The 72089-nt window shown below is 37.2% G+C and overlaps 4 protein-coding genes, 1 non-coding gene and 1 pseudogene across 5 annotated transcripts; 4 read left to right on the top strand and 2 right to left on the bottom strand.

Moving 5' to 3' along the window:
* The first annotated feature begins 12580 nt into the window (after nt 1-12580).
* On the top strand, nt 12581-13286 carry LOC104120663 (uncharacterized). Its single transcript, XM_009632468.1, has 2 exons — nt 12581-12883; nt 13041-13286. The coding sequence occupies exons 1-2, from the start codon at nt 12581-12583 to the stop codon at nt 13284-13286; spliced, it is 549 nt and encodes a 182-aa protein (XP_009630763.1).
* A 9699-nt stretch (nt 13287-22985) lies between these two features.
* Nucleotides 22986-23065, bottom strand: LOC117273508 (small nucleolar RNA SNORD96 family; annotated as a pseudogene).
* A 10906-nt stretch (nt 23066-33971) lies between these two features.
* On the top strand, nt 33972-35653 carry LOC138902267 (uncharacterized). Its single transcript, XM_070190112.1, has 2 exons — nt 33972-34458; nt 34875-35653. The coding sequence occupies exons 1-2, from the start codon at nt 33972-33974 to the stop codon at nt 35651-35653; spliced, it is 1266 nt and encodes a 421-aa protein (XP_070046213.1).
* Nucleotides 35654-38892: 3239 nt separating this feature from the next.
* On the top strand, nt 38893-40037 carry LOC138902266 (uncharacterized). The gene has a single exon (XM_070190111.1). The coding sequence runs from the start codon at nt 38893-38895 to the stop codon at nt 39844-39846; it is 954 nt and encodes a 317-aa protein (XP_070046212.1). The 3' UTR covers nt 39847-40037.
* A 9150-nt stretch (nt 40038-49187) lies between these two features.
* On the top strand, nt 49188-52495 carry LOC104098203 (uncharacterized). Its single transcript, XM_009604875.4, is given in 3 exon segments — nt 49188-49556; nt 50978-51000; nt 51694-52495. Coding segments are annotated over 3 exon segments (1011 nt in total). The 3' UTR covers nt 52313-52495.
* A 3999-nt stretch (nt 52496-56494) lies between these two features.
* Nucleotides 56495-56590, bottom strand: LOC117277218 (small nucleolar RNA SNORD96 family). The gene has a single exon (XR_004507498.1). It is a non-coding gene; the product is annotated as a small nucleolar RNA SNORD96 family (small nucleolar RNA).
* Nucleotides 56591-72089: the final 15499 nt, after the last annotated feature.

Genomic DNA, 72089 nt, shown 5'->3' with positions numbered 1-72089 from the left:
ATGTTGAAGAGCATCATCTATCTAGTCAATTCAGTTCCAAATTTGGAAGAACTTGCGGAAGTAATGTGTTGTAAGGTAGGCTGTTTCCCTACAACATATCCGGGTCTTCCTCTGGGAGCTACATACAAAGCATTAGGTATCTGGAATGGAGTAATTGAAAATTTTGAAAAAAGGTTGGCTTCCTGGAAAATGCAATATTTTTCTCTGGGTGGTAGAATTACACTCATCAATAGTGTGTTGGATAACATTCCTATCTACTTCTTGTCCTTGTTTCCAATCCCAGCTAAGGTCCAGAGGACACTTGATCAATTAAGGAGAGATTTTTTATGGGAAGGAAATAGTCAAACTCACAAATTCTATTTGGTTAAATGGCCAAGCCTTATTCTCCCCAAAATACATGGAGGGCTAGGAATAAAAGATCTCACTTTACACAACAAGAGTTTGTTAATGAAATGGAACTAGCGGTACAACATGGAGAACCCTGGGCTGTGGAAAGTTGTAATACAAGCAAAATATGGGGTGTCAAACAACTGGTGTACTAGACAGAGTAGATTGCCACATGTTTTGGGCCATGGAAATATATTTCAAAGTTATGGGGTGACTTTAAACTCAAGTCATCACTCAATCTTAGGAATGGAACTCATATTTCTTCTAGGAAAGATAGATGGTTAGGGTCAGAGATCCTGAAAGATGAACACCCAAGTCTATTTCTATTGGCCAACAACAAGAATTCCACTATTGGGCACTATTTGCAAGATAACTCATGAGCATTGCAGTTCATAAGAGATATCCAAGACTGGGAATTAAATGACGTGCTGAGATTGCTTTCAAAATTATCAGATTTTAAGGTCAATCCTCAGCCCTCGGGTGAAGGATAGGTTATAATGGGGAGATTCCAAAGATATAACCCATACTGTCAGAATAAGATATGACAATCTATGCTCCAATAAAGAGCTGATTGACAAATGGCCATGGAAGCTTATATGGAGAACTAAACTCCCTATAAAAGTAATTGGTTTTATCTGAACAAGCATGTATGAAGCCTGCCTTACTCAAGACAACCTCAGTGGAAGAAGCATTCTGACAGTGAACATATGTTTTATGTGCCAAGAGGAATCTGAGAGTGTGAGACATCTGTTTCTTCATTGCACAGTAGCAGCTGACATATGGAACATGTTTTTATCACTTTTTGGACTTGTCTGGGTCATACCCTACAGTATCAAGGATGCTTATGAAAGCTAGTGCTCATTGAGAGTTGGAAAATCCATCAAAAAAATTTGGCCAATGGTGCCTGCTTCTATTTTTTGGTGCATCTGGAATGAGAGAAATTGCAGATGTTTTGATGGGATTTCAACTCCTAATCACTCTCTTAAAGCAACTTGTCTAATCAATTTATTTAGTTGGTTCAACCAGGCCCCTGTAACTAGCTTTGAATCTTTTTTGGATTGTGCATGCTCCTTAGTTATTTAGTAAGTTTTTGTATATGAGCAGGCACACTTTTGTTGTATATTTTTGCTATGCGTTTTTTTGATGCCATTTAATGAAATTCTCTTAGTTCATCAAAAAACAAAAATTAGCATAAGTTGCTCTCAGGATGTTGACATGCCAATCCTACAAGGCATGAAGATGATTGCAAGCAATAGCAAGCGTTAGTAGTAAAGAGCTATGTTGTAGTTTGTGCAATGGCATAATTTAGTGGTCCAATGGGATTTTGAGGGATTGGTGAGGTTGCTGGTTGGGAAGAGAGTTGGGGCAGGGTATGGAAGAAGTAGCAAGAGAAATAGAGAAGACTGTTAAGGAATTGTGATGGACCCTATGGCGATGTTTCTTCATCCTTGGGGAAGTGCTATTAAGAAAAACGAATATGTATTTTCTATCTTTTATTTTTACCAACTACTAAATTTTCTTAAGTCTTGAAAAGTAACTGGACAATCTAAAGTAAATGTAGTATCAAGATCTGTCCATGGAGATAATCTTTAAGGATATTCATTGACGTATGAAAAAACTTCACACGATGGAGCTTCAGCTTAGTCTCATCATGTACTTATATGATTTTAAAAGGAGGGAGAGAAAGTGCTTAAGATGGATATATTGAGTTAAAACACAAACATCTGTCAGGGTTTGGCGTGGCCGAGAAATGATGGTCAATTTGTGTTGTTATCAATTGTTTAAGGGGATCTTCACAAAGTTTTACAAGTAAAGTTTACTCTTTTGCATCACAAGTCTAAGATTGTGTAACTATCGCTTCGACTTTGTAACTGTGTACGGTCAAAAACTGATTCTCGGTAAGCCGGCCTTCAAGATGAAACTAATAACTTGGCGCCCGGGGCTAGAAGGCTACCTGACGACGGCAACGAGGCTCGAATCAAAGAACCAGAAATTCGAGCCGAAGTACCATTGGATATCAATTCACAAATAGCTCTAGAAGCAAATCAGCGTTCTGAACCGGAAAGAAGCGTTTAGGGCGGTGCTCGACCCATAGCCCGAGACACCCACAACACGGGAGAAATCGAGGTCAGCTTGCGTATGATTTTCGAAATGCTATAAGCCCAACAAGCAGCGATAGCTCAGTTGCAGATCCAAACTCATATGCAAAGCAGGCCGAACTTCAATCCACTTCTTCGAGAAGTCACCCCCAGAACGGACCCGTCGTAGTGAAATCAAACGAGCAAGAATCAGGGAGCGCTCCTGAAATTTTTAAATTACTCGAGGAACTCACAAAACAAGTCGAAGCCAACGACAAAAAAGTGGAAACATATAATGCTAGGGTCGATCAAATCCCGGAGGCTCCGCCGATGATAAAAGGTTTTGATTCGAAAAATATTCATACAAAAGCCTTTTCCCTCGAGCGCGGCCCCAAAACCAATCTCCAAAAAATTTCGTATGCCTGAAATTCCCAAATATAACGGTACAACTGATCCTAACGAACATGTCACCTCCTACACATGTTCCATCAAAGGTAACGATTTGGAGGACGATGAGATCGAATCCGTATTGTTGAAAAAGTTAGGAGAGACCCTCACAAAGGGAGCAATGATCTGGTACCACAATTTACCACCAAATTCCATTGATTCTTTTGCCATGTTAGCAGATTCGTTCGTAAAAGCACATGGTGGTGCCATAAAGGTCGCAACAAGGAAATCAGACCTCTTCAAAGTAAAACAAAGGGGTAACGAAATGCTGAGGGAATTCGTATCCCGATTCCAAATGAAACGTATGGATTTGCCACCGGTCATAGACGATTGGGCCGTACAAGCTTTCACCCAAGGGTTGAACGGGTTAAATTCGACAGCATCACATCGGCTGAAACAAAATTTGATCGAGTACCCGGCAATAACCTGGGCAGATGTACACAACTGGTACCAATCAAAAATTAGGGTCGAAGATGATCAATTGGGAGCTCTGTATGGACCCGCGCATAAGAACCACACAACCACTAAAAATCATAGGGAAATCAACAGAGAACAAAGATTGAATAGAGACTGATACTAACCGTACGTCACAGATTGGACGAACAACGATTCAGCACGTGATATGGTTCGGAACAACCGAAGGACTGATCGGGGGAAAAATTCTCGGGGAACTATGAGCAAGAGAGGCTTTGATAAATATGCCAATCCTATAGAAGTTCCTCGATTATCGTAATATAACTTCAGCATTGATACATCCGCCATCGTATTGGCCATCGGACGCATCAAAGACACCAGGTGGCCTCGACCCATACAGACCGATCCTGCCCAAAGGTATCCCAATCAAATGTGCGAATATCATGGCACCCATGGCCACAAAACGGAAGATTGCAGGCAATTAAGAGAGGAAGTAGCCCGCTTATTTAGGAAAGGACACCTTCGGGAATTTCTGAGTGATAGGGCGAAGAACCATTTAAAGAACAAGGACGTCGGCAAGCAAAACGAGCTAGAAGAACCGCAACACGTCATTCACATAATCATCGGCGGTGCCGATGCCCCTCAGGGACCGATGCTTAAACGCACTAAAACATCAATTGTGAGGGAAAAGCGATCTCGAACGCAAGATTACACACCCACAGGGACTTTGTCCTTCAATGATGAAGATACAGAGGGAATCATCCAACCCCATAACGATGCACTGGTAATATCCGTACTCATGAATAAAACTAAGATTAAGCGTGTGTTAATTGATCCAGGTAGCTCGGCCAATATCATCAGATCGAGGGTCGTAGAACAACTCAGCCTGCAAGATCAGGTCGTACCCGCAACTTTGGTTCGAAACGAATTCAATATGGCATGTGAAACCATCAAAGGCGAGATTACCCTACCGATAAACGTGGCCGGAACCATCCAGGAAACAAGTTTCACGTGATCGAAGGCGATATGAGATATAACGCCCTTTTCGGAAGGCCGTGGATCCACAGCGTGAGATCCGTACCCTCAACCCTACACCAGGTCCTCAAATTCCCAACATCGAGATGTGTCAAAATAGTGTACGGAGAACAACCGGCCGCAAAGGAAATGTTATCTGTCGAAGAAGCAAAATCAATATCCTCGTCTTCGCCGATAAAAGGATCAAGTTCAGAAGGACACACAATCGAAGAGTGGAGCACCAAATAGCAATCACAGACATTGGCTTCGACCCAGTCAGGTAAGCGGAATATTGAAGAAGATGATGATCGATGGATCCCTCGATCCTTTATAACCCTCGTTGATTCCGATGTCACCAAATCAACAATTGAGGAACTGGAGCAAATCATACCGATCGAACACTGGCCCGAACGAAAGGTATACCTAGGAACGGGTTTGAGCCCCGAACTCAGGAAGAAACTCATTCGATTTCTTATCGATAACATCGACTGTTTTGCCTGGTACCATCTAGATATAACAGGGATCCCACCGGACATAATGACGCACCAGCTAAGCTTGGACCATAGGTTCAGACTGGTGAAGCAAAAAAGAAGACCCCAGTCCGAGGGAAAGCACGCATTCATAAAGGACGAGTTAGTCCCTGCGCGCAGAGGACTATTTGGCCCATTTGCAGGAAACGTTCGAGATTCTGAGGAAATACAACATGAAGCTCAACCCCGAAAAATGTGCTTTTGGGGTCGGTTCGGGCAAGTTCCTCGGCTTCATGGTGTCAAATCGGGGAATCGAGATTAACCCCGACAAAATCAACGCCATCAAGGACATTACCATCGTGGATAGCGTGAAAGATGTACAACGGTTAAAGGGAAGAATTGCAGCCTTAGGCCGGTTCATTTCAAGATCATCAGATCGAAGTCACAAATTTTTCTCCCTACTCAAAAAGAAGAACGACTTCGCTTGGACACCAGAATTCCAACAAGCGTTACAGGAATTGAAACGATATCTATCGAGCCCACCACTGCTTCACACTCCAAAAACCGGCAAAAACTGTACTTATACTTGGCGGTATCAGAAGTCGCCGTAAGCAGTGTCCTACTTCGAGAGGAGCAAGGTACGTAATTTCCCGTTTATTACGTAAGTCGGACCTTAAGAGAAGCGGAAACTAGGTATCTGCACTTAGAAAAATTGGCACTTGTGCTAGTAAGCGCCTCCAGAAAGTTAAGGTCGTACTTTCAATGTCACCCCATAAGCGTATTAACCACCTGCCCACTCCGTAATATTTTACATAGGCCCGAACTATCAGGCCGATTGGTCAAATGGGACATCGAACTCAGTGGGTACGATATCGAATATCAACCCCGTATGGCCATCAAGTCTCAAATTTTAGCAGACTTCGTGGCCAACTTCATGCCAACCCTCGTACCCGAAATCGAAAAAGAACTCCTTTTGAAATCAGGTATATCGTCAGGGGTATGGACCCTTTTTACGGACGGGGCTTCGAATGTAAAGGGGTCCGGGATAGGCATAGTTTTGAAACCCCCCACGGGTAACATTATTAGGCAAGCTATTAAAACTATCAGGTTAACTAACAATGAGGCCGAGTATGAAGCCATGATTGCAGGTCTCGAACTAGCTAGAAACTTGGGAGCAGAAGTCATTGAGGCGCATTGTGACTCTTTGCTGGTGGTGAGTCAAGTAAACAAAACCTTCGAAGTCCGAGAAGGTAGGATGCAAAGGTATTTGGACAGACTTCTTATCACTTTGCACCATTTCAAACAATGGACTCTACGGCATGTTCCACGAGAACGGAATAATGAGGCTGATGCTCTTGTGAATTTGGGATCGTCGGTCGAGGTAGATGATTTGAGCTCGAGGACTATCGTTCAACTTTCAAGATCGGTAATCGAAGATGGGCACGCCGAGATAAATTCTACTAGCTTAACCTGGGATTGGAGAAACAAGTATATTGAATACTTAAAAAACGAAAAGCTCCCATCAGACCATAAAGATTCCAGGAACCTACGGACTAAAGCTGCTCGATTTACGTTGGCCACTGACGGAACACTATATCGAAGGACCTACGATGGACCGATGGCAGTATGCTTAGGTCTGGGAGATACCAATTACATCCTCCGGGAAGTGAACGAGGGCACTTGTGGGAATCACTCTGGTGCCGACACATTAGTTCGAAAAGTGATCAGAGCGGGGTACTATTGGATGGATATGAGCAAAGATGCGAAAGAATTTATTCGTAAATGTGATAAATGTCAAAGGTTTGCTCCAATGATCCATCAACCCGGAGAGCAACTTCACTCGGTCCTATCCCCATGGCCGTTCATAAAATGAGGAATGGACATCGTCGACCCTCTACCATCAACCTCAGGTAAAGCCAACTTCATTTTATTTATGACTGACTATTTTTCTAAATGGGTTGAAGCGCAGGCGTTCGAGAAAATAAGAGAGAAGGAAGTTATAGACTTTATTTGGGATCATATCATATACCAATTCGGGATACCCGCCGAAATAGTATGTGGCAATGGGAAGCAATTCGTTGGCACCAAAGTCACAAAATTCTTCGAAGATCACAAAATAAGAAGGATACTATCAACGCCATACCACCCCAGTGGGAATAGACAGACTGAATCAACAAACAAGACTATTCTTCAAAACCTGAAGAAGAGGTTGAATGACGCCAAGGGAAAAATGGAGAGAAATCCTGCCCGAAGTCCTTTGGGCATACTGGACAACGTCAAAATCCAGCACGGGGGTGACCCCATTCTCCTTAGTATATGGTTCTGAAGCATTGATACCGGTCGAAGTCGGTGAACCTAGCCCCAAATTTTGATTCATGACGGAAAAATCAAATAACGAGGCTATGAACACCAGCCTTGAATTATCGGATGAAGGACGAGAAGCTGCCCTCATCCGATTGGCCACCCAAAAGCAACGAATTGAAAGGTATTATAATCGAAGAACTAAGCTTCGCCATTTCAAACCCGGGGACTTAGTGTTAAGAAAAGTCACCGTCAATACACGGAATCCAAACGAAGGAAAATTAGGACCAAATTGGGAGGGACCATATCAGGTGCTCGAGGACGTCGGAAAAGGATCATATAGGCTCGGCATCATAAAATGGCAAATAGCTATCAATCAGTTGGAATGTATCACATCTAAAACGGTACTACTACTAAGGTACGACCTTTCCATATTCATTTAACTGACCCCTGCAGAAAGTTCGAACAAGAGCTGAGGTGGATCTTTCGCTTAAAAACATGTGTTGCACTCGTTTTCCCTTAGACCGGTTTTATCCCAAATAGGTTTTTCGGCAAGGTTTTTAATGAGGCAACCATCGATTGTGCTGCACTTTAATAGTATCCGAGGCCTCTTTCCAATCGACCTCGAATACCGGGGGGCATCAGGTCCTCAAATACATCAAGTTCAGATACAGGAAAGTCATTTCACAACAATAGGGTTCCAAGAGGAAATATTGTAAGAGCCAAATGGTCAAAACGAACCATGCTCATGTAGATTGGCCCGAACATAGGCGCAAAACATGAACACATGTACAATGACTTGAGATTTATTGTGCAGCCAGAATTAAGATTCACTCAACTACTAAGCCTACGGGCTACGTTTATTTCGAGTTCGAGCAAGCACTCACTCGACCATTACGCCTACGGGCTACAATATCTCATGTTTGAAATATCCACTCAACTATTAAGCCTACGGGCTACCTTTATCTCGTGTTCGAAACACTCACTCGACCATTGCGCCTATGGGCTACCTTTATCTCGAGATCGAAACATTCACTCGACTATTAAGCCTACGGGCCACATTATCTCGAGTTCGATACATTCACTCGACTATTAAGCCTACGGGCTACCTTTATCTCGAGTTCAAAATAATCACTCGACTATTAAGCCTACCGGCTACCTTTATCTCGAGTTCGAAACATTCACTCGACTATTAAGCCTACGGGCCACATTATCTCGAGTTCGATACATTCACTCAACTATTAAGCCTGCGGGCTACCTTTATCTCAAGTTCGAAATAATCACTCGACTATTAAACCTACGGGCTACCTTTATCTCGAGTTCGAAACGCTCACTCAACTATTAAGCCGACGGGCCACATTATCTCGAGTTCTAAACATTCACTCGACTATTAAGCCTACGGGCTACCTTTATCTTGAGTTCGAAATAATCACTCGAATATTAAGCCTACGGGCTACTGTTATTCTGAACTCGAGCAAGCACTCACTCGACCATTATGCCTACGGGCTACAATATTTCAAGTTTGAAATATTCACTCGACTATAAAGCCTGTGGGCTACGTTTATTCCGAGTTCGAGAAAATACTCACTCGACCACTACGCCTACGGGCTATATTATCTCGAGTTCAAAACACTCACTCGACGGCTAATAAGCTACTTTTATTCTGAGTTTACATTAACTCAAACATTACATTACACCTACGGATTATGTTCCTTCAGAGTTTGAATCATCGACTCAACAAGCAAACCTAGGGGCTACAAATCTGATCGATCAGAGAGACTACGAGGTCAAAATTTCCTTGTTATATATATATATATATATATATATATATATATATATATATATATATATATATATACACACAAAATTGCCTACGCGATTAATTTACAAACATGAAGAATTAGAAACTAAGCTTCCTAGTCGAGCTCTTCCCCGCCCTCGGATCCGCTTTTGCTACCATCATCATCATCATCATCATCAAAAGTCAAGGCTTCAGCTTCCGCTTCGAGCTCTTTTGCCTTTTTTACCTCATCAGTAAGGTCGAAACCTCGAGCGTGTATCTCCTCGAGGGTCTCCCTCCGAGACCTACACTTAGCAAGTTTGGCAACCCAATGAGCTCGAGCATCGGCGGTCTTCGCCGCTTCCTGGGCCTCCATCTGAGCAGCCTCAGCATCATCTCGATATACAGCAATGGACTTATCCGCCAAGACTTTCGACGACTCAACCTCCACCTTAGCCTCAGCAAGTCGTGTTTCAAGCTCATCGATCTTCTTAGCTTGAACCGACACCTTTTGCTTGACACTTCGAAGCTGAACGTCGGCCGATAATAATTTTGTTGAGATGGTTTCTTTTTTCGCTGCCAGGCGGTCGATGGTCTCCTTCCACCGATTGCATTCAGCGCGAATTTGATCGACTTCTTCTCGAAGTAACCCGATCTTTTCGATCTGTTGTTGTAACTGAGACAACGAAGGGTTAGCTTCCACAGTTGAGTCAGACCCATACTTTAACAGAACGAGGCTCACCTACTTATCGAGCTCAACCCCTTCTTCACGGACCTTAGCCAAATCTGCTTGGAGATCCTTTATAGCCTCGTCCTTTTGGCTGCAAAGAAGCCGCAGGGCATCTCTATCACCTGAGACCTTCCGGAGCTCGGCCTCACACTAGCTAAGATCGACTCGAAACCTACTAATGGCCTGCACACTAAGAAACAGGAGTCAAGTATGGAAAAGAACAAAGAAACCAAGTGTGGAAGAATCATTACCCGAGTAATAAAACGATGAGCCTCCTCTAATAAAAGAGAAGCGTCACCGATATCAGAACGGTCGTCGACTCCAATAAAACAATCCCTAAAAGGATCCCATGCACCAGAGCCTACGCTGATATCGGGAGTCTTCAACTCTCGAGCTTCCTTCAACGCCTCCTCAGAAAAAGATGGAAGAGAAGGCGAATGACCCATTGTCATAGCCCCGAGCAAATCACTCGGAGTACTCCAGTCGAGACTCAGGTCTTCGGAACCAACCCCGACAGGCACAGCCTCCATCGGCTCGGGAGCTCTAGCAACTCGATGGCCTCCGTAGATCGGATTACCAAAGCCGAAGAGCTATCTTCTTCTTCTTCTTCTCTCAGTCATTGGACCGAGTCAATCGAAAGGGCAATTTATTTTCTCCTCACCCTTCGAGTTTTGGGCTTGGGGTCCTCTGACCGAGAGGAAGCTCTTCACTTTTTATGTTTCCCCTGTTTGGGGACCAGGGACTTGTTTCCTTCTTCACCAATCGAAGGCCTCAAAGCGGCATCCCTGATTACGCCTGCACAAAAGGAAATCGGTAACAAATAAAACGCAAAGAATACTTCGAAGGAAACAAGAAGCAAACCTCACTATGGTTCTTGGCCTCCCATCTGCCTTTTTCTAAATCACGCCAAGCGCGCTCGGCATAAGAGGAGGTCGAGGCTAACTCTCGAACCCAGTCCTCGAGGTCAAGCACTGCTTGTGGCATCCAAGGGGCAGCTGAACATCAGGGAAGGACATCGGAGGATGGAATTTGCAACACAACCTCGGAACCCCAGTTGTAGTCTTTTATGACGACCTCAAGGTGATCCTCTGTTATAGAGCACGTATACATCGATACGTGCTCACATCGACCCGGAACGGATGAAGGATTCTCCACTTTAAAATCGGTCTTCAAAGTGCACGGGCCAGGAACATAGTCATGAACGGATGGTTCCACCGGCGCCTTATCATCAAACGGCCGTGAGGAAGAAGCTTTCTCCTTCTAAGGTACGATTTTGGAAGTTTTCGCCATTGATATGAGAGGAAAGAGTGCAAAGAAAGGTAAAAGAATGGACAGCACCAAAACTCTAGTATGGGTGGCCCTGAAGCAGCAAAATAGAGAGGATAAATAAGAGAATTTGGAAGAAGAGAAGGCGCAAAAGTGGTAAAGGTTATATGGAAAGACTATTTATAGGCTAAGGCATGACGATTCGGTATTAGCGGTGGCCGACCACTGTCTGACACATTAAAAGCCTCGGTAAAACCGAGACAATGACGTCTCGATCGAAGGGTATCCACATGACTAGCTCGGACGAATTCCAGAGTAGGGGCGTCGAGTTTCGAGGTATAAGACCGATCGACGGCAAAACTCGGTATCATTATCGAGCCCGTATCCGAATCGAACTACGAGGCAACACCGACCGACACAGGCCCCGAATATCGATGCCCCAAGGCAGAATCGAGCTCGAACCAAGACCGGGGGTTCGATTTAACATCGAGCTCGAGCCAGTGCCAAACTCGCAGACAAAAGCCGTTACAACCGCACCGAGGGAGAGAATCTTGGCAGGAATCGAGGAAGAGACAAACCATCATGGGTCCTCCACTATATGCATTATTTTATTATGTTGTTATAGATAAAGTAGTGACCCTCTATTATAAAAAGGGACATAGACTGCAATAGACCCATCTCCCCCAACATACATTGAGATTTCATGGTGCTCATTCAGTCTTCCTGTTCATTATTCCCACTTTATAGCAAAAATACTTGTATCGTCATTTTTGTATCATAGGAATTTGTGTATCCTTAGAACCATACCTAAATTTAATGTTATTCGATTTTAAGGGTAAACAGTAACACTTGCTTTATGAGTGGCTTTATCCCTTTTACATGTAAAGCAATGTTCTAAATATAATTTATTAAAAAATCAATGTTCTAAATATATTGTATGTGTTATAAGAAAAATTAAATTATGATGGATGTCTATTCTTCCTCCATGATCTTCTCAAATGCTTAATGATATATTCAATGACATATTTTTCTATGCTTAATGACATATTTTCTTCACTTTTCATGCCTATATAAAGGCCTTGTAATAGATAGAAAAATATATACAATTGAAGAAGAAATAATAATATCTCTTCTTCTCTTTCTCTCTGTATCTCTTAGCTTGTTTTTTTTCTTGTTCTTTATTGTTACTTTGAGTGATATTATAATAATATTTATAATACGTTATCAGCACGAATTAGCTTCTACTCAAGTCCGATCTGGCACACACTAGCTACCAACACTCTGCTTTCTGGTATGTTTATTTTAAAGTTGTCATATCATTGTTATTACGTCCAAAGAATTTTCTTTTTCCAAAGGTTGATTGCTAATCTGCACATATACTAGTTAATTTAGATTGTAAGATCATTATAAAATTATTATTAAGATATTATAGAATACGTATATTAAATCACTTTGTAAGAAGATTTTGCCATAATTACGGCTGAGCGTTTACCTCTATTTTTGTTTATATTTCTTTTAATTCAACTAAGAATTTGACACAAGAAATTTTGGTTAATTTTATTGATTAAAAAAATGGTAAATTCTGTTTATATAAATATGAATGCCATATTACATGACTTATTATTATTTTTTTCTTATTTCATAATTACCCAAATTGCTTCTAATTTATCTATTTTTTATGATAGTTTTCATTATGTCGAATTTATCAAAGCTTGAATTTGTGGCACTTGACATCTCCGGAAAGAATTATTTATCATGGGTCCTTGATGCTGAAATTCACCTTGTTGCAAAAGCTCTTGGCAATACTATTATACAAGAAAATGAAACATCAGGTCAGGATAAAGCAAAGGCTATGATTTTCCTTCGTCATCATCTCGATGAAGGGTTAAAGACCGAATACTTAACCCTAAAGGATCCATTTGAATTATGGAGTAGTTTGAAGGAACGATATGACCATCTTAATGCAATGATATTGCCAAGAGCTCGATATGAATGGGTTCACTTACGGTTATAAGATTTTAAAACTGTAAGTGAATATAATTCTGTTGTATTCAGGATAACTTCCCAACTTAAATTATGTGGGAAAATTGTGAATGATGAGGATTTACTGGAAAAGACTTTCTACTTTTCATGCATCAAAAATGGTATTGCAGCAACAATACCGTGAAAAGGGTTTAAAGAAATATTCTGAATTAATCTCATGCCTCCTGGTGGTTGAGAAACATAATACCCTTTTAATGAAAAATCATGAAGCTCGTCCCAATGGATCTGCACCATTTTCCGAAGTGAATATGGTAGTAGCTACTCAAAAGTCTGAAAGAAGACAAAATCATTATCGTGGTCGTGGTCGTGGTCGTGGCCATAGTCGTGGACGTGGACAAGGACATGGAAGGGGATGAAATAACTATCGTCATCATGGCATAAATAAACAAGAAAACAATAAGGATCCTCAAAATAATCCTTTGAAAGGTAGAGTTAATATTTGCCACAGGTGTGGTATGAAAGGTCATTGGGCTCGTGTTTGTCGTACACATGACTATTTTGTCAAACTTTATCAAGCATCCAATAAAAGAAAAGATAACAATGTGGAGGCACACTTGACTTTTCAAAATGATGATGATAAAGCAGGCCCCTCAAACAAATATGATGATGCTAAGGCAAATCTTGCATATAAAGATGATGATTTTGGAGGCCTTGCAAATATTACTCATTTAGAAGCTGAAGACTTCTTTGAGAATATTGACTGAGGAATTTAAGAAAAGTTATTATTTTCATATTATGTCTTTATGTAGTTTGTTCTTCTTAAGTGTACTTTCCTAAAGCATCATATATGCTAGTTTCTATATTCCTCGTGTAATTTCTAATGTTTCTTTTATTTATAGTCTTTCGTATTTCTTATGATGTACTTTTTGTTTATTTATGAAAAATATGGAAATTCCTCAGTCTTCACTTAGATCTAAGATCAATAAAGATGATATATGTCTTTTGGATAGTGCTACAATACATAATATTTTAAAAGATACAAGATATTTCTCTTATTGGTGATGAAAGAAGCCAATGTTAATACAATATCTGGCAGTACAAGATTAATTGAAGGCTCGGGAAGAGCATATTTATTACTACCCGGAGGAACAAATTTGGTTATTAATGAAGCATTATATTATAGTAAGTCTCAAAGAAACTTACTAAGTTTCAAAGATATTCGCCAAAATGGATATCACATTGAGACTACAAATAATGAAATGATTGAATATCTTTATAGTACTACAATAAAGTGGGGTAAGAAATATGTGCTTGAAATGTTACAAGCCCTTTCCTCCGGCTTATATTACACAAGTATTAGCAGGATTAAAACGCATGCCATAGTAAATGAAAAGTTTACTAATCAAGATAATTTTATTATTTGGCATGATCGGCTGGGTCATCCTGGTTCTACTATGATGCGTAAAATAATTGAGAATTCACATGGACATTCAATGAAGAACCAAAAGATTTTTCAATTTAACGAATTCTCTTGTGCTGCATGTTCTCAAGGAAAATTATTTATTATACCATCAACTATTAAAGTTAGGATGGAATCCCCTACATTTCTGGAATGTATATAGGGTGATATATGTGGGCCCATTCACCCTCCATGTGGACCATTTAGAAATTATATAGTTTTGGTTGATGCATCTACAAGATTGTCACATGTGTGCTTATTATCAACTCGCAATATGACATTTGCGAGATTGTTGGCTCAAATAATAAAGCTAAGAGCACAATTTCCAGATCATACAATTAAGACAATTCGTCTTGATAATGCTGGCGAGTTTACATCTCAAGCCTTTACTGATTATTGTATATCAACTGGGATAACAATTGAGCATCTGGTTGCTCATGTTCATACACAAAATGGTCTAGCAGAATCATTGATCAAACGCCTCCAAATAATTTTTAGACCAATGCTTATGAGAACAAAACTTCCCATTTCAGTATGGGGTCATGCTATTTTGCATGTAGCATCACTTGTGCGGATAAGGCCCACAAGTTGTCATAAAGTCTCCCCATTGCAATTGGCTTTTGGTCAGGAGCCAAATATTTCCCATCTTAGAATCTTTGGATGTGCGGTATATGTTCCAATTGCTCCACCACAATGCACAAAGATAGCCCCCCAAAGAAGGTTGGGGATATATGTTGGGTATGAATATCCTTCTATTATAAAATATCTGGAGCCTATGACTGGAGATTTATTTACTGCAAGATTTTCTGATTGTCATTTTGATGAATCAATATACCCAACATTAGGGGGAGAAAATAAGCAGTTGAGAAAGGAGATAGATTGGAATGTATTATCACTATCTCATTTAGATCCTCGAACAAATCAGTTTGAACAACAAGTTCAAAAGATAATTCATTTGCAAAATATTGCAAATCAACTGCCAGATGCATTCACTGACCTACCAAGGATGACTAAGTCACATATTCCAGCTGCTAATGCTCCAATTCGAGTTGATATACCGGTAGGACAATCAATAAAAGCAAATGAGTTTAAACCACGCTTGAAACGTGGTAGACCAATCAGTTCTACGTATAAAATCCCTGAAAAAGAAAAGGAGCAAATGATCAAAGTGATCATAATACGGAGGTAGTGGCTCAAGAAGAGCACAGAGACATAACAAATGATAAAACCTCAAGGGAGGTTCAGGTACCTGAAAATGATGAGAATAGAGAAATCTCAATAAGTTATGTCTCAATGGGAAAAAGATAGAACCAAAATAATATTGTTATCGATAACATTTTTGCTTATAATGTCGCTGTTGAAATAATACAACAAGATGAGGATCTTGAACCAAAATCCGTTGATGAATGTACACAGAGAAATGATTGGCCAAAATGGAAAGATGCTATCCAGGCAGAATTAACTTCACTTGCGAAACGTGAAGTTTTTGGGACTGTAGTCCAAACACCAAATGGTGTTAATCCTATTGGCTATAAATGGGGTTTTGTACGTAAAAAGAATGATAAAAATGAGGTACAAAGATATAAGGCACGCCTTGTTGCACAAGGATTTTCATAAAGGCCTCATATCGATTATGAAGAGACGTATTCTCCTGTTATGGATGCTATAACATTTCGTTATCTCATTAGTTTTGATGTCCATGAAAAGCTTGACATGTATTTAATGGATGTGGTTACAGCCTACCTTTACGGCTCGCTTGATAATGAGATATACATAAAAATTTCTTAGGGATTTAAAATGCCTGACGTACATAATTTGAAGTCCCGGGAAATGTATTCAATCAAATTACAAAGATCTTTGTATGATCTAAAACAATCAGGAAGAATGTGGTATAACCACCTTAATGAGTATTTATTAAAGGAAGGTTATATAAATGATACGATTTGTCCACTTGTTTTTATAAAGAAAACAACATCAGAGTTTGTTGTACTCGGAGTTTGTTGTACTTGATGTATATGTTGATGACATAAACCTTATTGGAACTCCTACAGAACTCCAAAAGGCAATTGATTATTTAAAGAAGGAATTCGAGATGAAAGATCTCGGAAAGACAAAATTATGTCTTGGTTTGCAAATTGAATATTTGGAAAACAGAACTTTTGTTCATCAATCTGCCTACATAGAAAAGGTATTGAATCGATTTTACATGGATGAAGCACATCCATTAAGTACTCCGATGATTGTTCGATCACTTGATGTAAATAAGGACATGTTCCGACCTCAAGAAAAGAATGAAGAGATTCTTGGTCCCGAAGTACCATATCTTAGTGCAATTGGTGCACTGATATATCTTGCTAACACTACAAGGCCTAACATAACTTTTTCAGTTAATGCCTTAGCAAGATATAGCTCTTCTCCTACAATGAGACATTGGAATGGAATCAAACACATATTACGGTATCTAAAAGGGACTACCGATATGGGATTATTTTATGGCAATGATTGCAGTCCCGATCTTGTTGGTTATGCCGATGCTGGGTATTTATCTGACCCACACAATGCTCGATCTCAAACAGGCTATGTGTTTATAAATTGAGGCACTGCCATATCTTGGCGATCGACTAAGCAATCAATCGTGGCTACTTCATCTAATCATGCTGAGATAATTGCTATTCATGAAACAAGTCGAGAATATGTATGATTGAGGTCTATAATACATCATATTCGAGACAAATGCGATTTGAAGTGTGACAAACTACCCACAATTTTGTATGAAGATAATGCAACATGCATAGCCCAATTGAAGGGAGGATTCATAAAAGGGGATATGACAAAGCACATTTCACCAAAGTTATTTTTCACACATGATCTTCAAAAGAATAGTGATATCAATGTGCAACATATCCGTTCAAGTGATAATATGGCTAATTTGTTCACCAAATCTCTACCGATGTCAACCTTCAAGAAACTAGTGTACAAGATTGGGATGCGAAGGCTCAAGGATGTGAATTGATGCTCTCATCAGGGGGAGTTAATACGCGTTGTACTCTTTTTCCTTACAAGGTCTTGTCCTACTTGATTTTCCTTGCAAGGTTTTTAACGAGGCAACCAAAAGGTGTATTTCGAAATATATGTACTCTTTTTCCTTCACTAGGATTTTTTCCCCATAGGGTTTTTTCCTAATAAGGTTTTAACGAGGCACATTATCTATCGACATCCAAGGGGGAGTGTTATAAGAAAAATTAAATTATGGTGAATGTCTATTCTTCCTCCATGATCTTCTCAAATGCTTAATGATATATTCAATAACATATTTTTCTATGCTTAATGACATATTCAATGACATATTTTTCTTCATTTTTCATTCTTATATAAAGGTTTTGTAATAGATAGGAAAACACACACTATTGAAGAAAAAATAAAATATCTCTTTATCTTTTTCTCTCTATATCTCTCAGTTTTTTTTTTCTTGTTCTATATTGTTACTTTGAGTAATATTATAATAATATTTATAATAGTATGGCTAATGTTATATATTTTCTAGCTGATAACATTCTCTCTCCACATTATCATACTGTTGTCAGAAAGATCCAGGTTTGAGTTATCAAGAATATTCATCACAGTAAATTTTTACTCCCTCCGTTTCAATTTATGTGAACCTATTTGATCGGGCACGAAGTTTAAGAAAAGAAAGAGAAGACTTTTGAACTTGTGGTGTAAAATGAGGCACATATATTTTGTGTGGCTATAAATCATTGTATAAAGGTAAATTATTTTTAAATAGGAAAAGTGAACATTCTTTTTGGCACGGACTAAAAAGAAAATAGACTCACATAAAACAGAGTGAGTATTTCTTATTGCAGGCTGTGAACAGATTGTCTCCCTAGGCATAACAGATTGATAGCCTTACAAAAACGTCTGAATTAAAAAAAAATAATTAAAAAGAAAAAGTATATATTGGGAAGTCAAACAAATGACTTGTTAGTGAAGCCTGAATAGTACATGTACTGGTGGGAAGATGTAGGTAGTCGGTGGAACAATAAAGGTATTTGCAAGTTGGCATGAACTTTACCATTATCATTAAAAAGGAAAAAGAAAGTGAATATTGAATAGTATCTTGAATAAGTTTGGTAAATTCATTTGTCTCTACATGAGAAGAAAGGATGGATGATGCTTAATGATATTGCCTTATCTCCAGAAGTCTCCTTTGTAGTTGATTTTGTTCTCACCACGGTTATCAACACTTTATTACCTGACATTTGTTTACTATCTCATTTGTCTTGTCCTTTTTTCTCTAAAGATTTCATTCAACTACTTAATCAAAATTAAAAGATATTGAAATTGATAACAACAGTCTCGCCTTGTGTTTCAGTTTTCAATCCTTTTCCTTGTGAGCTTCTGCCTCTGGATGACTTAAATACTACCAACATATGGCCAGTTTTGGATGCCCCTCTGTGTTTTTTTTCCTAATATCTGGATTCTGTTTTTAAACTGTCAAGTGAGTCAAGTCGCTTTGATGTAGTAATTTATTATCTTTTTACCTTACTTTTGAATTGAAATGAACTTCAGGCTTCATCTAGCAGCATGGTCTGGGCATGCCCAGATAGTGGATTATCTCTGCAAGAACAAAGCCAATATGGGTGCTGCTGCTATGGATGACATGGGTGCAATTCACTTTGCCGCTCAAAAAGGTCATCGGGAGGTTGTTAGGCTTCTGGTTAGTTCTGGAGTGTCCGTCAAATCATGCAATCGTAAGGGTATGACTCCCCTTCACTATGATCTCACTTGGAACTCGTCAAGAATTTGTTGAAGAAAGGTGCAAATGTTAATATCAAGAACAAGTCCGGGAAAACCCATGTTGATCTGGCAAGCAATGAAGAAGTCGCCTTCATTTTACGTCAACCTGTAACTGCACCGTCCAAAGAAGCTGTAAATGGTGAAGAAAACAGGGTTGAATCCGAATCAAAGTCATCCTCACTGGAGAATATACAAAGCTCTGATGGCAAAGCTGTTGCAACTGAGGAAGGAGAAATAGAGGCTGAGAAAGATGAATCCCTCAAGAGAAAGGGTGACGAACATGAAACCAATGAGAAACCAAAGGAAACGAAGAAGGCCAAAGTCTCTTTAAATCATCTTCTATCCATAGATGACAACCAGGAAGATGAAGAAAATCTTTGAGCACCCTAAATGGAAGAATAACCTTCTCTAGCTACAAGTGTTACTGACATGTAAACTAGATATTCTACTAGCATAATAGTTTACTAAGAGCATCTTATAAATATGTAATCTTTTCCTTTAAAAGAAGCAGAACATTATACTATCATCTAACTTGAGTTATTGGATGAAACTTTCCCGGTTTTATCATCGTGTTCTGCTTTAAAGTCCGTTGTCTTTGCTGAAGTGTGAACTTTAAGTGACTCGTCTTTGCTCAATTGTGAACAGCAGTGACTCTAGTGTGTGCAGTAACTTTCAATAGCACTCCTCATTTATACCAGAAAGGTACTAATGTTAGCATAAGTATATTGGAGAAGAGGCTGAAGTTCACAAACCTTAGTAAAATTTTACGTGGCACCCTATTTGGTTGTCTGCATTTGTGCCGATATTTTTTAAAGGTGGTACTCAGTATATAGTAAACTTTAGACAAATGCTTCTTCTCTGCCTTTTCTTTTTCTTCTTCTTCTTCAGGTTCTTCTTTTTCTTAGTTGTTGTAAAATACTATTTTTAAAATTTATTGCAATTGAACTATAATGCTTTGAAGAAGTGACGCTTGAATTTGGAATATGAAAAGTGAGTTCAAATCAAGTGTTGTTGGAAAAGGTTGAAAACATTGGCAAATTACCATTAGTGTTGTTGCAAAATGGGTTTGTTTGATTTATTATTATTTTTTTAAAAAAGTGATGATTGGGGTTTGTTCTTTATGATATTTAGAACTTATGTTTTAAAGTTAGCTCATATGAAGTAGATTTGAATGATGAATCGTGTATTTGTCAACCCGAAGTACAAAAAATACTTTTTTGGTAAAAAATTGTTACCTGAACTTCAGACATATACGACTGAAGTTCAAGCAAAAATGTGGCTGAACTTATTGCCTGAACTATTGCCATAAAAATAAACAGTTGCTGAAAAGCTTTACATAGGAGATTTAGAGATGAAGAAAGGAATTGAGATCATGGGTCAAAAAATTATCATGTGTTGGTGCCAGTAATTAAGGTACATCCCAATACAAATAATTTTCATATAGTGTGTCAAATGGCTTAATTTTAGCTATATATAAGCATAGACTTCAGTCTATAATGTATGAAGTTAGGCCTTGTCAAGGTATGAAGTTAGCGTTGTCAAGCCAAGCCACAATTCACACAAAACTATTTAAGTTTAATCTTAACAAGGTCATACTTCAGGCAAAAAAATATCTGAAGTTTACAAAACTTCAATCTCGTATATCTGAAGTGTATTCTAAAGTGGATAAATTAGCAAAACAAAATTTGCGCGGGTATGACTTCGGTGGTTCCAAAATTGGTTATATCTGCACTTATCCCCAAACCTTAAGGATAGCACTTGGAAAATGGATATAGGGCAACTTTAGCCCAACTTGTTAATTAGAGGATATACCATGTAATTTAGTCTTCTAGTAGGGACTAGAACCTCAATTCCTCAACTCACGATCTCAAACATTAAAATCAAATTTAAGCAAATGCATAATATAAAATCACCTTGTTCATTTCTCACATTATTGCAAATCAAGAATTGCTAACCACATACCAATGACCAAAAGTAAAAGTCTGTTCCAACTAATAGGACAAGTTTTCACAACTAATAGGAGAATTTACATTAAGCCTTAAAAGTTTTATTTGCAATTTGAATCTCGATACCTACTAAGAATTGATGAAAGAAAAGCAATGTACCGTATAGGTGAAACCGAATGCATTTGCCAATATAGGCGTGGTTAAGGCTAGCAAGTGAGCCGGTCCAGGATCGGGACCGTTATAACTGGTTTTAGTATGCCTTGGCCGGTCTCGTGGGTCGGTTGGGTTGTCAAAAATAGTCGTTGGCTATTTATAAAATAGTCATTTAACCCCTAACTTTGTTTAACCCCAAACTTTTTATAATTCATTTTTTCCTATTTTCAACTATAAATACGCTCTCATTCTTTTATTTTTCTTACAAAATCATCAATCTATCACAATCTCTCTCTAATTTTCTTTTATAATTGCTATTATCGCTTACTTTATTATTACAATTTCTGAAATAATTATGAAGTTGATGAATTGAAATTTTCAACGATAATCAATTTCAACAAGTTTTAATATTTTAGTTTTGTTTGTTTGTTTTATTTTCTATAATTTATTAATTAAGATGACTTCTTTAAAAAAAATATTTTAGTAAAAATAAGGAAAAATCCAAAAGTGACAAATCTAGTGCTCAATATTAGAAAATCTTTTAATCATACTTATAAAGGTTTTCCTCGCACAACCGTAAAAAGCGATATTTATAAATATAAATATGAATATAAACAATATTTGCGCTATTTATTTACTCATATAAATTATCGTGTTGCTATTACAACTGATATTGATAGAAGTAGCGTCACACATGGTAGTTTATTGCTTTCAGTCAAGCAAGACTTCAACTCAATAATTATAGAACATCTATGAGAGAGAGTTTGGAAAAATCAGTACTTTTCAGAGATTAAATCCGGTCGAAAAGAAGAAATTTTGGACTTGTTGAATCACAACCAGATGAAAACGAAGCTTACGAAGAAATGTTAGCTGAACTTGTGGAAGATGATGCTTCGCCCGAAAATGGCGATGACCAGGCTACTTTTCCACCATCACCAACAAAAATTTCTTTGGACTTTGATGGATTATTTATGAAGTTTGTAAAAGATATCATGTAACTTGTATAAACAAAAATTAGTATGTATTATTTAACTTGTATTTTGGCACATCTTGATTAGTTCTTTTTTCTTCTCAAAGATGGCACATTGTTGTGCTCATTTTATAGGGGATGAAAATTAAGAATGATATTACCATATTTTTTAATGCTATAGTAAAAATTACAAAATATTGCTTTGAATATTTCTTTACAACATTTTTATCTTTAGACTTTAAATTTAAATTAAAAATTTATGTACTCAATGATGGTGTAGACCAAGGGACACCATTATGATGTAGAATATGTTTTTAACATGGGAGGCATATGTATCATATATTTATGTATTGGTGTAAACCTTTCTTATTAGGTTGATATATACCTTTCTAATTTCCTTAAATGGAAGGGAGGGAAACTTCAAAAGCACAATCCAATTATCACAATCACAATCCAATTATCACATATACAATATCCCAACAAACAAATAAATCATCGATTATACTCTTCCATCCTATAAAAACACACCTAACAAACAAATGTCCCTTAAATTAGAAATTTTTATACCAAAAGAAGACATTTGACAAACAATTTGGACCTAGAATAAGTGTGTAACAACTACATATAAATTACAGAAATCAAGATGAGCAGAGTCTTAATTTGACAATGAATTCAAACATAGTATCTTTATTGTTTTTGAAACAAATTTATATATTTGTTAACTATATAAAAAGACAAATAAGAGAATCGCGGTGAAAATTACGGGCATGATTTAAAAATAATTTACAAATGGCCTCAGAATTGCAGAATTAACAGCAAGGCCTTTAAAAAGGCCATTCAGTCCCGAAAGATGAGGTGTTTATTCAGCAAAACAAAAAAATAATAATATGAATTTAATAAGAATTAATAGGAATGTAATTCTCATGGCCAATCCCAAGTAGTAATTGCGGAGACTCTGCTCTACAAGGCGATAGGATATGAAATTGCCCTCTTCGGATAAGAAATCAACAAAAAGGGCTTGATTTCTGATGATTTTTACACACTTGAATTTTACGGGTATTGAATAAAACCCGCCCCAAATTCAAAAATGAAACCATCATTAACAGAAATACACAAAATTATAAGAGTGAAACATAGATCATATTTGGACATTCACTAGTTTTTTTTGTTTTTTTGAGAAAACACACAGCTCTAAAAAACAAAAACAAAAACAAAAATCAAAATTAGCTAACAACACATCTAAGAAGTAGAATCGTTAACTACCGATACCATAAAGGAGAAGCCATTGAAGTAAGAGGAGCAAAACTGGATATGGAGGAAAACACTAATTCTCATAATTGTATGAGATTATGCGAGCATTTATAGAGGGGAGCACTTACGTTAATAGGTTTGGAAGATGGTGTAATGTGGGCTTCACGAACATCTAGCTGAATATGGGCCAATTTGGGTCAGTTTTGTGAGCTTGGCTGTAGTTTGTTGATGAGCGGAATCTTTTGACAAATAGCCAATTTTCTTTTATGTTAATCAAGCTTTAGTCAGTATATAATTATTAGTAACATTTAACCATTGTCTCCGTACACCAACAAGCACTCTCAGCTAATAGCGGGGCTCATAAGAAGTTGTAACGACCCACTTGTCGTTTTAAGAATTAGCGCCCCGTTCAACGTCTTAAGACCTCGAGCAACTTTGTAATGTGTATTATGACTTGCGTGCGCGATCGAGTTTGGTTTTTGGATGATTCGAGATTTAATTAAAAGAATTATATATTCTTGTTTTGGAAGCTTAAATGAAAATGAGTTGACCAGAGTTTGACTTTTGTGCAAACAATTTCGGAATGGAACTTTGATGATTCCAATAGTTTCGTATGGTGATTTTGGACTTAGGCGTATGTCCGAAATTGGAGTTGGAAGTCCGTAGAATAATTTAGTACATTTTGGCGAAATTAGAAAACTGATGTGTGCTAATTATATTATTTTGTGTGCAGACGAGGACTACTAATATGATGGATATCAATGTGTACGAGTTATATTATAAGTGATGTGGGGTATAAGGAGAGGCCTAAGCCTAAATCAAGTTGGAAATGAGTACGCAAAAGACCAAACTTTAGACGATAATATCTACATATATAGGGAGTTATGAAATGGATGACATATCCAGTTAAAGCTCTTCGATTCTAGTTTCCAACGCTTCAAACCGTTCGTCATTTGGACACTCCTACAAGAAGTTATGACCAAATTACTAAAGGCTAGTTGAATGCAATTCTACGGCAAATTCTGCGACCGCAGAATCATTCCGCGGGCCGCATAAGTGGTTATGCGACCGCAAAATGGTCGCATACCTGTCCAGTGAAGCCCATTTCTAGGCATCATTTTTGCGATGCATTGTGCGACCTGCATACCAATTGTGTGGTTCATTATGCGACCACAAACTTGAGTTCGGAGGGTTAATTTTCCTATTTTTATAACCCGGCCCCATTTTGATAAATAGCCTTTGGGGCTTATTTTGGGGAAATTATTTGGTGATTTTAGAGAGAAGTGAGAGTATTCTAGAGAGAGAAAGTAGATGAAGTATTTTGTATTCAGGATCTTGCTCAAGCCTTGAAATCCAATAAGGAAATCTCACAAGATCTTCACTCAAGAGGTAAGATTCAAACCTCTAGTCTTCAATTTTGAGTTTGTGGTAAAAGATGGGTGATTGGGAGTATGATTCTTGAGTTTAAGAGTATTATGTATATGTGTTTGTACCAATAAGGTTGTGGGGAGATTGTTGAGCTCAAATAAGTAAAGATTGGGTTGTTGGATGAAATAATCCACCATAAAAGAACCTTGAAATCAAGATGCACACCTAGTGTTTGATGAAATACTTAAATGAGGTGAACCCACAAATATCTTCCTAATTATATTTCACTTTTGTTATGTTTCTAAATAGATTGAAGTTGCTAGGATTTCTCAAACATTGTAGTAATGTAAAGAAAGCTCAAGAAAGATTGGAGCCGTCCGGAGGTCAATTCATGTGAGAATGCTATTTTGGAATATCGGTGTTGATACCTAATTTTTCTCTCATATTTTTTTAAAAATGCATATATACTTTCAAAATGGAATATTTGCATCATCATTTAGTTTACAAACCTATACTAGCATTTTCTATATGGGGCCCTTTCATGATTCTCTTGCCATATTCTGCTACTAATCAAGTGTTCATGGTGTTACTTGATATTTACCTAATTTTGGTAAATGCTACCTTTCAAGACGGGCCTGATTTGGCTCTAATTTTGTGAGAATCTGGCTGGCGTTTTTAATCTATATATACCCTACTATGAACGATTCTTACATGTCCGGACAGATTCATGACCATTGGACTTAATTTGGTTTTGAAATTTTGATTTCTCCTTTACCGATTCTATTATTGATTGCATGAGATATATTTCCTTCCTTATTCGTGTTTGATTGACTGTTTTCCTTGTTTGTTTGCTCGATTTTTACTGCTATAAAACCCCCTTCCCATCCCCCTTTGAAAGAGATCGAAATCGCTAGACTTTTACTAAAAATGGAGTTATTACTCTATTGTTCTCTTATTCTCTTGTTCTATACTCTGATTCTTGGCCGGCTGAAAGTCAAGGCCACCAGATTTCAATTTTTCAACTTATCTTGGTGCGAGCACTGACCGGGGTTCATTCGAAGCCCTTGGGAACTCTGACGCACTAAGATTCTGGGTTCTTGCTCTTTGATTGATATTCAGAGTATTATGGAGTTGGTTCTTTCATGTTGTCTGTTTTTGTTAATTCATAACTGGTAAGTCTTTTGGCTTTTACAATTTTGTTCTTATGTGTTCATGATTTGCATATTCTTATCTCTGAAATTCGTGACCTAATGTGTTCTGGGCTATTTCTGTGTGCAGCCTTGTTAGTTTTGCACTTGTCTTGAACCTCTTTAGCATTTGATTTTAAATAGAGCTGCTAGTTATGAGATATGTTATTTGAATATGTTTCACCTAAATAATCTAGACCCTCTCAAGCTTAATATGTTGATACCTGAATGTCTATATTTGTTGTTTGACATGAGTTTATTTTTCCTACTCTATTTTGCATTCCTGTAATGACTAACTCGCATCTGTAATATGTTCGCCGTTAACTATGATCAGCTCCTATGCTAGTTTTGACACTTCATCATGTCTTTGTCTGCTGAATCTCATATCCTTTAGTGATTATTTGAACCTTTAGAGTAGCTATCTCGACTTGTGTTTCCTTACCATGTTTGATACTATTTAGCTTCATGATGTAAACATGTATGTCTTTTGATATTGTGATGGATACTTAACATGATTTTCCTCCCCTAGGTTCTAATACTTCAAGTTAATGCTCTATTCCAGACTCGTTTAGTATTATGCACCTTTGTATGTCAATCTTGTAATGTGAGAAACTTTGATGCCCTTCTCTTTCACAAAAAAAATATTTTCTGCCTAATATGCTAAGTGTTTGAATTTGTGATAACAACCTGCTCTATGAGTTTTTTTGATTCTCTTTGCTTGTATGTCACCCTTGCTATGTCTGCTTTCTAAAAATACAAATGCACCTCTTCAAATCATGTCTATAGGGTATTACTACTCGCTCTAAAATGTTCATACTGGACTCTTCAAACGTTGTTTATTGCTTAGACATGCCACTATTAGAAAGCATGAGTAATTCTGAGCATTTCCAATCATTTACTGTCCCTTACTTTGTAAACCACTTAGATATCATGCCTATAGGTTTTATTAACTTATAATCTTTAACCTCAATAAATAACTTAGCAGTATCAGATACTCTCAAACTCGTAATTGATAAATCATAGATCTAAAGTGGCGCCCTGCATCTGAAACTGCTTGCATATTTGGATCAGATCATATAGAAACCATGTATATAGAGCTTAATGACTTCAATCTTCCTCAATTTTGAAACTGTCTAATGTCTAACGTAGAAATCTGTTTGCGTGCATTTGTTGTCTAATTGTGGAGGCTAACTTGAGATATCAACTGTCCTTAAGTGCATTCCTATTTGTTTTGAATTGTCGCCTAGTTTCAACATTTTCTAAGCAACCTAAGTAAAGTCTAGAACTACCCAATATAGAGGCCAAATGCCTCATTGACCATAGGTATGGGGCGTGTAGTGCACGTATAAGGTACGACTTATAATTGAACTAGTGCGCTTTAGGTAATAACTTAAAGATAGTAATCGGATAGCAAGAGACGATAGTATGTTCCCGCTGAATAATACGAGTAACACCACATTGTATTTACTCAAAGTCTTTGATAATCAAACTCCCCAAACTTCTTGTTTTCTCTTTCTTTGTTTATCTAGCTAATTCATATAATTCATGTTTGGTCGGGACCCACATTTGTGGACATCGAGTAGTGCCTAACACCTTCTCTTCGAGGTAATTTCGAGTCCTTACCCGATCTCTGGTGATGCAAGTGAGCACCTAATTTTTGATTATATTTGAATTTTTATCACCTTCTACTATGTAAATATTTTCAAAATTTAATATATATTTATTTTTAGCTTTGTTACACTTATACATAAAAGATAAATTATTACTATTAGTATTATTTTTATTATTATTTTTATAGGTCAATTATTACTATTAGTATTATTTTTATTATTATTTTTTTCTTTATTTTTAAATAAAATGAATTAAAAACGGAAAATAAATAAAAATTAAATTTTTTTAAAAACAAATTTCGGATAGGAATTAAAAAAATAGGAAAAGTAGAAATATAAAATTTAAAAAGTAAAAGTAAAAGAATGTGAAAATTTTAAAAATAAGAAGTAAAATAAAGTTGAAATTAAAAAATAAAAGTAAGGGTATCTGATTTTTTTTTTTAAAGTAAAAGTAAGTGGGAAATAAAAAAAAAAACTAAAATAAGTGGGAAATAAAAAAAGAAAAGTAAAAAAGTGGGATTTTAAATATATTAAAAGTAAAAAAAAGTGATAAATTAAAAAATAAAAGTAAATGATAGTGCAGAATTATTTTTTAAAAAAAATAATAAAAATGGGAAGTGAAAATTCTTTTATTTAAAAAAATAAAAAAATAAATAAAAAATAAAAAACTGAAAAATCCGAATTTTTTTTCTATAAATAGAAGAGAAATGTGATGAAAAAAAGATAGAGAGAAAAAGGAAAAAATAGGGAGGAAGAAATTGAGAAAAAAATATTTTTCTTCTTCTAGGATAAAGAAATTTCTACTTGTGTCATTCTTTCTTCGGTTTTCTTTCGAAATATCCAGCAGCTTCACCACCCCAAAACCACCAGCCCTTAACCATTTTTGAGCTATCATTAACCCTCTCCAAAAAAAAAAAAAAAGCTCCAAAAATAGCCACTAAATCGTTAGTTTTGCAAGGTCGATTGAGGTTGCAAGTTGAGATTTGCCGCTTGAGTTTTTCGTGGTCCGAAGGGTCCAATTGAGAGCTATCCGATTATTGAGTGGTTGTAATTTAAATCCACAATCATCAATACAAAGGTTCACTTCTCTTTTTTCGTTTTTTTTTTCTCATTAATATTTTGGGTCACTTTGTTTTAATTTAACTTTGAGTATGATATGATCGAGTTCGCATCTGAGTATGCTAAAATTAATTTGTTCTCATGTTGAGTATTTGTTAAGATTAATTTATTGTCCGTTTTAGTAGTTCATATGGTTAATTTTATTGATGAATATGTATTAATTCGTTACTTTTGTTGTTTATTCAATGAAGTAATGGCTTTCCATTTTAGCATGCTTTAGTTTTATTTTGATCTCCTATCTTAGTGACTAAATTGATCCTGCCTGTATCTATCTTTTCCTGCCATAAATTTAGTCTAATTTCAAATATTGGTTAACAGTAAAATTATAAGAGATTAGGTTGGGCCATGATTGGTGTAAAACTTTAATTAAACTTCCCTAGCGTATTTATGGGCTGATTGTTGCACATGACCAAAAACAAATAAACATTCACAAGCTAGCCAACTTTTTTCTATAATTAATTTACTTCATTTCCTCCATAACAATATACTTACCTCATGACCTTACAATAATGTCAAAATTAGTAATTGAATAATATTCGAACACCGTAGCTTGATTTAGGCGCGATTAATAATAAATCATCGTGACTATGGGTATGGTTCCTGTGGCATAGTCATGATACGTAAACCCCAATTCAAGTGCGCGTTTCACGCGACTTGACTATAATTTCAAATAATAATAAAAATAAACATGTTGTAAATCGCGGGTGCGTTTCACGTGGCGCGGTTTGCAATGTGTACCAAAACGATAAGTGTGCGACATCGCAACTTGTTCAAATAAATTTCATAAATAATTAAAAGCGGTTAAAAGTTAAAAATGCACAATGGGTTTAAAGCATCTTCTAAATCTTTTGGGAAAGCGTGCGCTTCGCGTGACTTCTTTTCTATTAGAGTCATACCCTAATTTTAAAATGAGGTTCCGACAAGTTGCAAAGCCAGTGAAGCTTCTGTATTCCCGGTACGCTGCCCCCCCGGCTCGAGTTGTCTGCTCGAGTAAGCCAGGTCTAGAATAACACACCTAGGATCTAAACCTAGAATAACATAGCCTCATGTCGGATCCCTAGTATGAACGTTTATTTGTATCACGTGCATTTGACATTGGGGACTCAACATAGGGGTTGGGTCCGTCTAGGACAAGTGTACCTAATATATTGGACGATCTTGAAGCATTTTACGTGCTATTTGTGCATATGTTTGTTTCGGCTTGCATGTTGACCGACTTCTAGAATAGGGAAAGGGAACCAAGAAAAACAAAGAGTTAGGTAAAAAAAAATTTTTTTTTACCCGGTTTTGAAAATCCAGGTATTTGAATAATATTGAAACTCTAGAAAAAAAAAAGTCATTTTCAAAATAAGTCGTGTTTTTCTATTGCTCCAAAACCTACCGAACTACGCGGGTCTAATTCTCACCGGATGTGAGATACGTAGGCAACCCCTATCAGGTCCGACCACATTTTTTCAAAACTAACCAAAATAAGAACCTTTAGAAACATGATCATCACCCAGGGTCGTTCTTGTCAAAATAGTCTTAAAATATTCTCCTGGAGCGTCGAAAAGCTGTTTTCACAAGAATAGCCGCAATGTAAACCCAAGTCAGTCTTTTCTCCTATAACCAACCTTAGTTGGCAGAAACAACCCTAAAACTTTCCTCAAATGCTGAAAGGCCCGTATTTGCCAAAAAAAAAAATTGTTACGAAATTAACTGATTTGGATTTTTAAAATTAACCACTTTGTGTTTTTGGAAAATGTGTCGGTTTGGTTTTTTTTTTTATGCGGAATGAGCACCGTTGAGAATGTACCTTTTCAGGTCGTAGATAAGATTCCACTGGGACTCCACATGTGGTGGAATGACCTAGGGGAGGTCAGCAAGCTTTATGTGACAAAGGCTTTAGATAGGCTCACCGGACTTCTGAAAATTAAACCAAGGGTTGATATAATTGAAGCTTTGATACCGTTTTTGGACCCGACACACAATGTTTTCCACTTCTCTGATTTTGAGTTGACCCCTTTGCTAGAAGAGATGGCAGGTTATGTTGGTCTTGACGGGAATCTCAGGCACCGATATCCAGTAGCACCAAGACCTGTAACTCCTCATAAGTTTTTGGACCTTCTGAGCATTAGCCGGCAGGTTAAAGATGGAAATTTGGCCAAAGAATTTTGCACATTCTACTTCTTATACAGCCGGTATGGGGATCCCCGAGGATTTGAGGCTCTGGACAATGGTTTGACTCATCAGGGAAATAAAAACAAATGGGAAGCACGCAGAGGTTTAGCCTCCGTGGTTGCCTTTTTAGGCACTCTGATATGCCCAAGTAGTGACAGACATATAGAGCTAGGACTTGCAGGAATGGCCAACTTTATGGTTAAAAAGGCCAACGGCACTCTTATACCGATGATTCTCGCAGAAATCTATCGAGCTCTAACTGCTTGTCGAGCTGGGACAAAGTTCTTTGAGGGTTGCAACTTGCTTTTGCAAATGTGGCTGGTGGAATATCTTTGCCATCGCCCGAGGTACATGAACTACGGTCTGACCGGACTCGATTGCATTGAAGAATACGGAAACCGGGTAAACGGTCATGAGTTACCGGAGGGTACTGAGGCTTGGTTCGCGTATTTGGGTTTTTTGACCGCAAACTGAATTGCGTGGAATTTCAGTTGGCTCACGGTCAACGAGGTTATTTACATGTCTACCGGAGGGTGCTTTCTTTTATTGATGAGACTTCGGAGTATTCAGCCATATGCTCCGCATCTAGTCCTACGCCAATTGGGAAGATACCAAACAGTCCCTTATGATGAAGATTTGAGTCCACAAGTTATTGAACTATGTCCAAAAGTTGCATTCCCAGAAGAAAAGGTTCGCCAGATTTGGCACCAATGTAGGTTTCTGGAGCCACAGACTCAAGTACGGGATTGTTCCTCGGGTGAAGTAGAATCTAACTACACAACCTGGTATGATAAGAGAGTTCGAGTCGATCAAGAGACAGAACAGCCCGCCAAAAGATCCCATGTCCAACAATTCACCGATGGAGCGCGAGAACAGTGGGTTTGGTTAGCTAAAGAAAAGGAATACCGGACCACCGTAAGCAAGCTAGAGGATCAAATCAAAAACCTCAAATTTAACAGTAGCTTGCAGGCTGCCGAGGATGAAGGAGAAAAGAAAAGGTTGGCCCGAGAAAATGAAGCCCTCCAAGCTCAAATTCAGAAAATGAAAATAGTTGCTGAAAACCCGGTAAAAAGCAAAAAAAATGAAAGACTCATAAGCAATCTGAGGCGGAAAGTTCATGATTATGGGTTTGATTTGAAAAAGGTCGAGGATGAATTGGCAAAAGCTCGGGCAAAATTGGTGAATAATGCAGAAGAACGGGCAAGGTGTGTTCAGCATTTAAAGCAAAAGTATGATAGAGGGGTCGCGATCTTAAGGGAAAAGCTGACTAATCTCGAAAATAAAATGGTCCAACATACAAAGGATTTCAAAGCTGAAAGAGAGAATTGCTATACATTGATTTCCCGATTGGAAGAAGTCATACAACAATTGCAAGACTAAAACCATACGGCCACACAAGTGTTGGAGGCCCGGTCTCAGCAAATTGGACGCTTGCTCTAAGAAAAAGGCGTCATTAGAATGAGGATTAAAGAAATCGTTGATTACGTCGTAATGAAATACCATGAATGCGAAGATATGACCAGGTCCATGTTCTTTACATCTGTGATGACTTTTGTCCGTCATGTGATGGATGATTTAGCATACCTTCAAGAAGAGATTGCACGCAGGCCCACGTCGAGACCGACTGATGTACCACGGGGCCCCGAAGTAGTATTAGAGGCTCTTATGTATTCCTGATTTTTTATTTATTTATTATTTTTGGCTTTGAGTCTGTATTTTACCTTTTCGAGTCTGTTTTTTTTGTTTTGAGTATGTATGTCTAATCATCAGTATTTCCAAAATCTTTGTAATAGAAAACCCCCCAAAAGATTTTATTTAATGAAATATTGAAAAAAACCAAAAACCAAAATTTTCTTTTCTTTTATTCTGCATTTATTTCCTGAACTACGTAATGATCTGATTCATGCGGCGTCATGATACGTAGGCAATCCCTATCAGATTCGATCGTAGCTATAGACAATCTGAGTGAAAAATAAAGAAAAAGAGAGAAAAAGAAGGAAAATTGAGTGAACAAGAAAGAAAAAAGAGTGAAAAATAAAAGAGCAAAAACAGCAATAAGGGAAGGAAAAAGAAATAAGGATTCGAAATTTGAGAAAAAAGATAGTAAGGCCGGGATAAAACATACAGCCGTTGCAAAGACATTTAAAAATATTTAATTGTTTAAGTGCATTGCATCCCCAATATGCGATTTCTTATCTCTTAAATATCTCAAACTAACCAGATTGTTGTGTGTGCAAATATCAAAGGTCCTGTTTAGGTGGTTGGTTTTGTGGTAATCTGGCTTCTCATCCTTACTTCACGAGATCTAAAGGCAGTGTTCCTATGGCCTCTGAAAGTCACCTACCAATTATTGAGCCTGAGGATAGTCATGTATCGTCTATTCCACAGTCAGAGTCCGCAGCCACTGAGGAAAATAGGAGGATGCGCGTCCGCATGTTAGAAATGTGGGACGCTTGGTCTAATGGCAAAGTACCGCCCAGTATAATCCCCGAATTTCCTAAACTTCTTCCCAGGACGAGTGGAATCTCTAATGTCCCCATCCCCGTAACAAACCCATTCATCTCGTTTGGGTACCCCACTATATCAGCCAATTTTATCGGTATGCCTTCTGAGGTTCGCCCCCAAGCACCGTTTTCAGGGGTACCTTCTACATTATTCACCGCACCACCAGTCTCTACTACGGCACAACCAAAAGTTCCCAGGCCATGCTTCGAGCCTTCATCTTTCACTTTTCAAGTCCCGCAATTTCAGCTAGACAACGCTCATGTTACCCCAAACTCTTACCCTCAGCACCCGCAGTTTGAGTCTCCTATGGAACAGGAAAGAGCTATGAGAAACCCCGAGCAAGAAGAGATGGTTCGGAAGATGAAAAGCCTCGAAAAAGGTCTGAAGAACATGCAAGGCCTGAGTGGCCAAAGGAGTGTCTCCTACTCCGATCTGTGTATGTTTCCTCATGTTCATTTTCTCGTTGGTTTTAAAACGCCAAAATTTGAAAAGTACGACGGGCACGGAGACCCGATCGCTTATTTGAAAAGATATTGCAATCAGCTGAGAGGGGCAGGTGGAAAAGAATAACTTTTGATGGCCTATTTCAGGGAGAGCTTGACGGGAATTGCGTCAGAATGGTACATAGATAAGGACATCTCCCATTGGCATATATGGGATGACTTGGCCCGAGGTTTTGTCAGGCAATTTCAATACAATATTGATATAGCTCCAGATAGGAATTCTCTGACCAATTTCAAGAAGAAAACAACGGAAAGCTTTCGTGAAAATGCTATCAAGTGGCGTGAGCAAGCATCGAGAGTGAAACCGCCTATGGATGAGGCAGAAATGGTCAATGTTTTCTTGCAGGCCCAAGAGGCCGATTACTTTCAGAACATGATGTCTGTAATGGGCAAACCTTTTGCAGAGGCCATAAAAATTGGAGAAATGGTAGAAAATGGCTTGAAAACTGGCCGAATCGTAAGTCAATCTGCTTTGAGAGCCACCTCCCAAGCCATCCAGAACGGCTTGGGAGGTTTAGCAAATCGAAAGAAGAGGGAAGAAGGAGACATGATGACTTCAGGTTTGAGAGGCCCCCATCGATCCCGCGATCATTCTTACCTGCCTTCTAGAACCCCACAACACTAATACCCTCATCAAGATGCAGAATATGCTGTGGCGTCGCCTCCCTATGCGGTGATGAATGCCCAACCTTATACACTGCCACAACAACACTACAACCAAAACCGAGCTCCACCTCCCAGAAATAATCATCCTTACCAAGCTCCATATAATCCCCATCCCCATAAAACAATTACCAACATAATACAAGCCCTCATGAGCATCCTAGGAGAAACGACTTCACCCATATTGGTGAGTCCTACTCTAGCGTGTTTCCAAAATTAATCCAAATGGGTCTATTGCAACTTGTGCCTCCAAACCGGCAAAATACGGAATCTCCATCATACCGGCCCTGTACTAGGTGTGCCTATCATTCAGGGGCAGAGGGTCATGATACGGAGGATTGTTGGACTCTCAACAGAGCCGTTGAGAATTTGATAGAACAAAAACGAGTGGTGCTGAGGGACGAGGAAGTCCCCAATATGACTAACAATCCATTACCGACTCACAACAATGGGCCGGTCATTAGAATGATTTGTGATGATAAAGAGTATTATCCAGCTTTGAAATCTATCATCGCCATTGTCGATTCAGAGGCAAGACCTCAAGCGGCGGTGAAACAAGCCAGAAATGAGAAGAAAATCACTTTAACTCCTCAAATTGCAGAAACAAATATTGGGCCAGCACCTGCTAAGGACGCAATTTTGTATGTTCCTAGGGCCCCAAGGAAAGAACAACTCATGTTGAACACTCCCAAAATATTTGAGCAGAGGAAAGTCATGCTAAATGTGCCAAAGTTGTATGTGCCAAAAGGGATTTATGTGGTGCAGTGGCCGGTAATTTCACCAAGGCTGAATGAGCCCGTGGTTATTAGCCGCGCACCACAGAGCCCTATGAGAGACCCCACTGCAGTCCCCTGGAATTATAGCAAAATAGTGGTTACTTACAAGGGGAAAGAGATTATGGGAGAGGTGAACGAAATAAACCAACCTAGGAAGTACCACAACCCAGAAGAGCAAAAGATGTTAAAACTGAGCAAGGATAAACGGTTTCCGCCTAAGAAGCCCGTGAGTTCTGAGGAAGCAGAAGAGTTTTTCCGAAAAATGAAAACTTCGGAATATGCAATAATTGACCAGCTCAGGAAGACTCCTTCCTAGGTTTCACTTTTATCTCTTTTTATAAGCTCAAATGAACATCAGAAGGTACTCCTGAAAACATTGAACGAGGCATATGTCCCGGTTGAAACTTCAGTTGAACAACTGAAAAGAATGGCTGAACAATTCTTTGAAGTTAATAGGATTTCCTTCAGCCGTGATGATTTGCCCTAAGAGGGATCCGCCCACAACAAAGCCCTTCACTTGACTGTCAAATGCGAAGGTTATTATATGAAGAGAGTCATGCTAGATGGTGGGTCTGGGGTCGACATTTGCCCTCTCTCAACTCTCCAAAGGATGAAAATTGGAACAGAAAGAATCTGACTAAACAATGTATGTGTGCGCGCTTTTGATGGTGTCAAACGAAACACAATAGGGGAAATTGATTTGATTTTGACCATTGGCCCTGTGAATTTCGAAGTAACTTTCCAGGTTCTGGACATGGATACTTCATATAATTTTCTCCTAGGAAGACCATGGATTCATACTGCAGGAGCTGTGCCCTCCAATCTTCATCAAATGGTCAAATTTGAACATGAAAACCAAGAAATTATTGTCCACGGGGAGGATGAATAGTCCATTTATAGGGACCCTTCAGTCCCATGTCTCGAAGCTAGAGAAGGAAGTGATCACATTGTCTACCAAGCCTTCGAAATTGTGATCGCTGATCAATACGAAGAAGGGGCCCCGTTCCCACAACCTTGCTTATCTAATGCCTCGTTCTTGGTCGCCACTGAAATGATTAAACATGGGTACAAGCCTTGAAAGGGGCTCGGGGTATATCTACAAGGCATCATAGAGCCCATTACGTCAATCGCCAATAAGAAGTTCTTCGGCGTAGGTTTCCGAGCTACAGAGGTCGATAGAAAATGGGCTGATGAGCGCAAGAAAAATGGGTGGGTCCTGCCTCAGCCCGTTCCACATCTCACCAAGTCATTTATTGATCCCAAATATGTAGAAGAAGAAGAAGAAGAAGAGCCCTTCACGGCTGAAGAGATTGAGGATATTTGTGAAGCGATGAAACGAATGTTGTATGAGTCCCACACGGTCCAGCCGGGGGAAGGAACGAGCACTGCTGAGGTGTTATACATGGGGCCAAATGCCAAGCTTCAGAATTGGAAAGCTACCCCATTCCCTGTCAGGCGGGAATCCTGGTAGTCCAGTCTTGCCATCTTTTCTACATTACGAGTTATTTCAGGGTGTAACTCGAATGTTTTTATTTTATTGTCTTTTGATTTCGATGTAAACCCTCTTATCTTCAATTCAATTCAATGAAATCAATATTTCATCATCAATGGATGTTTCCTTTTTCTTTATTCTAATTTTGCTATTTTTCTTATCTTTTCCTTTTTAGTTCTAATAATGCGGACTTAAATAATATGACATGCTTGCGGACTTCATGCCCAGATCCTAAAACACTGTCTAACTGTGAAATAATGAATCAAGATCCAGAATATGATGAAGATGAGGCTTTTAGGGAAATAAATCGAGAATTGGAACAATTTAAGAATAAGCCTAAGCCAAACTTAAATGAAACCGAGCCAGTTAATTTGGGCAGTCCAGAAGAGGTCCGAGAAACCATGATAAGCATTTACGCCGATGAAAGATCTAGGGATGCATTGATCCAACTTTTGTTTGAATTCAAGGATATGTTTGCATGGTCCTATGATGATATGCCAGGTTTGAGCGTTGATTTGGTAGTACATAAATTGCCAACTTATCTCGGTTACCCACCCGTACAACAAAAGCAAAGAAAGTTTAAAACGGAAATCAGTGATAAGATCAAAGAAGAAGTCTCCAAGCAATTAAAAGCTGGTGTGATTCGGGTGGTTCGATACACCACGTGGTTGGCTAATGTGGTCCCAGTGCCGAAGAAAGATGGGAAAACCCGAGTATATGTTGATTATCGGGATTTGAACAAAGCAAGTCCCAAGGACAACTTTCCACTGCCAAACATTCATATTCTTATTGACAACTGTGCCAAACATGAAATACAGTCTTTCGTGGATTGTTATGCTGGGTATCACCAGGTTCTGATGGATGAGGATGACGCAGAAAAGACAGATTTCACCACACCGTGGGGCACTTATTATTACAGAGTCATGCCATTCGGTTTGAAAAATGTCTGGGCAACTTACATGAGAGCCATGACTGCCATCTTCCATGACATGATACACCGGAAAATTGAGGTGTATGTGGTGATGTGATCATTAAATCCAGAACACAAGAAGGACATATGAAAGATATGATAAAGTTCTTTGAGCGTCTGCGCAAGTATGATTTGAAATTGAATCCAGCCAAATGTGCATTCGGAGTTCCATCTGGGAAACTTCTGGGGTTTATAGTCAGCCGGAGAGGTATTGAGTTAGATCCGACAAAGATAAAGTCTATTCGGGATTTGCCACCTCCGAGAACCAAGAAAGAGGTCATGAGTCTGCTAGGGAGATTGAATTACATCAGCAGGTTCATTGCTCAGCTTACTACCACGTGTGAGCCCATATTTAAGTTGCTGAAGAAAGATGCATCGATCAAATAGACAGATGAATGTCAAGAGGCTTTTGATAAGATCAAAGAATATATGTCAAATCCACCAGTGTTGGTTCCACCCGAGCCAGGAAGACCTTTGTTCTTGTATCTGACAGTCTTGGAAAATTCCTTTGGCTGTGTCCTGGGGCAACATGATGTGACCGGGAAGAGAGAGAAGGCCATATACTACTTGAGCAAGAAGTTTACCATTTATGAAGCCAAGTATACTTTGTTGGAAAGAACTTGTTGCGCCCTAACTTGGGTCACCCAGAAGCTCAGACATTATCTTTTGGCCTACACCACATATCTCATAACTAGAATGGATCCTCTAAAGTAGATATTCCAGAAACCAATGCACACGGGAAGGTTAGCAAAATGGCAAATCCTTCTCACTGAGTTCGACATTATCTATGTCACCCGTACAACGATGAAAGCTCAAGCCTTGGTGGATCATCTAGCTGAGAACCCGGTTGATGATGAATACCAACCCCTAAGTACTTACTTTCCGGATGAGGAAGTAAATTCAGTTGAAGTAATTCCAGAAAACACCAATGCTTGGAAAATGTTCTTTGATGGAGCTGTAAATGTAAAAAGGTGTCGGGATTGGGGCAATTTTGGTTTCACCCACCGGTCAGCACTATCCGGCCACAACCCGACTTCGGTTGTTCTGTACCAACAACACCGATGAGTATGAACCCTACATTATGGGCATGAATATGGCAGTTGATCTGGATATGGAAGAATTGTTAATCATGGGAGATTCAGATTTGATCATTCGGCAAGCCCAAGGTAAATGGGAAACTCGAGATATCAAGCTTATCCCATATAGGCAACATGTGGAAGATCTTAGCAAACGATTCAAGTCCATCGAGTTCAGGTATATTCCTCAATTCCACAACGAGTTAGCTGATGCATTAGCTACTTTGGCCTCAATGTTGCCGTATCCGGACAATGTCCATATTGACCCACTGGAAATCCAAATTCGAGAGAGGCATGGTTATTGTAGTACAATTGAAATAGAACCAGATGTTCAGCCATGGTATCATGATATCAAAAGGTTTATGAAAATAAAGAAATATCCCGAACAGGTTAGTGGAGACCAAAAGAGAACCATTAGAAGGCTTGCCAGCGATTTCTTCTTGAGCGGAGAAATCTTGTACAAAAGAACCCCAGATCTGAATCTCTTGAGGTGTGTAGATGCCCTAGAAGCTGAAAAGATCATGAACGAAGTATATTCGGGAGTATGTGGACCTCACATGAACGGATATGTCCTTGCAAAGAATATCCTTCGGGCATGTTATTACTGGATGACCATGGAAAATGATTGCTTCAGTTTTGTCCGGAAGTGTCATCAGTGTCAGATACACGGTGACCGAATTGATGCACCGCCTTCAGAGTTACATCCTATGTCAACACCTTGGCCGTTCGTTGCCTGGGGTATGGATGTCATTGGGCCAATCGAGCCAAAAGCTTCAAATGGGCACAGATTCATCTTGGTTGCCATCGATTATTTCACAAAGTGGGTTGAAGCAGTCACTTTCAAAGCCGTCACCAAGAAAGCGGTGGTGGATTTCGTGCATTCCAACATTATTTGTCGTTTTGGTATTCCTAAAACTATCATTACAGACAATGCTGCAAATCTGAATAGCCACTTGATGAGGGAGGTATGAGAACAATTTAAGATTACGCGTCGTAATTCTACCCCTTATCGGCCCAAAGCTAATGGCGCTGTTGAAGCTGCAAACAAGAATATCAAGAAGATCCTCAAGAAAATGATTCAAAGTTCCAGACAGTGGCATGAAAAGCTGCCTTTTGCATTATTGGGATATCGCACAACCGTGCGCACATCAGTTGGGGCTATGCCTTACTTATTGGTTTATGGAACTGAAGTCGTAATACCTGCAGAAGTTGAAATCCCCTCTCTTCGAATCATTGTTGAAGCCGAGATCGAGGATGATGAATGGATCAAGGCCCGATTGGAAAAATTAACTATGATTGATGAAAAATGAATGGCCGCGGTTTGCCATAGGCAGTTGTACTAACAAAGAATGGCCCGTGCCTACAACAAGAAAGTGCGACCCAGGAAATTCGAAGCGGGGCAACTCGTTCTGAGACGTATTCTCCCGCATCATGAGGAAGCAAAAGGAAAATTTGCTCCAAATTGGAAAGGTTCGTACATTATAAGAAAACTGTTGCCGAAAGGAGCATTGTACTTGGGAGACATTGAAGGAAATGACCCCGAAACAACTGTCAATGCAGATGCGGTCACGAGGTATTATGTTGGACCCTTTTTTGTTTCTTTGATCACCCTCTTTGGAACCTGGAAGTTACTACGGAAAAGGAAAAAAAAAGATAAAAATAAATAAATAAAAAAAAGTTCCTTGAACTATGTTTGACTTGATTCCGAAAGGATACGTAGGCAGCCTCTCTCTGGGGTTCAGTCACACCAAAACAAAAACCCAAATTCCCTCAAAAGTGAAACTGGGGCAAATATTATAATGTTTTGGCGATGGTTTTGTCTGAAAGGTTCCAAAGTTGTAATTCAATCCAAATCCTTTTTACCCAAATCATTTTCAAGTCCTTCCGATCAATCGGCAAAGAGATTCAAAATGGGAGGATACAGTTACTCGGATCTGATACAACAAAATGAGAGAGTCTTATTGGTGAAAACCTCACGGGCACCATAAGGCGATAGTAAGCAGAGAAATTCGAAAATGAGAGAGTCTTGTTAGTAAAAACTCACAAAGAGCACTATAAGGCGATGGTGAGAAGAGAAATGAGAGATGCCAGCTGGTGAAAACCCGCAAAGGGCGCCACTGATCGAAAAGAGGATCCTCACAGTCACTGGCATCGACACAGTCCTTGGCAAAGTTTCTCAATCTCAAAGCAAGAGTTGTGATAAATTTCTGAGAGTTGGACGGTTTACACAGATCAGGCATCTAGTCCAAGAGGCATGTTATGTTCATTGAAGTCTGTATACACTCCAGATAAGTCCTTCTTTCTTTTCCCCGAAAGGGATACCTCTTGTCTAAATTCATTTGTCCATTCCATTGTTTGCTTTTCTTTGAATCCTTTTTGGTTTAACTCTGTTCTGAAACTAAGACAAAGAAGGAAAGGCAGGACTGATTTACAAGGTTCTCACTTGATACAAGCCAATATGCAAAAGAAAAGGCACCCAATCTCGGCAAGGGCATCAAGTTGACTCCAACTGTCCATGTTGGCCGATGTTTCAAATCAAAAACTATTGAAAGAGGAAATTCAAAGTCAAATACCCACAAGGGCAGAATAAAAGTTGAAAAGGTTAAGTCCCGCGTGACTAACCATCAGGGCAAAGTCCGGAAAAGCCAGAGGTTCTCCGAGGTTATAAATGCAATCGATATTCAGGAAACAACCAGTTACAACTGAAAGGACCGAGGCCAAGTGACTGAAACAATCAAGGCCACAAAACTAACCACCATTTCAAACTGACAAATTGTTCTTTGTTTGAAAATAAAATAGGGAAACAGGTGCAATCCAAAAGCAACCTTGCAAGAAGCAGGTGTAACCTAAACGAAATTACGCAAAGGCTAGAAACAGTTTTGCAGCAACTACTGCAAAAGGGAAGTCTTCTCCAAACTCTTTCCCGCATTTTACTCATTATCTTAAAACAATATATGAAATTAAAAAAGAAAGAAAAACAATCATGGTAGTATAGGGTCTCCAATCCCTAGCTGTATTTTCCAACATAAGGTCTTCACTCCCTAGTTGATTATTTTAGACATAGGGTCTCCACTCCCTACTTGATGATTTTTCAACATAGGGTATCCACTCCCTAGTTGATAATATTTTAGACATTGGGTCTCCACTCCCTAGTCTCTTTTCAAACATAGGGTCACCACTCCCTAGTTGATGATTTTCTAACATAGGGTCCCCACTCCCTAGTTGATGATTTTTAGACATAGGGTCTCCACTCCCTAGTTTATTTTCCAACATAGGGTCTCCACTCCCTAGTTGATATTTTTAGATATAGGGTCTCCACTCCCTAGTTGATGATTTTCCAACATAGGGTCTCCACTCCCTAGTTGATAATTTTTAGACATAGGGTCTCCACTCCCTAGTCTCTTTTCCAACATAGGGTCTCCACTCCCTAGTTGATGTTTTTAGACATAGGGTCTCCATTCCCTAGTCTGCTTTTCCAACATAGGGTCTCCACTCCCTAGTTGATATTTTTAGACATAGGGTCTCCATTCCCTAGTCTGCTTTTCCAACATAGGGTCTCTACTCCCTAGTTGATTTTTTTAGACATAGGGTCTCCACTCCCTAGTCGCTTTTCCAACATAGGGTCTCCACTTCCTAGTTGATGATTTTTAGATATAAGGTCTCCATTCCCTAGTCGTTTTTCCAACATAGGGTCTCCACTCTCTAGTTGATGATTATTTTAGACATAGGGTCTCCACTCCCTACTTGATGATTTTTTAACATAGGGTATCCACTCCCTAGTTGATGATATTTTAGACATAGGGTCTCCATTCCCTAGTCTCTTTTCAAACATAGGGTCTCCACTCCCTAGTTGATGATTTTTCAACATAGGGTCCTCACTCCCTGGTTGATGATTTTTAGACATAGGATCTCCACTTCCTAGTTTATTTTCTAACATAGGGTCTCCACTCCCTAGTTGATGTTTTTAGACATAGGGTCTCCACTCCCTAGTCGCTTTTATAACATAGGGTCTCCACTCCCTAGTTGATGTCATTGTAGACATAGGGTCTTCACTCCCTAGTCGTCTTTTCCAACATATGGTCTCCACTCTCTAGTTGATTTTATTTTTGACATAGGGTCTCCACTACCTAGTCGCTTTTTCCAACATAGGGTCTTCACTCCCTAGTTGATTTGATCTTAAATGCAGGGTACACCATTCCCCGATATCTTTGCCAATATAGGGTATCCCATTCCCTGGCTACATTTCCCCAACATAAGGTACACCAATCCTTAGTTGAGACATCCTTTTGACAATAAAAGAACACAATCCAAAAAAAAAATAAAAAAAATAAAAAAATAAAAAATGACATTTCCAGGGTATACCACTCCCGAAATTTTTCTAGTGCAAACTGGGGCAGAAAATTTTTGTTCGATTGTTTTTTTTGGTGTCTAAGTAGGTTTTACCTTGAGGCAAAGGGTTCGAGATGACCAAAAGAAGAAGTCTCAATTCAGAATAAAAGAAAAGAAAAAAAATAAGTGAATCCAAAATGCAAAAGCAATTGAAAAGATGTGGAATGCTAAGACATGACTGAAGCCACGAGCATTGGAGTCCCGTTTTGATTAGAAAAAGCTATAGAAAAATGAACTAGAACCTACAGCTAGCGAGCATCAAGGTTTAGATCAGAGTCTGCATGAAGAACCAGTCAAGACTCAAGATCAAGTTTCTGAAGACTCATAGATAGGAATCTTGTAACTCATAACTGATATGCTTGTTTAGTTTCTTTTTATATAATAGCAGGACCGCGGACCGGAGCCTCGACGGAACCTCACTCGACTCCTCAACTCATCATTCCACTATTCTCCTTAAACTACACGTGATCTGATTCCCCTATAACCCGGGATATGTAGGCTGTCCAAAATCAGGACTCGGTTGCACCCTATCTTTTATTTCTTTTCCTTTTGAATAATGGTTTGGTCAAATCATTAGTCACGTGGATCACCTACTCTTTGCCTGAAAACTCTTCATGTTTCCAAGCAAAGAGGGGCAGCTGTGAGCACCTAATTTTTGACTATATTTGAATTTTTATCACCTTCTACTATGTAAATATTTTCAGAATTTAATATATATTTTTAGCTTTGTTATATATATATATATATATATATATATATATATATATATATATATATATATATATATATATATATATATATATATATATATATATATATATATATATATATATATATAAATTATTAATAATTTAAAAGGTCAATTATTACTATTAGTATTATTTTTATTATTATTTTTGTCTTTATTTTTAAATAAAATGAATTTAAAACCGAAAATAAATAAAAATTAATTTTTTTTTAAAAAACAAATTTTGGATGGGAATTAAAAAATAGGAAAAGTAGATATATAAAATTAAAAAAGTAAAAGTAAAAGTAGGTAGAAATTGTTTAATAAAATAAGTAAAAGAAAGTGGAAAATTAAAAAAATAAAAGTAAAAGAATGTGGAAATTTAAAAAAGAAAAAGTAAAATAAATTTGGAATTAAAAAATAAAAGTAAGGGTATCTGATTTTTTTAAAAAAAAAAGTAAAAGTAAGTGGGAAATAAAAAAAGAAAAGTAAAATAAGTGGGAAATAAAAAATAAAAAGTAAAAAAGTGGGATTTTAAATATATTAAAAGTAAAAAAAAGTGAGAAATTAAAAAATAAAAGTAAATGAAAGTGGAGAATTATTTTTTGTTAAAATAAGAAAAATGGGAAGTGGAAATTCTTTTTAATTAAAAAAATAAATAAAATAAATAAAAAATAAAAATCTGAAAAATCCGAATCTTTTTTCTATAAATAGAAGAGAAATGTGATGAAAAAAAGACAGAGAGAGAAAAAGGAAAAAATAGGGAGGAAGGAATTGAGAAAAAAATATTTTTCTTCTTCTAGGATAAGGAAATTTCTACTCGTGTCATTCTTTCTTCGGCTTTCTTTCGAAAAATTCAGCAGTTTCACCACCCCAAAACCACCATCTCTTGACCACTTTTGAGCCATCATTAACCCCCTACAAAAAAAAAAGCTCCAAAAATAGCCACTAAATCGTTAGTTTTGCGAGGTCGATTGAGGTTGCAAGTTGAGATTTGCCGCTCGAGTTTTCCGTGGTCCGAAGGGTCCAGTTGAGAGCTATCCGATCATTGAGTGGTTGTAATTTAAATCCACAATCATCAATACAAAGGTTCACTTCTCTTTTTTTTTGTTTTTGTTTTCTCATTAATGTTTTGGGTCACTTTGTTTTAATTTAACTTTGAGTATGATATGATCGAGTTCGCATCTGAGTGTGCTAAGATTAATTTGTTCTCATATTGAGTATTTGTTAAGATTAATTTATTGTCCTTTTTAGTAGTTCATATGGTTAATTTTATTGATGAATATGTATTAATTCGTTACTTTTGTTGTTTATTCAATGAAGTAATGGCTTTCCATTTTAGCATGCTTTAGTTTCATTTTGATCTCCTATCTTAGTGACTAAATTGATCCTGCCTGTATCTATCTTTTCCTGCCATAAATTTAGTCTAATTTCAAATATTGGTTAACAGTAAAATTATAAGAGATTAGGTTGATCATGATTGGTGTATGACTTTAATTGAACTTCCCTAGCGTATTTATGGGCTGATTGTTGCACATGACCAAAAACAAATAAACATTCACAAGCTAGCCAATTTTTTCCCATAATTAATTTACTTCATTTCCTCCATAACAATATACATACCTCATGACCTTACAATAATATCAAAATTAGTAATTGAATAATATTCGAACACCGTAGCTTGATTTAGGCGCGATTAATAATAAATCATCGTGACTATGGGTACGGTTCCTGTGGCATAGTCATGATACGTAAACCCCAATTCAAGTGCGCGTTTCACGCGACTTGACCATAACTTCAAATAATAATAAAAAAAAACATGTTGCAAATCGTGGGTGCGTTTCACGTGGCGCGATTTGCAATGTATACCAAAACGACAAATGTGCGACATCGCGACTTGTTCAAATAAATTTCATAAATAATTAAAAGCGATTAAAATTTAAAAATGCACAATGGGTTTAAAGCATGTATTAAATCAGATAATTACGCCAAGTATTAATAGTTGAGCGACCGTGCTAAAACCACGAAACTCGGGAGTGCCTCACACCTTCTCCTGGGTTAACAGAATTCCTTACCCGGTCTTCTGTGTTCGGGGATCACAAAAATAGAGTCAAATTTCCTCGATTTGGGATTCTAAAATAAATCGGTGACTTGGGACACCATAACTTATTCCAAGTGGCGACTCTGAATTAAATAAATAATTTCATTTCGATTAATGTCACTTTAATTGAAAAAACTCCCTACCCTAGTAAAACCTGAGTCATATGCAAATAGGTGCCCTAACGCACCGTAAACCGTTAAGTGGCGACTCTTCTCTTTCAGTACCCATCTAAAAGAGTTGTCACAACATCGAAGCTCGTTTTCTCCGAGAAAATAGGGTGCGACAACATGGCGACTCTGCTGGGGATTTTTAGGCTCTTACCATAACAAACTTGGCTCATATGAATTAGTCTTCTCTGATAAACGTATTTACTTTATTATTTTTTTGCTACATAAATATCCCGCTCCTTCCTCCCGTCTTATTGCTGCATGCACACCATTTCCCTTATTCTTCCTCTATTTGAATTCGTATGCAAATCCCTTCCCTTATTTTCCCTTCGTTTGCTCAAATTGGCTCTAACATGCGAGTTCCTTTTTAGTCGTACTTATTTGCTCTAAGTCGCCTTTTAAATTGCTACACCATGTCTCTCCCCACCCTTACTCCATCACTTACTTTATTACAACTTCCACATTGCACGAACTAACTTCTTCTTGTTTTCCTTTCTATTCATGTCTTTACGTTTCGTTTTAATACTACATTTATTATTTTCATCATGCAAAATATTTGACAACGTCTTGTTTATCTTTGCATAAAGCATGCTCCATATCATATTCCACTCATGCCCAATTAATACCATAGCGGCACTTGATAAGTGTCCACGCTCTTTCGAAATCACCCTTTAAATTTGGAAAGGCTTATTTGCGGTAAAACTAGTCGATCAACGACGCAGTCGACAATTTCGTGCCTTTCCCTCTCAAGTTGTCCGCTTGAGGGTACCAGTCTAAACTTTTCTAGAAACTTCACTCTAATATTAACTATGCATGCATCATGTCCAAACCTAGTATGGGTTAGAACGTTGTCCGCGTGATAATCCGCTAAGGCAAGCCTTGTCCAAAGTCCGCCGGGATTTCCGTAATCCCAATGGACACCATCACGATATGTGTATTATTTGGAGAAAATATTTGTGTATGTCGATCATTAATGTGTAAATAGTCAAATCTGGAGGGGGAAATAGCTAACATTATTTGTTTTTTAAAATATCCCATCTCTTGTTGTTGGATTGGTTTAAAAACCTCTCACCAAGTGACAAAAACCATGTAAAAAGAGTCCTCAAGAATTTACCCTTTTTATTAGACATTCATCCAAATGATGCATTAATTGAGGCCGTCACCATGTTTTGGGATGAGAAGAGAGTCGTCTTCCGTTTTGGCAACATATAAATGACTTCTCTTTTAGAGGAAATAGGAGACTTCGCTAGACTCCCATGGGATAGCCCTGGTTTGTTGGTACCGAAAAACCGCATTTCCCGAGGTTTCTTGAAAATGATGGGTTTCAAGAAAAATGATGAGTTACTATGTCTGGAGAAGTTTTATATACCATTTGAGTTCCTTTATGAGCATTATGGACACAACAAGTCATATCTCCTTTACCATGATGAACTTGCCATTACCTCTTTGGGTTGGACACACAACCAGGTTTTCGTATTTATTATCTATTTTATGGGAATGCTGATATTTCCGATGAAGGGAGAAAGGATCCACACTCGCCTAACTATGATCGCTAGGACTTTAATGAGGGAATTGAGGGGAAAATTTACACCATTCTCCATATGATCATGGTTGAGATGTATCGGGCTTTAGACTGTTGCAAAAAAGGGTATGTGCACTTCGAGGGTTGCAATCTATTGCTACAGGTATGGTTATTAGAACACTTTCAGAGAGGTGAATGCCGTCAAGAACTTCCGTGACGACCATGGAATGACCACATATCCTATCACCATTCGAAGAGAATGACTTTTATCCTAAACAAGTTTGCGCAACCGGGAAATGCTGTGACATGGGTACGTTTCTTCAGCAATTTGACTGATGAAAAAGTGCATTGGATGTTCGAATGGTACCCTAGCAACGAGTATCACGCCGGCCATGTGTACTTCTACCTATCATGGTTGGTAGATGATATAGCGGGAGATGTCAATCCAGGGATTAATTTGAGGAATAGTGTCATAGACGATACTGCTAAGGCACAAGTCAAATACATGATGTTGCGCAAAAGGGTTTTCAAATCTGAAGTCAGACATTTGGAACAGCACAAGGTGGACATTGAAGCAATCAACAAGTGGAAAAGAATCACTACTAAATCAAAAGAGAGGTTTGAATATTTGGAGCAGGGGTTGATGGAGTTTGAGGGAAAGATGAGGAAAATGATCTCAGACTGTCAGAATGTAGAGGGCAATGAAGGAGGGCATCTAGCAAGGGCTTATGTACTGTTGGACATGTGCGACTTGGGGAACCTGATTGATGGAGCCAAGAAGGCCAAGCATGGAGAAGATCCCTCTGGGACCAAATAGATTAGGAATACTACTTTATTTGCTTTCTAGACTCGTTTTAGACTTTGATTGTAATAAGGCAAGTGCCATTAATAAATCTTTATAATTATTGTCGTTTTAGTAGAGGTTTGGTTCATTTATCACATTGATGAAATGACGCAATTATTGGCATCAATTTTCTCCCAAGTCTACGTGTCGCTTAGGCCTACCTCGGGCACAAACACTCTTTTAATATTCCTTACTAACTTGGTTACCTTTTGCCTTTTCTTTCTTTTGATTATTCCCATTCCCAAATGTTGGTTCGTGCATATTGGCATCTTCTCAAGAACTGGACCGATGCACCATATCGGGCCCGTCGAGTTCCTGGGTAGCCTAGCAAATTAGCATGAATTACTTTAAAAAATAGTTTTGAGCATATGAGACATTTTTCAGTGTTCTGTTTTGAAATAATTGCTCGAGCCATCAAGCCGCACTTGTTGATGTTATAAAGATTTTTTTAATGCATTACTGCTTTTCATATTTATTATTATTTTTATATTTTTTCTTTTCAGCATTATTATTACCTATCCCGATGAACCTACGATTATGACATGTAATGAGACAACGCAACATGAGGATATTGATTCAGTCAATCATTACTGACAACGCCGCCAATTTAAACAACGATTTGATGAAAGCCATGTGTGAAACGTTCAAGATCAAGCATAGGAACTCCACAACATACATACCACAAATGAATAGAGATGTAGAAGAGGCCAACAAGAACATCAAGAAGATACTGAGGAAAATGGTAGATAATTACAAACAATGGCATGAGAAGCTGCCATTTGCTCTGCTTGGGTATCGTACCACGATTTGCACATCAACTGGGGAAACTCCCAACTTATTGGTTTATGGTACTGAAGCGGTTATTCCTGCCCAAGCAGAGATCTATTCTCTAAGAATTATACAAGAAGCTGAGCTCAACGACGCAGAATGGGTACAGAGCCGCTATGAACAACTGGCTCTCATTGACGAAAAAAGAATGAACGCAATATGTCACGGTCAACTTTACCAAAACAGAATGTCCAGAGCTTTCAACAAAAGGGCCAGGTCTAGACAATTCACACCAGGGCAGCTAGTACTGAAGCTGATCTTCCTGCATCAAGATGAAGCCAAAGGGAAATTTTCACCCAATTGGCAAGGTCCCTACATAGTTCATCAAGTATTAACAGGATGAGTGATCATACTCGTAGAGATGGACGGAGAAGTTTGGCCAAAACCATATCAACTCAGACGCAGTCAAGAGATACTATATTTAGATTGTTTACATTTCTTCATTTGATGTAACTGAACTACGCTTGACCTGATTCCCGTTTAAGGGGGGATACGTAGGCAGCCCTGTGGGTTCGATCACATCTCAATAAAATCTTCATTTTTGCCATGGTCAGAAACTGGGGCAGAATTTTGAGGAGGACCCTCAAAATTCTAAAGCAAGTCGAGCCAACTTCGTCATATGCAGAATGATCAAAGAATCGCTTATTGAACTGGGGCGAATTTTAAGGACCCTCAAAATTCTAATGCAAATAATTCGCAATGTCTCTTAAAGTGTCATAGTCATTGGTTTATCCAACTTAGTCGATATTGCATACTACTATATAATAAATAACTACATTCATCAAATGCACACATTTATTTACCCAGGGTGGCTCAAACAGGATCTCAAGACACGAGCACAAGCAAAGCAAAAGACAAAAGCACGAACCAACCTTCCCCTGCAAAACTCACAATATTTCTTTGGATGCAGGCACTCTACTATCACTCATCGTTTTCCTTACATCTATCCTAAGCATCTCCAACTACTAAATTTTTTTAAGTCTTAAAAAGTAACTGGACAATCTGAAGTAAATGTAGTATCAAGATCTGTCCATGGAGATAATCTTTAAGGATATTCATTGACGTATGAAAAAACTTTACACGATGGAGCTTCAGCTTAGTCTCATCATGTACTTATGATTTTAAAAGGAGGGAGAGGAAGTGCTTAAGGTGGCTATATTGAGTTAAAACCCAAACATCTGTCAGGGTTTGGCGTGGCCAAGAAAGGATGGTCAATTTGTGTTGTTATCAATTGTTTAAGGGGATCTTCACAAAGTTTTACAAGTAAAGTTTAGTCTTTTGCATCACAAGTCTAAGATTGTGTAACTATCGCTTCGACTTTGTAACACTTGCTTTATGAGTGGCTTTATCTCTTCTACATGTAAAGCAATGTTCTAAATATATTGTATGGCTAATGTTATATATTTTCTAGCTGATAACATTTTCTCTCCACATTATCATACTGTTGTCAGAAAGATCCAGTTTTGAGTTATCAAAAATATTCATCACAATAAATTTCTATTTCTTATTGCTGGCTGTGAACAGATTGTCTCCCCAGGCATAGAGTTGTGCACTTAAAGTTGGTGTTGTTTGATAGCCTTACAAAGATGTCTGAATTAAAAAAATAATTAAAAAGAAAAAGAATATATTGGGAAGTCAAACAAATGACTCGTTAGTGAAGACCGAATAGTACATGTACTGGTGGGAGGATGTAGGTAGTCGGTGGAACAATAGAGGTGTTTGCAAGTTGGCATGAACTTTACCATTATCATTAAAAAGGAAAAAGAAAGTGAATATCGAATAGTATCTTGAATAAGTTTGGTAAATTCATTTGTCTTAACATGAGAAGAAAGGATGGATGATGCTTAATGATATTGCCTTATCTCCAAAAGTCTCCTTTGTAGTTGATTTTGTTCTCACCACGGTTATCAACACTTCATTACCTGACATTTGTTTACTATCTCATTTGTCTTGTCCTATTTTCTCTTAAGATTTCATTCAACTACTTAATCAATTAAAATATGTTGAAATTGATATCGACAGTCTCGCCTTGTGTTTCAGTTTTCAATCCTTTTCCTTGTGAGCTTCTGCCTCTGGATGTCTTAAATACTTCCAACATATGGCCAGTTTTGGATGTCCCTCTATTTTGTTTTTTCCTAATATCTGGTTTCTTTTTTTAAACTGTCAAGTGAGTCAAGTCGCTTTGATGCAGTAATTTCTAGTATCCTTTTGCCTTACTGTTGAATTGAAATGAACTTCAGGCTCCATCTAGCAGCATGGTATGGGCATGCCCTGATAGTGGATTATCTCTGCAAGAACAAAGCCGATGCGGGTGCTGCTGCTATGGATGACATGGGTGCAATTCACTTTGCCGCTCAAAAAGGTCATTTGGAGGTTGTTAGGCTTCTGGTTAGTTCTGGAGTGTCCGTCAAATCATGTAATCATAAGGGTATAACTCACATTCACTATGCTGCCCAAGGATCTCACCTGGAACTCGTCAAGTATTTGCTGAAGAAAGGTGCAACTGTTAATACCAAAAACAAGTCCGGGAAAACCCCCGTTGATCTGGCAAGTAATGAAGAAGTCGCCTCCATTTTACATCAACCTGTAACTGCACTGTCCAAAGAAGTTGTAAATGGTGAAGAAAATAGGGTTGAATCTGAATCAACGTCATCCTCGTAGGAGAAGATATAGAGCTCTGATGGCAAAGCTGTTGCAACTGAGGAAGGAGAAATAGAGGCTGAGAAAGATGAATCCCTCAAGAGAAAGGGTGATGAACATGAAACCAACGAGAAATCAAAAGAAACAAAGAAGGCCAAAGTCTCTTTAAATCATCTTCTAGCCGCAGATGACAACCAGGAAGATGAAGAAAATCTTTGAGCACCCTAAATGGAAGAATAACCTTCTCTAGCTACAAGTGTTACTGACATGTAAACTAGCTATTCTACTAGTATATTAGTTTACTAAGAGCATCTTATAAATATGTACTCTTTTCCTTTAAAAGAAGCAGAACATTATACTATCATCTAACTTGAGTTATTGGATAGAACTTTCCAGGCTTTATCATCGTGTTCTGTTTCAAAGTCAGTTGTCTTTGCTCAAGTGTGAACTTTAGGTGACTCATCTTTGCTCAATTGTGAACATCAGTGACTCTAGTGTGTACTTGCAGTAACTTTCAATAGCACTCCTCATTTATACCAGAAAGGTACTAATGTTAGCATATATTGGAGAAGAGACTAAAGTTCACAAACCTTAGTAAAATTTCACGTGACACCCTATTTGGTTGCCTGCATTTGTACCCATTTTTTTCAAAGGTTTAATTGGTACTCGGTATATAGAAAACTTTAGACAAATGCTTCTTCTCTACCTTTTCTTTTTCTTCTTCTTCTTCAGGTTCTTCTTTTTCTTAGTTGTTGTAAAATAGTATTTTAAAAATTTATAGCAATTGAACTATAATGCTTTGAAGAAGTGACTCTTGAATTTGGAATATGAAAAGTGAGTTCAAATCAAGTGTTGTTGTTGGAAAAGCTTGAAAACATTGGCAATTTACCATTAGTATTGTCTCAAAATGGGTTTGTTTGATTAATTATTGTTTCTTAAAAAGTGATGATAAGAGGTTTATTTTTTATGATATTTAGAACTTATGTTTTAAAGTTGAGCTTATATGAAGTAGATTTGAATGTTGAATCGTGTATTTGTCAACCCGAAGAACAAATTACCGTTTTTGGATAAAAATTTGTTACCTAAACTTCAGACATATATGACTGAAGTTCAAGCAAAAATGTGGCTGAACTTATTGCATGAATTTTACATAAGAGATTTAGAGGTGAAGAAAGGAATTGAGATCATGGGTCAAAAAATTATCAAGAGTCTGAATCAAACTACCAACTAGCCTTGGAAGCATATATGAAAAATCAAAATTCCCTATAAGGTAGCATGCTTTTCTTGGTTACTAGCAAATGAGGTTGTTCTGACATAAGACAAGGAATTCAATTGTGCTCAAGATCCACTTATATGGAGAAGATGTTGAGACACTTAGGCATCTATTTTTATATTGCAAGATAATTGACAAGTTATGGAAGATCTTTATTAATCTCAGGAGCATAACTTGGACAATGCCTAGTAAGAAAACTGAAGTTCTTTTCAGTTGGGATGAAGCTGGAACTGAAGCAAGTGAAAGAGATGGATGGAGTCCCAACATGTATTTGGTGGACAGTCTGGAAAGAAAGGAATTCCAGATGTTTTGAGGATAGAAGAAACTATGTGCAGAAGATCAAGCTTAATTGTATTTGCTTTTTTGCTTTTGGTGTAAACAGATCTACGCAGAAGATACTGTTTTAATCATAGATATCCTAGAATCTTGTTAGGCCCGAGGACCAAGTTTTTTTTCTTTTGGCTACTCACTTGTAAATATGGTTTCAGTACAATCTATGTACTAAGTTTCAGTACAACCTATCATGCGTTGCTGCCAGTAATTAAGGTACATCCAAATACAAGCAATTTTCATATTAGTGCGTCAAATGGCTTAATTTCACGGCTATGAGCATAGGCATCACGTCTTTAATGTATGAAGTTAGGCCTTGTCAAGGTCACAACTTCGGTCAAAAATGTCCAAAGTTAGCGTTGATAAGCCAAGCCACAATTCACACAAAAATATCTAAGTTTAACCTTGACGAGGTCACACTTCAAGCTAAATAATGACCGAAGTTTGCAAAACTTCAATCTCATATGTCTGAAGTGTATTCCGAAGTGAATAAATTAGCAAAAAATATTTAGTGCGAATATGACTTCAGTGGTGGCTCCAAAATTGGTTATATCTGTACTTATCTCCAAACCTTAAGGATAGCACTTGCAAAATCTTGAAAAATGGATATAGGGCAACTTTAGCAATACTTGTTAATTAGAGGACATACTATGTAATTTAGTCTTCTAGTAGAGACTAGAACCTCAATTCCTCAACTAACGATCTCAAACATTAAAATCAAACTTAAGCAAATACATTATATAAAATCACCTTGTTCATTTCTCACATTGTTGCAAATCAAGAATTGCTAACCACATTCCAATGACCAAAAGTGAAAGTTTGTTACAACTAATAGAACAAGTTTTCACAACTAATAGGAGAATTCACATTAAGCCTTACAAGTTTTATTTGCAATTTGAATCTCGCTACCTACTAAGAATTGATGAAAGAAAAGCAATCTACCGTATAGGTAAAACCGAATGCATTTGCCAATATAGGCATAGTTTGAGAAGTTTAAAAAAGCCATAGTGGTATGCTTCAAATCACACATCATATCATATATATATATATATATATATATAAAGTTGGGAATTGACCAGCTGATGTGGCATACCTATTTGCCCAGGAAACCTAATTATCTATTTTCTCAATTTTGACTTCTATCCTATTTTTTTATTACTTTCTGCTATTTCTAAAAAACCAAAAGTCACGACCACAGGCGACTATTAAGAGAGCGGCTATGGAATTCTCACAAGTTACAATTCCAAACAAAAGTAACGCCCCTAAACAAGCAAATAAGTCCTACAAAAAGCAACCACTTCTTCTCTCAACTAATGTCCCTAAGAAATCAATCAGTTTCTCAAAAATTCTTCAAAAACTGCCATTGATCGTGTTTGTACCAAAACAATAAAGAAATCCTCAAATTTGTTTATTCTAACATTGTATGATTCTGTCTCTCTTACATCTACGTTTCGAGACTTACTCTGCAAAAGGTTTTTGTAGCTTCTGTGCTTCTATCAGTTCTTGCTAAAGATCAATGATGCTATATATGGTGAGGCTCAACAATTTCTAATACGGTTCCAATTTTATTTTTGCTTTTATCCATGTCTTATTGATAACGAATTAGATTTTAAAATATAAAAATCGTAAATCCCGTTCTTGTATCATAGAAATCCAGTAAAGCAGAAAAGAATATTTCATTATAGGTTTCAAATAGATATTCTAACAATTAATACAATCTTTGGTAGAGGTGAAAAATGGAAATAAATATGATAAACCTTTTCTTTTTATTTTCTTTGCACTACTATTCCAAACAATCAACAAAATAAATTTCTTTGCTTAATTATTTTTCTGCTTTCCTTTTGTTAAACCAAAGTCAGAATTATGAATGTTAATAGCTTTGTAAATTCAACAGGTTACATTATTTTACAAAACGTTTTATATAAACTACTTTAGTTGCACACCATAAAAAATCTAAGTTTTGCTTTCACCTCAATTCTTTCTCGTGAGTAGAGAATGAAAAACCATCAGAAGATAAAGTAGGATATGACATCGCACCTTTCAGACATATAGTAGGATTCTTTCCTCCCATAAAAGAGAGAAAAGTCTCAACTACAATCCATAAATAATAGGGGCTTGCTCTGTGATGATTTTTTCACTTTGAGTCATACAAGTAATGCAAAAACTTGCCCCAATTCAAATGTAAATCATTACAAATAAAAAGAAGAATATCAATTATACCATCAAATTACATTGGATCCTCTGATGTCTTGTATTTACCCAAGACACTTGTATAAAATTTTTTATGACCATATATTATGGCCAAACAGGAGATTACTTAAAGAAAGAATGGAAGGCCTTCGTAAAATGTCACAAAAAACTTAGCATTAAATATCATATTTTTTTGAATTAAATATCAGCCACAATGGGAAGTCTTCCAAAATGAAGATAAAGGAAAGACATGGACAATGACCATAGTGGCTTTTAAATGTAGCTTATGTATTTTTGTTAAGTACTGTTGTCAAATCATCTAAACAGCACTTGACCGTCCATAAGCACAATCCAATTGTGAACAAAAATTAAACATGCTTCAATCAAATGTTTTACCAGAATTAACAGAATAAATAATCTATTATACAATTCAACTCTAACAAGAACATACAAAACTAATTATGAGCCTCTTGAAATTATAATCTTTTAATACCAAAATTAAATTTTGACATACATGTAAGACCTAAAATAAGTGTAACAACTATAATTGCAGAAAATCAACATTAGCACAATCAAAAGATAAATCATTTTTAAAAAAAAGCATCAGAAGGCCTCAGAATTGCAGAATTAACAGCAAGGCCTTTAAAAGGGCCATTCAGTCCCGAAAGATGGTGTTTTTTAATAATAGGTCTCCTCATAGGCCAATAAAACTCAGTAATATTAATTTAATAAGAATTAATAGGAATGTAATTCTCATGGCCAATCCCAAGTAGTAATTGCAGAGACTCTGCTCTACAAGGCGATAGGATATGAAATTTCCCTTTTCGGATAAGAAATCAACAAAAAGGGCTCGATTTCTGATGATTTTTAAACACTTGGATTTTACGGGTATTGAATAAAACCCGCCCCAATTTCAAAAGTGAAACCATCATTAACAGAAACAACCAAACAATACCAGGATTACACAGAGCTATAAGAGTGAAACATAGATCATATTTGGACATTCACTATTTGTTTTTGTTTTTTGAGAAAACACACAGCTCTAAAGATCAAAAAAGAAAAACAAAATTAGCTTACAACAAATCTCAAAAATAGAATCGTTAGCTACCATAAAAGGTGAAGCCATTGAAGTAGAGGTGCAAACCCGGCTATGGAGGAAAACCCTAATTCTCTGAAAATGTAAGGGACGACGCGAGGTTTTTATAGAGAGCACTTATGTTAATAGGTTTGGAAGATGGTGTAATGTGGGCTTTAGGAACTTCTAGCTGAATATGGGCCAACTTGGGCCAGTTTTGTGAGTTTGGCTGTAGTTTGTGGATTTTGCCGATATGAGCAGAAATTTTGACAAATAACCAGTTCTTTTCAAAGAAATTGCAGAAAGATGATATTTTTGGGGTGTCTTTTCTTTTCCCTTCTTGTCCTATGGGCAAAATTTTAAAATCAAAAGTTAAAAGTATTGTTCAGAGGGGAAACGAGGGGCAACAATTATTAAATATGAAGTTCTTTCCATGCAGCGAGAACAAAAATTAAAAACCATCCATTTGGGGGCTATTTGTGTACTTCACCCAGATTTTTTATTGCTAATGAAACTTTAGGCAGCGCAAAACCTATGAAAAAAATTAACTTAAATAGTCATCCATCTTATTATCATAACTGAATTAAATAGTAATGAATGTCAATCACAAAGTTATTTTTAACATGACATGAATTATTGAACTTATCAAAATATAGACTTCAAATCAAATTAGAATATAATTAGGATAAATGCAAAAAACTAGATTACAAATCAAGAATGTAAATAATTAATAGGAGTATATATATTTAATAATTGTGTGTATGTATATATATACATAATTTTTAAATAGGTAATCTATATATCTATATAATCCTGGGAATAATAATGTTGATGTGGCACCATGTATTGATGAGGATTGCCATTTATATTTTTTCCTGTATTTTTGCCCTTTTTAAATTTTTTTCCATTTATGCTCTCTATTTTTTATAAACAAAAAATCGAGAATCGTGTTCTTCCAAGAAGAGTCAAACGCTTGCAACCAATTAATACAAATAACGGTTACATAAGTGAATTGGTGCTAATTAATACGCCACTTTTCCTCATTAAAACCAATCTTAATCTTCCAAGAAGAGTGAAACGTTTGCAACCAATTAATACATATAACGGTTACATCAATAAATTGGTGCTAATTAACCACTTTTCCTCATTAAAACCAATCATATGGAGCTTTTCCAATCATATGGAGCTTTTCTTTCAATCTTCTAGCAAATTAAAATTGCATGTGATGTATTTCCTATATCTTTTTATCCCCGTAAGAAAAGATTTAAGCAGCCGGTAGATTTTAGTTCTTCAGATGAGATCTTCTTTTTGTATTTTCTGTATTCAACCTAATTAAGTTGTGTCAACATTATATTTGTATAACTTGCTATTATTTTATTTTAGATCTTCTGTATGAGATTATTGGTCTTGTATCCTTCGTTAGTGATCGTAATATATGGGTTGTAGTGCCTTACATGGATGGAGGTCCAGGATGCTCATCCTGATGGTTTAGAAGAAACAATTATTGCAGTAATTTTCTTTGAAGTACTAAGGGTTTATAATAACTTCATTATTATGGACGCATTGGTCGTGATCTTAAAGAAAGTTCGAGCATTGGTTAAATCCATTACAAGTTTCTTATTTTGTTGCATCAACCAACTTTGTTACTTATGCTGGTGAGATTACATAAGTTGTCTGCGGGGGGATTCTCTCGGTACTTGCTTGATTAGCCATTGTAAAAGCTAGAAACACGTTGGAATGTCACACTGGAAAACCACTCTTTAATTTATTGATATTCATTAACATGGTACAGCATATATTTTATAGTACAAACCAACAAGAAGTCAAGATAAGAGCAAACTCTATACTATAAACATAAGAGAGATCCTATAGAGTTTTAGTTGGACAAGGCTAGAGATAGAGACAGTCCAATACCCCCCTTGCAAACGGAAGGTGGATGTTTGCAAGGTGGATCTTTTACCTTGAGTTTGTCTCGTAAAAATTGAAACCTCGCTCAGGAGAGTGGCTTGGTTAGGATGTCAGCCAGTTGATCTTTGGATGAGAGAAACTGAACAGTGAGGTCTCGCCTAGCTACCTTGTCTCTCACAAAATGAAAATCTATCTCAACATGTTTAGTGCGGGAGTGAAAAATGGGCTTAATGGACAAGTAATTAAGCTGCACCAATATAATATTATCACACCAAAGGATGGGAGCCTGAGGAATAGGAATGCCAAGTTCAAAAAGGAGAGACTGAGTCCATGTTAGCTCCTCTGCTGCATCAGCCAAGGTCTTATATTCAGATTCCGTGGAGGACCTCGCCACTGTACGTTGCTTTCTCGAAGACCAGGAGAACATGTTAATTAGCACCAAGAATAATTGCATAACCACCGGTGGACTTACGATCATCAATACTTCCAGCACAGTCTGAATCAGTAAAGGCTTGTGGCATCAGCTGAGGAGCATTGGAGATGAAGAATGACATGAATTTAGTATGTTGAAGGTAGTGAAGGTTTCGCTTTACAACATTCCATTGATTCAATGAAGGATTGTACATGTATTGACATACTATCATCTTCGTGAGAGACAACAAAATATATGGAAGGGCAATAACATGTACAAATACTATGCAAAAAGTGTGAAACACAACATAAACCGCTAGCAGTCCTAGACAAAACACTATCATACAAGCCGGTACAAAGAGAAAAAGCGCTTGACTATCCCCTAAACTGCTCGATTATTCCCTAAACTACAATCCTATTGCTCGACCTTCTCACATTCTTATTATGAGCCACATCTTCGAAAATCTGGAGCCGCGCCATGTTCTGTATGATCACCTCGCCCTAATACTTCTTAGGCCTCCCTTTACATCTTCTTGTACCTGCCAAAGCCAACCGCTCACACTTCCTAACCGGAGCATCTAGGTTTCTCCTCCGCACGTGTCCAAACCATCTAAGTCACGCTTCCCGCATCTTGTCGTCCATGGGACCTACGCACATCCATCTCAACATCCTCATTTTTGCTACTTTCATTGGAAATTAAAATTATTTTTCAAAAAAAAGAAATCCTTAAATATTATGTTATGATGTTTGATTAATTCATATTTTTTGTTAAAAGGTGAAAATAACTTCTCCATCATTTGGAACCTCTGGATTACGAGGAATAACAATAACATAAATAACACAACTAAAGCCGTTTCTCTAAATTTTGTATTAAACCAAGCTATAGAATGCAAATTAATGACAGAGCGAGAGAGCAACCTTACTAAACACATTCCCATCCAAATTAGCTGGATAAGGCCACAAGGGGATGGGATAAACTCAACATAGATGGAGCCTTAAAAAATGGTGAGACACATGGTGGAATTGGGGGCATATTTAGAAATGACAATGGAGACTGGGTGATGGGCTTCCAAATGAAAACCCATTCAAAATCACCCATCCACACAGAACTACCTGCTCTCTTCCATGGCCTTCAACTAGCATGGAAACAAAACCTCTATCCTCTAGAAGTGGAAACAGATGCTACCCAGATAATTAATTTCATCAACCATGGCTATGCCACTCATAACACTCTTATTAATAATTGCAGGTGGCTAGTATCCAGAAAGGTCATGTTGTTGATCAAACATAATTTCCGTCAAGGGAATGAAGTAGCACATCTTTTGGCCAAAGAAGCATCAAGGCATTCAAATATCCATAAACTTAGTCGTCTAGCTATCCCACAACCTTATGTCATGACCAGGATGTTGGCGGACAAAGCTGGTGAAGTTTATGTCAAGTTCGTGTCTGTTAATGTATGTAGACAATTAGCTAAGCTTGGTAACCTTAGTGCCATGCACGGCCTATTCGTCAGTATGTAATGATCCAATGGATCAAATGATTGTTATGACTTAGTATTTAATGAATAAATATTTCCAGTTTCTCAACAAAAAAATAAAAATAAAAATTCTCCGCCTATAAGTTAAAATCATTTTACTTACAAATTTTCTTAACTTTTAACTCAACTTTAACTAAAGCTTGGACAATTTTAGTCTTTAGTACTTAAAAAATTTAATCAAGATGTATACATTATGTATTTTTATTTTTTTGGAAAAATATTTTTCATTTCTATTCCTATATTATAAATGGGGATATTCAGGCAACTTATGGTCAACATGTCTGCCTCACCCATTATTATCGAGAGAAATTAAAAAATAGTCATATTTACAAGTGGTCATTCAAAAATAGCCACAATTTCAAAAGTAATCGAAATTTAGTCACTTTTCATATAAAGATAAATTTGAACGAAAACACTGTTCAAAATCCGGAAAATACTCCAGCATATTATACTAGAATTCCAGCATAAGTATACTGAAATTCCAGCATAAGTATGCTGGAACTCTAGCATATTATACTCGAGTTCCAGCATAAGTATACTGGACTTTCATCATAAAGTTCCAGTATAATATACCGGTCCAGCGTAATATGCTGGAAGTTCATACACATGTGCACCGATCTCCAGTATATTATGCTGGAACTTTTCGTGTTGCAGCAAAATAGTGGCTATTTTTAATAACTTTGCAAACGCTGACTATTTTTGAATGACCGGTCCGAAAACTGGCTAGCCCATACTATTTTTACATTATTATCTTACTCCTTATGTTTGTAGTCCAACACGTGTAGCCTGTTATCCAATCTGCATTGTTGTAATAAATAATTAAACCATTAAACTTTCTGAAATATATAAATAAAAACAGAAAGTTAGTAACACTAGTTTAACAAAATTAATTCTGAAAAACAGTATAGAATTAAATCGAGCCCACTGAATGCACAGTGTGTCCTTAACGAAATTATTCCACTCAAGTACCCGAGGTATTGGAATATTATCCTCCCAGGATAGAACGATTTAACTCACCAGCGTATTGGTACCAAAAACTCTGGTGAACGGCGAACCACTCAATGGTCGTAAAATACACTGAAAAATATTGTGCAGAAGAAGAAGAAGATAATCAGAAAATTTAGTAAGTAAAAATTCTCGGATTCAAGGCATATTTATAGACCATTTGGCACTGATTCTGAAAAGGTTTGCAACCTTTCAGAACAACCATATCTGTTGGAACAGGTGGAAAAATTACGGGAAACAACAAACAGATTTAAAATAATTCAGAAAAGAAAACGGACCAGACCGGACCGGGTCTCGGGTCATGGGTTATTCCAGATTGAATTTGTGTTAATAAATTAAATAATTGAAAGAAATTTTGTCCAAAAAGATTAATCAATCAATCTTTGACCAAATCCGAAGCCGAAGTCGAAGCCGAAGCCGAAGCCGAAGCCGAGCCGAGCGACGACGACACGAGGCTTGCCTTCTTCTTAACTCTTTAAGAGCTAGAAGAAGAGCAATTGTATATATACCCATTAAAAATCTTTTCTTCATCCAATATGGTACAATGGCCCTTTGCCAAGGAGGAAAACTCAAATATATTTTATTTTTCCTCCATTTCCCATTCACCCTCTTTAAGCTACACCAAGCTTAAAATTAAGCTAAACCAAGCTTAAAAGCCCAACAATACCCCACATGAATGAGGAATGGATATAAAATAAAGGAATGCACGGACGCGCGTGTGTTTTACATGCAAGAATTAATTGCATCTCGATAAGTAGGTTTCCCTTTGAACTTTCCGTAGTGAACTTATATCGGATATACTCGGTCAATCGGTAGATTTGATATCTTTGAACCGTCGAGCTTTGTTGTATACCTAGACAACATAAGTCACACAATTAACCCTTAGCCATCTATGGTTCTCACGGTTATGTTCGTTTTAGCCATGAACACCGCCTGGTTTCATGAGTGCTTAGAGAATGGGCTTTTACTTTCATTCCCCTTGAAGCGGCTTACACTTCACACTCACATAGGTGATTTCTAAACGTGTAATCCTATAGACACACTATCTGGTCATATCCTGCCAGACTTAGCAAATCATTAAAAGGCTTTAAGCTTTATTGACTCATCAAAAAGCCTTAATGCTTTACCTTGATTTATGAACATTGTCTTCATCACGAGAATGGGTTGAGTTATTTGACAATGTTGAACCGTCATTTATAACTTTGTTTGATCTCTTTGAACCTAGTTAGTAGGATCTCCAGTCTGCTAGGTAGAGTTACCGCCATGATGACTTGTCCTAGACCTTAACCCTATTCCCTTTGATGATCTTTCAACTGCTTCTCTAGATAGGCCTTTTGTAAGTGGATCCGACACGTTATCTCTTGACTTTACGTAGTCAATCGTGATAACACCACTAGAGAGTAGTTGTCTAACGGTATTGTGTCTCCGTCGTATATGACGAGATTTTCCGTTATACATAACGCTCCCAGCCCTGCCTATTGCCGCTTGACTATCACAATGTATACAAATAGGTGCCAAAAGTTTGGGCCAAAATGGAATATCTTTCAAGAAATTCCGGAGCCATTCAACTTCTTCACCGGCCTTATCTAAAGCTATAAATTCAGATTTCATTGTAGAACGGGCAATGCACGTTTGTTTGGATGATTTTCAAGACACTGCTCCACCCCAATTGTGAAAACATATCTACTCATGGATTTAATTTCAGATGATCCGATGATCCAATTTGCATCACTATATCCCTCAATCACGGAGGGATATTTGTTATAATGCAAAGCATAATTTTGGGTATGTTTCAGATATCCCAAAACTCGTTTTATTGCCATCCAATGTATTTGATTGGGATTACTTGTAAACCGACTCAGTTTGCTAATAGCACATGCTATATCTGGTCGCTTACAATTCATGATATACATCAAATTTTCCAATACTCTTGCATAGTCCAGTTGTGATCACTTTCACCTTCATTCTTTTAAAGTGCATAACTCACGTCAATTGGAGTCTTGGCAATCTTGAAATCCAAATACTTGAACTTGTCAAGTACCTTTTCAATATAGTGAGACTGTGATAATGCTAGACCTTGTGGAGTCTTGTGAATTCTGATTCCTAAGATCACATAAGCAACTCCTAAGTCTTTCATGTCAAATTTGCTAGCCAACATGCGCTTAGTAGCATTTATATCTGCCATATTTTTGCTCATTATCAACATGTCATTAACATATAAACAAACAATGACTTCATAACTTGGAGTGTTTTTAATGTAAATACATTTGTCACACTCGTTGATTTTAAACCCACTTGCCAACATTGCTTGGTCAAATTTGGCATGCCATTGTTTGGGTGCTTGTTTAAGTCCATAAAGTAACTTAACAAGTTTGCACACTTTCTTTTCTTTACCAGAAACCGCAAAACCCTCAGGTTGTTCTATGTAAATCTCTTCCTCCAATTCTCCATTTAAGAAAGTTGTTTTAATATCTATTTGATGGATTTCAAGACCATAAACGGCCGCTAGTGCCACTAACACCCTAATCGATATTATCCTCGTTACTGGCGAGTAAGTATCAAAGTAATCAAGGCCTTCCTTTTGTCTATAACCTTTGACAATAAGTCTTGCCTTATATTTATCAATAGTTCCATCAACTTTCATTTTCCGTTTAAAGATCCATTTCGAACCTAAAGGCTTATTTCCCGGAGGAAGATCAGCGTATTCCCATGTATGGTTATCCAAAATTGATTGAATTTCACTATTGACTGCCTCTTTCCAAAACGCTGAATCAGAAGATGACATAGCTGCTTTAAAAGTTTGAGGCTCATTTTCAAGCAAGAATGTCACAAAATCTGGTCCCAAGGAAGTAGATGTTCTTTGACGTTTACTACGCCTTGGATTTTCTATACTTGGAGTATTTTCTTTTGGTTCTTCCCGAGGTTGTTTAGGTCTTTCACTTAACGACTCGCATTCAATTTTATACGTATAGATGCTTTCAAAGAATTCAGCATTATCTGATTCCATTACCGTATTAACGTGAATTTTGGGATTATCAGATTTATGAACCAAAAACCGATATGCTTTATTGTTTGTAGCATATCTAATGAAAACGTAATCAATAGTTTTTAGTCCGATATTAACCCTTTTAGGTAAAGGAACTTGTGCCTTTGTTAGATACCCCCACACTTTGAAATATTTCAAGTTGGGTTTTCTTCCTTTCCATTTTTCATATGGAATAGATTGCGTTTTGTTGTGGGGTACTCTGTTGAGTATTCGGTTACCTGTAAGGATAGCTTCCCCCCACAAACTCTGCGGTAATCCGGAACTTATTAATAAAGAATTCATCATTTTTTTTAATGTCCGATTTTTCCTTTCTGCAATTCCATTGGATTGAGGTATGTAAGGTGCAGTAGTTTGATGGATAATTCCATATTGCGAATATATTTCTGCAAACAGAGATTCATATTCTACACCCCTATCACTTCTAATTATTTTGATCTTTTTATTCAATTGATTCTCTACTTCATTCTTGTATTGCTTAAATGCTTCAATTGCTTCATCCTTACTATTAAGCAAATAAACATAACAATATCGAGTGCAATCGTCAATAAAAGTAATAAAATATTTTTTTCCACCTCGAGATGGTGTCGACTTCATATCACAAATGTCAGTATGAATTAAGTCTAAAGTATTTGAATTCCTTTCAATAGACTTATAAAGATGTTTTACAAACTTAGATTCAACACATATTTGATATTTTGATTTATTACACTCGAATTTAGGCAATACTTCTAAATTAATTAACTTCCGCAAGGTTTTGTAATTGATATGTCCTAAACGAATATGCCATAAATTATTTGATTCCAATAAATAAGAAGAAGCTGGAATTTTATTCATACTGTCAACAACCATTACATTTAGTTTGAAAAGGCCCTCTGTGAGGTAGCCCTTTCCAACATACATTTCATTCTTACTTACAACAACTTTATCAGAAATAAATACACAGTTGAATCCATTCTTAACAAGTAAAGAAGTAGAAACTAAATTCTTCCTAATAGTAGGAATATGAAGAATGTTGTTGAGCGTAAACACCTTGCCGGAAGTCATCTTCAGGAATATCTTCCTATAACCTTCAATCTTGGCTGTTGCAGTATTTTCCATGGAAAGCTCTTCTTCGGGACCATCAGTAGAGTAAGTCGCAAATGCTTCTTTGACAGCACAAACATGTCGAGTGGATCCAGAGTCAATCCACCACTTATTCGGATTTCCAACTAAGTTGCATTACGAAAGCATTGCACACAGATCATCAATGTCATCATTCTTCTCCACTATGTTGGCATGTCCCTTCTTCTTATCCTTTTTCGGGAGACGACAATCAGGGGCTTTGTGACCAGTTTTTCCACAATTGTAGCAGCTGCCCTTGAATTTCTTTTTGTTCTGCTCCTTAGTATGTCCAGAAGACCTCTTTCTCTTCTTACTTTTTGGAGCAGTCTCCTCAACGATATTAGCTCCCATGATAGTTGAATTTCCACGAGACTTCTTCTCGGCTGTTTTGTTGTCTTCCTCAATCTTGAGACGAATCACAAGATCTTCCAACTTCATTTCTTTGCGCTTGTGCTTAAGATAGTTCTTGAAGTCTCTCCACGAATTAGGTAATTTTTCAATCATTGCAGCCACTTGAAATGCTTCATTCACGACCATACCTTCAGCAATAAGGTCGTGAAAAATAAGCTGAAGCTCCTAAACTTGGGTTCCAATAGTTTTGTCGTCTATCATTTTATAGTTTAGAAACTTGGCAACCACGAACTTCTTCAAGCATGCATCTTCAGTCTTGTACTTCTTCTCAAGTGCGTCCCATAATTCTTTCAAAGTATTCATAGCACTGTACACATCGTACAAATCATTCTCTAAAGCGCTTAAGATATAGCCTTTGCAAAGAAAATCTGTCTGTTTCCACGCCTCAACAATCATGAATTTTTCGTTGTCCGGCATGTCCGCAGCAGGCACCGGAGGTTCTTTACTAGTGGATTTTTGCATACCAACTGTAGTAAGCCAAAAGAACACCCTTTGCTGCCATCCTTTGAAGTTGGCTCTAGAAAATTCCCCGATTTTTCGGCCGGTGGAACAACAGTCCGGCTTGACGAGGCTATTGTCGTTGCCGTAACAGTTGAAGAAGAATTTGCATTATCAATTGCCATTTCTCACTGTCAACAATAGAAGAGTTTAATTAATGGCAAAACCAGAACAGTAAACAATACTGTAATTACTAATAAACAGTACGTATGATAAATAAAAATCGAAGTTTTTATATACTGTTTCACACAAAATGATGAAGTTTTTATGTTCTTCAAATCGTTTTCTGAATTTCAACACTCTAATGAAATTTTTATATCTTCAAATCAGAATAATAAAATTCAGAAGGAGTAAAAAACCACACAGGTTTTAATCTCCATAAACAGAATACAGAATATAAAATAATTTCCTTAAGATTGTTGTCCAATCTGTATTGCTATAATAAATAATTAAATCATTAAACTTTCTGAAATATATAAACAAATTATTTTTCTCAAGTACCCGAGGTGTTGGAATATTATCCTCCCAGGATAGAATGATTTAACTCACCCGCAGGTCGCGGGTTATTCCGGATTGACCATTTGGCACTGATTCTGTTGGAACAGGTGGAAAAATTACGGGAAACAACAAACAGATTTAAAATAATTCAGGAAAGAAAATGGATCGGACCGGGTCGCGGGTTATTCCAGATTGAATTTGTGTTAATTAATTAAATAATTGAAAGAAATTTTATCCAAAAAGATTAATCAATCAATGATCGAAGCCGAAGCCGAAGTCGAGCCGAACGACGACGACGACGCGAGACTTGCCTTCTTCTTAACTCTTTAAGAGCTAGAAGAAGAACAATTGTATATATACACATCAAAAGTCTTTTCTTTCTCCAATATGGGACGATGTCCCTTTTGTCAAAGAGGAAAACTCAAGTATATTTCATTTTTCCTCCATTTCCTATTCACCATCTTTAAGCTACATCAAGTTTAAAATTAAGCTAAACCAAACTTAAAAGCCCAACACAATTTTGTTGAAATTGTAGGATCTACCTCAATTTCCCATTCCATGCATTCACACCTAACATTTATTTATACCCATGAATTATCACTTTATTGCTTTAGATATCTTTTTGCTTCTATAAAGTTTTTGAACTTTTAGAGCCTTTTAAATGTTCCAAGAGTGTCAAATGTCTCACTCCTGGTCCCCACGTCTCCCACCCCTCTCTGGCCTCCTTATACTCTCAAGCAAGTAGGGGTGTTCAAAACCGAACCGAAATCGAAAACCGAACCGAAACCGAAGCTTAATGGCTTATTGGTATCGGTTTAACGGTTTAACGGACGGGGAATGGATTGAAATTTTTTTATTAACGACTTATCGGTTTGGGGGCGGATTATTCAATTTTCTTAACAGATAATCCGTTAACCCGTTAAGAATATATATATATATATATATATATATATATATATATATATATATATATATTAAATTTATTTTTATCCATATATATATATATTAAATAATCAAAAACCCTTCTTCCACTTCCAGTACTCTATCTATTACTAATTTACTATTAGACATTTAGTTATAATTTACTATTCCAGTTAGTTACTATTAGATAATTTTGATGTCATGTGTTATACCCAGTGTTCTCTTCTATTTCTTCTGATAGTTATAAGTTGTTAATAGGCTCATCCCGAGAGATGATTCTACTGGGAAATATGCTGGAATGTAGCTCTATATTTCTTCTATTTAGCTCTCTTCTTAGGTGCCATATTCTATAGACGGAAATGTAGTCTGCTGAGCATAGGAATTTTATTTTGAGTCACAGCGGTCAGCAAACAATCCGATAAACCGCCCGATAAGAGCTAAACCGATACCAATCCGCCCGATATCTTAACGGGTGGCTAGCGGATTAATACATTTAAAAACCGATAATCGATAAGCCAAACCGTTAAGAGTAAATAACCGCCCAATCCGCCCGATAAGCTGCCCTACAAGCAAGGCAGCAAGATACAATTCAAGTCCATTTAGTTTGGGGCACACTTCAATTCCAAACAATTTTGTTATTATTTTGTGGTGCAAATTTCTATATTACTTGCAGTTAATTTACAAAATTTACTGGACGAAAATCTTGCATTAAAATTTTTGGTTGTCTAAATATTACTCACCTCATTAGTTTTCTAATTTCAAAGATTTTATTGTCAGTTTCAGTTTAAGGTCAGTTTTGATTGGTGTGAAGATTTTTTTTTTTTTACAATAGATTATAAGAAAGTTATCAAAGAAAATAAAAAAAACTAATACAATTGAGTGAAGATATTTATTGGAGTGAAAGAAAATTATTTTTCTTAATAAAAGACAAATGAATTAGGCACACAACAGTAATTTTTTTTTTGAAATAATCGATAAGCATGCAAAGTTTAATAGTTTAAATACAAGTATTATCAAGTGACGTGATTATACTTGGTGCAAATTTAGTGTAATTGGTGAAGGTATTAAATTTTGTACAACGATATTAAAGATAAACTCTCTATCAAGATAAAAGAAAGAAGTTTAAGTTATGCTAATAAATTTATAAAAATGGAGCAAAAAACTATAGAAATTTGCAGAAGAATTAAGAGGAAAAGAAGGATTTAATTGGAATCCAGACGTAGAACGCAATCTAATTGAGTATGTCATAATTGAGAAAGAGAAGGATAATCTAAGAAAAGATCATGTCGTCAAAGGTGGCGGGAGGGCACTAATGGAGTTATAAAGATAAAAAATTAAGCAATATTGGGAGCAACATTAAGAAGATAAGGTGATGAAATAATATTTAAGTAAGTATTTGAGATTAAAGAATTAGAAATAAATTATAATATTAATGAAAATGGATTATTCATACTAAAATTATAAAATAAAAATTAGATAATTTGTATGGTATACCGTATCATTATCGCTCTATTAAAGACAGAAATTATAATATAACTACATGCTCTGTAAATAATTAAGGGTATGGGACATCAGAGCACTATGGTCATTAATCCATTGACCTTGGTCATTTTTAAAACTAGTAATATGGTTCCTTCTTCTCCTGTTAGTGACAGTGATGTGGAAAATTTTAGTATTTGCATCACCTTCATTAAGCCACACAATTCTAGATCTAAGTTTCCAATAGTCTTCTTCTAATTTGAGGATTTTGTTATAGTCGTATATTAAAGATTGTTCTAACTGTTGGAGGAAGTCACTAGTACTATAATTAGAGGAGTTTTGAATACTATTAAGCCTAGCTAGCAGTCTCCTCTTTTTGTAGAAGAGATAACCAAAAGTCTTTTTCTTCCAATCCAAAATATCATGTTTAAAGGAAAGAGTAGCATCACATAAGTCCTTGTCTTTCCAACTGAGTTCACAACATTAATAAAATCCGGATGAGTACACCAAATAGTTTCTAACCTAAAAGGTTTTCCTTGATTCCTAATAGGTATAGCTAAGGTTAATCAATATGGGTCTATGATCAGAATGAATTTGGGCAAGTGAGTAACATAGGCTTCCGCAAAAAGGCGAACCCAATCATCATTAGAGAAGACTCTATCTAATCTTGCCATGATTAGACCTAAACTTACTCCCTTTAAACCCAAGATCAAACAGATTACAATAATTTATACTAGACCAGAGTTTGCAGGACATATTAAAACTAACAGGTTTACCGCCAAATTTATCTTCGACCATTAGATCATCGTTGAAGTCACCTCCTACTAGCCACGACCCATTATAGTTATGATATATATTTTACAAATTTTTCCATAGAAGATTTCTATTTGCCCGACAAGTTCTAGCATAAATAGTAGAAAAAAGCCAAGAGTAGCGATTAGGCAATACCTCGATCATAACATGTATTTCCTGATTATGTGTAGCAAAATTCTGGATAGTCACTATGTTGTGATCCCATAAAATCACCATTCCTTCAGATCTTCCCTCTGCAGGGACTTCTATTATCTTCGTGAAATTAAAGTCATTAAGAAGAGAGATATGGTTATCCATTCTAGTCTCAACTAGAGCCACTAACCATGGCTTATGAGTATCTAATAGATCTCAAACTAATTATGACATATATATCTACTAGTAGTATCTCTATCCTAGTAAATGGATCTAAAACTAATTTTTTCAGTCCTAGTCGAGGTATACGATAAGGCGATCCTATGTCTCCATATATTTTTATACTTTGTATGGAGATGCTTTCTAGATACATTAGTCATCAAGTGGATCTTAAAAATTGAGATCCTATTTGTCTAAATAATTGTGATGACCCAAAAGGTCATCTTTAAATTTAATAATTAATTATGTATTCTAAGACCTTAAAAAGCACTATTCATCATTCCTCGACTTGCGTGCTCAACCCGTATAATTTTTTCGAAAAGTTTTTATATGAAAAATTGATTAAAATGTAAAATAGAGCCTTAAAACTCAATTGAGTTGACTTTGGTCAATATTTTGAGCAAACATACTCGGATTAGTATTTTGACAGTTTAGATAGGTCCATATCATGATTAGGGACTAGGGCGTATGCCCGAAATTTAATTTAGAGATCCCTAGCTTGAATTATTGCCAGTTGACGAAAGCTAGAAGCTTAAAGGCTTAAAGATTTCATAGTTTGACCACAAATTGAATTTTATTGATATCGAGGTCAGACTCGAGTTCTGAAAATTTTTATAGGCATGTTATGTCATTTATGACTTGTCTGTCGAATTTGGTGAGAAACAGAGTTGATTTGACGTGATTCGGACGTTCAGTTGTGAAAATAGAAGTTTTAAAGTTTTCTTGAAAATTTCATTTGATTTGGTGTCCGATTCGTAGTTCTAGGCATTATTTTGGTATTTTGTTCGCGCGAGCGAGTTCGTATAAAGTTTTTGAACTTGTATGCATATTTGGTTTGGAACCCCGAGGGCTCGAGTGAGTTTCGGATAGCCTACTGACCTTAATTCTTTGAAAAATTTGGTTTTTGGGACTTCTGTTGGTTTCTGGTGTCATGTGTTTCGTGAACGCGACGCCTTCATCGCGATCGCGAAGAGGAATTTGGGACAGGGGATTTTTCTTCATTACGAATGCGATAGCTGGGTCGCGAACGCGAAGCAATGGGGGGCCTTATCCTTCGCGAGCGCGACCAGCTTCCCGCGAACGCATAGGCTTGTGATCTGGGGAGGGGGAATCATTGTTTCTTCTACGCGAACGCGAGTATTGGTTCGC

This window comes from Nicotiana tomentosiformis, chromosome 12 (genome assembly GCF_000390325.3).
Source record: "Nicotiana tomentosiformis chromosome 12, ASM39032v3, whole genome shotgun sequence".
NCBI classification, from domain to species: domain Eukaryota; kingdom Viridiplantae; phylum Streptophyta; class Magnoliopsida; order Solanales; family Solanaceae; genus Nicotiana; species Nicotiana tomentosiformis.
Note: the sequence above shows the minus strand (reverse complement) of the source record. Positions and strands in the feature narration are given on the sequence as shown.

What these genes read in the sequence shown, in the direction of transcription:
- LOC138902266 (XM_070190111.1), top strand. Translation starts at nt 38,893, where the DNA reads ATGGCAGTTGATCTGGATATGGAAGAATTGTTAATCATGGGAGATTCA.
- LOC104120663 (XM_009632468.1), top strand. Translation starts at nt 12,581, where the DNA reads ATGTCGAATTTATCAAAGCTTGAATTTGTGGCACTTGACATCTCCGGA. An exon ending in CAAGAGCTCGATATGAATGG is followed by an intron (nt 12,884 to 13,040) that starts GTTCACTTACGG and finishes ATGGTATTGCAG; the next exon opens with CAACAATACCGTGAAAAGGG.
- LOC138902267 (XM_070190112.1), top strand. Translation starts at nt 33,972, where the DNA reads ATGGCCTATTTCAGGGAGAGCTTGACGGGAATTGCGTCAGAATGGTAC. An exon ending in AGGAGACATGATGACTTCAG is followed by an intron (nt 34,459 to 34,874) that starts GTTTGAGAGGCC and finishes CCTATCATTCAG; the next exon opens with GGGCAGAGGGTCATGATACG.